The sequence below is a fragment of the Citrus sinensis genome, chromosome 9 (assembly GCF_022201045.2).
Source record: "Citrus sinensis cultivar Valencia sweet orange chromosome 9, DVS_A1.0, whole genome shotgun sequence".
Lineage (NCBI taxonomy): Eukaryota > Viridiplantae > Streptophyta > Magnoliopsida > Sapindales > Rutaceae > Citrus > Citrus sinensis.
In genome coordinates this window covers 29,177,632-29,237,818 of record NC_068564.1, presented here as the reverse complement: position 1 = coordinate 29,237,818, position 60,187 = coordinate 29,177,632, and the positions used below count along the sequence as shown (strand labels likewise).

At 37.4% G+C, this 60,187-nt stretch overlaps 8 protein-coding genes across 9 annotated transcripts; 3 read left to right on the top strand and 5 right to left on the bottom strand.

Annotated features, from left to right (window-relative positions):
* The first annotated feature begins 10,004 nt into the window (after window positions 1–10,004).
* Window positions 10,005–10,763, top strand: LOC102630941 (chaperone protein dnaJ 11, chloroplastic). Its single transcript, XM_006474730.4, has one exon. The coding sequence runs from the start codon at window positions 10,078–10,080 to the stop codon at window positions 10,516–10,518; it is 441 nt and encodes a 146-aa protein (XP_006474793.1). The 5' UTR covers window positions 10,005–10,077; the 3' UTR covers window positions 10,519–10,763.
* A 247-nt stretch (window positions 10,764–11,010) lies between these two features.
* Window positions 11,011–18,046, bottom strand: LOC102631233 (enhancer of mRNA-decapping protein 4-like). Its single transcript, XM_006474731.4, has 11 exons — window positions 17,288–18,046; window positions 16,683–16,898; window positions 16,376–16,594; window positions 15,754–15,882; window positions 13,848–15,407; window positions 12,825–13,184; window positions 12,629–12,748; window positions 12,312–12,482; window positions 12,058–12,219; window positions 11,829–11,954; window positions 11,011–11,592 (listed from the first exon to the last, which is right to left on the bottom strand). Exons 1-11 carry the CDS (start codon window positions 17,846–17,848, stop codon window positions 11,284–11,286), a joined length of 3,933 nt encoding a protein of 1,310 aa, XP_006474794.1. The 5' UTR covers window positions 17,849–18,046; the 3' UTR covers window positions 11,011–11,283.
* Window positions 18,047–19,986: 1,940 nt separating this feature from the next.
* Window positions 19,987–20,647, top strand: LOC102606639 (hypothetical protein). The gene has a single exon (XM_006474732.4). The coding sequence runs from the start codon at window positions 20,264–20,266 to the stop codon at window positions 20,474–20,476; it is 213 nt and encodes a 70-aa protein (XP_006474795.1). The 5' UTR covers window positions 19,987–20,263; the 3' UTR covers window positions 20,477–20,647.
* Window positions 20,648–21,182: 535 nt separating this feature from the next.
* LOC102606944 (general transcription and DNA repair factor IIH subunit TFB1-1) lies at window positions 21,183–27,114 on the bottom strand. Of its 2 annotated transcripts, none has more exons than XM_006474733.4 (20): window positions 26,763–27,112; window positions 26,598–26,676; window positions 26,418–26,479; window positions 26,269–26,332; window positions 25,914–26,040; window positions 25,652–25,727; window positions 25,340–25,435; window positions 25,146–25,190; window positions 24,414–24,470; window positions 24,100–24,255; window positions 23,900–23,965; window positions 23,546–23,669; window positions 23,335–23,394; window positions 23,124–23,242; window positions 22,838–23,020; window positions 22,630–22,743; window positions 22,330–22,407; window positions 21,783–21,830; window positions 21,627–21,695; window positions 21,183–21,531 (listed from the first exon to the last, which is right to left on the bottom strand). In XM_006474733.4, exons 1-20 carry the CDS (start codon window positions 26,844–26,846, stop codon window positions 21,445–21,447), a joined length of 1,794 nt encoding a protein of 597 aa, XP_006474796.1. In that variant the 5' UTR covers window positions 26,847–27,112; the 3' UTR covers window positions 21,183–21,444. The 2 variants fall into 2 exon arrangements, 1 of the variants encoding a protein (XP_006474796.1); XR_001507850.3 differs by having other exon boundaries at window positions 21,500–21,531; window positions 22,330–22,429; window positions 26,763–27,114.
* Window positions 27,115–27,791: 677 nt separating this feature from the next.
* On the top strand, window positions 27,792–33,551 carry LOC102607231 (protein DNA-DAMAGE INDUCIBLE 1). Its single transcript, XM_006474734.4, has 16 exons — window positions 27,792–28,042; window positions 28,131–28,163; window positions 28,406–28,533; window positions 28,661–28,769; window positions 28,890–29,006; window positions 29,266–29,331; window positions 29,663–29,725; window positions 29,814–29,858; window positions 30,026–30,087; window positions 31,701–31,794; window positions 31,977–32,069; window positions 32,174–32,243; window positions 32,424–32,494; window positions 32,786–32,846; window positions 33,069–33,094; window positions 33,272–33,551. Exons 1-16 carry the CDS (start codon window positions 27,977–27,979, stop codon window positions 33,398–33,400), a joined length of 1,233 nt encoding a protein of 410 aa, XP_006474797.1. The 5' UTR covers window positions 27,792–27,976; the 3' UTR covers window positions 33,401–33,551.
* An 11-nt stretch (window positions 33,552–33,562) lies between these two features.
* LOC127899967 (subtilisin-like protease SBT5.4) lies at window positions 33,563–34,736 on the bottom strand. Its single transcript, XM_052434145.1, has 2 exons — window positions 34,310–34,736; window positions 33,563–34,101 (listed from the first exon to the last, which is right to left on the bottom strand). The coding sequence occupies exons 1-2, from the start codon at window positions 34,404–34,406 to the stop codon at window positions 33,563–33,565; spliced, it is 636 nt and encodes a 211-aa protein (XP_052290105.1). The 5' UTR covers window positions 34,407–34,736.
* Window positions 34,737–37,770: 3,034 nt separating this feature from the next.
* LOC102616194 (subtilisin-like protease SBT5.4) lies at window positions 37,771–42,179 on the bottom strand. Its single transcript, XM_052434144.1, has 11 exons — window positions 42,096–42,179; window positions 41,885–41,994; window positions 41,686–41,783; window positions 41,166–41,330; window positions 40,825–40,933; window positions 39,510–40,128; window positions 39,375–39,466; window positions 38,982–39,200; window positions 38,750–38,864; window positions 38,435–38,648; window positions 37,771–38,337 (listed from the first exon to the last, which is right to left on the bottom strand). Exons 1-11 carry the CDS (start codon window positions 42,177–42,179, stop codon window positions 37,781–37,783), a joined length of 2,382 nt encoding a protein of 793 aa, XP_052290104.1. The 3' UTR covers window positions 37,771–37,780.
* A 16,463-nt stretch (window positions 42,180–58,642) lies between these two features.
* On the bottom strand, window positions 58,643–59,058 carry LOC107176490 (subtilisin-like protease SBT5.4). Its single transcript, XM_015529130.1, has 2 exons — window positions 58,962–59,058; window positions 58,643–58,866 (listed from the first exon to the last, which is right to left on the bottom strand). The coding sequence occupies exons 1-2, from the start codon at window positions 59,056–59,058 to the stop codon at window positions 58,643–58,645; spliced, it is 321 nt and encodes a 106-aa protein (XP_015384616.1).
* Between the last annotated feature and the right edge of the window lie 1,129 nt (window positions 59,059–60,187).

The following is a 60,187-nucleotide window of genomic DNA, read 5'->3' as shown; positions in this document are numbered from 1 at the left end:
TAAATTTCTTGGAAACTTATCAAAAAGTCATCAAGATAACAAGTTAAATTATCTGGTAGTGACAGCAATAGCAACAACAATAGCAATAGACGTCGAACTAGAAGCAACTCACCGATGGCTGGCTGGCAGTAACGATAGTGGTGGAGTAAAGGTTGTGGTTGGCAGCGGCACTGCGGGTCGTAGTCGACAATCAATAGCACCGCAGCAGCCAACAAGGGTTGGGAACTTAGGGTTCGATTTTGTGATTGAGCAGGTGCAGCCATGGAGCAAGCGTTAGCGTGTCTATGTATATTGTGAAATTACAAAAACGACATTGATATTGTTTTGCTTTGAGTTTTGTAACTTTTGATCCAAAACCAAATCGAACCATTCGATTCAGTTTGGTATTTATTTATTCAGTTTTGTAGCTTAAAAAATCCCGAACCAAAATTGAAAAAATCAAATTGAACCGATTTTTTTTTTTTGTTCAGTTTTGCCTATCCCTAAATGTCACCATCAAGGGACCAAAATAAAATTACTCAAATACCCTCACCTAAGGTAGATTAGCCATTAAATGAACGTCATGTGTGCATAATTATCAAAATATCCTCAGGAACACTCTTATATAAGGTTTATATGTTTAATCTTGAGGGGGTTCTCTCTCTCTCTCTCCCACCTTTTGCTCTATCTGACCTTAAGGGGATTTTTCCATATTTGATTTCTTGAGAGGCTGCTTCATCTTCTTCTTCCTCTATTTTTACAGCTCCATGAAAGATTTTGGCCATCTCCTCTCTTGAAGAAGCTTTTTATTCTTCTCTTAAAAAACTCTCTAGTCTTCATAAAACCCATGTCTCTCTCGTATTATCATCCACCAAAAACAACTTTTAAGAAGATTTTGTTGTTATTGTAAAGCAAATCATATAATACTTCTCATACATAGTGGATTTGAGATAATTATTCTCATGGATGTAAGCCAAAAGGATGAACTGCGTAAAAACTTATGTGTTCTTTATTGTTTATGATTATTTTCTTCTTTATTGTGATGGTTTTGGTGTCTAGATCGCATTTTTTATATGAGTTTACCTGAGTTATGAAAGGAGCTAGATTGAGCTCTTTAGATAAAATTTCTAGAGTTGTCCCTGAGTTTACCAAACTTATCCCCTAAATTCTCTTATTATCCTCATGTCAACTCTCTAAATTAACTCCGCAGATCTCTCCATATTATTCCAAACTCAGAACATCTCAATTCACCTCCCAAATTACGTTAGCTCACTTCCTTGATCACCTAAACTATACCTCCTGCCTCGAATAGCAAAAAAAAAAAAAAAAAAAAAAAAACTCAACCTTTACTAGCTTTATCTTCTCCTAAAATATAAATTTGATTGATTTTAATCAAATTGGACTTGGATCAGGTGAGATCAAGCACTTAATGATTCAAATAAGATTTTAACAAAAATCCAATTAAAACACCAACATTTAATTTTTAACTGTAGTCTCAACACATCTATTTATTAAGTACATGAGGATGCCAAGATCTCTAACATTATTTTTATTATATGTAACATGTACGTGTTATTATATATCACCATACTGTACCCTTCTGGCTACTGAGTACTGGTAATGGCCTCTTGTTTTGTCGTTTCGGATACACCGCAAGTGTAATATAATTACTCAATAATACGATCTTATTTTTATGTTTTTGTCTATGTCTAGCAAGCGGATGGTAATTTTAATAAGAACATATACATAGACATATAATTAATTAATTAATTAATCATATATCCAAGACACTTTCGTTATGAAGATGATACTATCATTCAGGAAATAGTTACTGAATGCGTACCAAGTTGATCTGATTACATCTGGGCCAAAATTGAAGCCTGTTGCTCTAGTTGGGTCGAGTCTGAAGTCTGTCCAAAGGAATTGCAAATTGCAAATGTCCTACATCATCAGTCCAATCCAAGAGAGAATCAAGGGACTCATCTAAAATCAAGTCTGTCTTTGTACAAAATGCCTTTCTTTCTTTATTTCTATTTTAATAATATTTTACAAGATATATGACAAATAGACTCATAGGTATATTAGGAACCATAAAATTTGTCTTAATATATCATAGTTAAGGACGAAACTACCTTGCCTCCGTTATACCAAACACCCAATTTTGACATTTTCTTTAACAGTCCTCATTATTTTTGGTAAATAATAAAAACTATAAATTTTAAAAACTTTACACAATAAGCCCTAATTAAAAATATAATAATTTTAGAATTCTAAAAAATTTATTTAGCATTTTCTTTAGCAATCTCTACTGTTGTTGGTAATATTAAAAACTATAAATTTCAAAAATTTTACAAAATAAACCCCAATAAAAATATGAAAATTTTAAAATTCTAAAAAATTATTCTCTCTCGGTTTTCTTCTCAATCATTTTTGTTCTGCTTTGATCTTAATTTATTCATTTATCCAACATATAATTCTTCTAAAATATCAAAAAACAGAGAGTCTTATAACCACATAATTAGATTAATTTCTTGAACACAAAATCTCATAAAAATAATGCTTACATTCTCTTAAAAGAAATCTATTGTGTTTATTTTTATTTATTTTTACTACTATAATAAGAAAAGAACTATATCTTGCTCTCTATAACAAAATCTAAACAATTAGGTTCTGTTGAATGTGGTTAAAGATGGTGACATGTGTTTATTTTATTAAAATTTAATTCCAATATAGTGTTTGGCATGGATAAGTAAATTAAGAATAATAGAGTTTGTGCCAACTAAATTATCATATGATAATTAATTTTTTGCCCTAAGGGGACCCTTTGAATAATTTTTTTAGACTAAATTTATATCTTATGCTAACAATTATAAGGTTATATGATGTTGAGCAAATTTATAGAAAGAAAAGTTAAGTTTCATTTCTTTAGTTAAAATAATTATTTATCCTTATAAGTAACACTATATTAAATGGTAAAACATTAAATGGGTATTTTATTTAAAAAAAAATTATACTAAAAAATGGGATTTTTTGTAATTGATATTTTAAATAAATGGATGAGGGGAGTATTTTAGCAAGTTAAAATAATCCATCCATATTTTTGTATATCTAAATATATTCATTTATTAAATTACCTGGACTCATAAAAATCATAAAATATTTTGATGGACTTATGTGTCAAAATCTTGAAATTTAACCTTTTCTTTTTTTTTTTAATGAAAAAAGAGGGGCTGCAGCGTTAATAACCAAGTAATTGCATCTTTGCCGTTGGAATAGTTTTTACAACTTTTGGATTGGATCTAATGGTTGGATCACAAAAAGACAAAAAATGGGGTACCAAATCACGGTTGCAAGCTAGCTGGACCCCATAGTTAAACTCTCACTCCAAATCAACTCGTAAAGAAGGAGAAAATTAGTTCTGGTAATATTTAAATACTCGATCTCAATAATAAAGTAAAGAAATGTCCACCACTTAACTAAAGAATGGTTAGTCTAGTGCAATTTTTTTCGTTTTAATATTAAAAATTTTTATTAACACGTCTAAATTATGACAACACCAAATAATATAAAAACCAACTTCATTAACTGGGGATTGTTTGTAATGAAAAGGAAAAATGACCTAACGAAGTTAAAAACTAAAGACGTGCCTCCATTAGTGCACGATTTTGATATAAGGGACAAATTACAAGTTGGAAGATGCTCAACATCCCACTTGGAGATGTTACATAATTGACAGGCACGACAAGTCACACACCAGAAAGAGCGATTTAGGGTTTCAGCAAAGTGAAAAGAGAAAGTGATTGAGATAACTTGCCACGAATGCCGACTAAAACAACATGAAAGGAAGCAGAGATGAAGAGAACTTGGACGGCATATTAATTGATAAATGCCTTCCCGCCGGCAAATGAATGTGAAAGCACATGCACTATTCCTTATCCATTATTCAACAAGTAGTGGGAAATTTGTCATCTTGATGGAACCAGTCAGTACACGTACATCTAACATGGGAGGTGATACATCAATTTTGTGGCAGTGACCAACTATTTCTAAAATTTGGGCACCCTAACTTTACTTGAATCAAGCTGCCTTGCAACGGTTGCAAGGTACCTTCTTTTTTTGGTTCGGCCAATAGATTTAATGAATAGACTGTTCAAGGTTAAAGATATGTTTAGTTGGTTATTAACACCGTAGTCCTTATTGTTTATTGTAAAATCATAAAAGTAATATGTTTTAAAATGTTTACAGATATGAGTTGGCATTGTTTTAAGTTTTTAAACTTTGATCTATTAACCATAAAACGAGTGATGATCTAAGACAACAATATAGTCTCACATAAAATTTCTAAACACATAAAAAAATCGATATGTGTAAATAAGATTCTTTGTTATATAATATACATTTAATATAAATAGATAAATTAAATACGTATTAAAAATATGGGTTATTAACGTTTTAGTATTTAAAAAATTGTAAAGTAAAATTATATATGAAAAGTATAAGGCTGTAGGTTAATTATTTTATTGTTATAAATATATATATTTTTATTATATTTTTGTTTTTAATATTAATTGACATATAATCTATTAGTTCATACAACTTGTTGGTTTACTTATAGAATACCAACATTGTCCTTTAAATTTAATGGAGCCATTTTGAATTTCTAATATAGCCCACAGAATTATATCGATTGAGTAAAAAAGAAAAAAAAAAAAAGAGTATAATATAAAAGAAAGTTAGCACTCAATGGGTCATTGTTGCCTCCTCTTCGTTCCTCTCGGCCATCAATCATCATCACTCAAGAATTAAGAGTGTTAGGCTGCAGTTAAAGACTCTTTTCAATTGCCAAATCATCTCCAAACAGGATTTATATGCAAACATTTGAAACCTCTGCTTCTTTTTTAATTTCACAAAAAGCATGAAGGACTGCTCTGTACTTAAACCAAAAAAAAAACAAAAGTCGTCGTACGTTTCAACCGTTGCATCATCGTTTAATCCTATTTTTCACTTATCGATTAGCTCAAAGAAACACACATTTTGATGTGATGAAGTTGTGAACTTTTAGGCTCTTTTGCTTGCTTCAAGAATACGTCTGCAATTCTATGGTCTCTGCATTGTTTTCATTTCATTTTCACATGATAAATAAAAGTGGTTTTAGATCCAGTTGAGAGAAGAACCCACCCAGTCATCTTCTTCAAATCTCCATCAAAGATGACAAGAAAACATCACATGCAAAGCTAATTTCTCATTTCTGAAAAGAGAGATTTAGACAAATTTTCCATTTAACATAATTGTGTGCACCTCTCCACCTCTGGATAAGTCTGTGCACTGCACATGTATAATTAATTTCTGCCAATCACGGCCTGCACCTAATTAATAATCTTTGCCCTTTTCAACCCCTTTCAAATAATACTTCCAAGTTCCAAGTTCACTAACAATTACTTGCGTTGCTTGCATTTGCATACACAATGGCATCTCACAAATAATTAATTATATAATTCCTTGACTTATAGCTGCATCAGCTCCAATTGTTTCGCAACTGCATGCTCATCTGCTGCCGGTTTCAGTATCAGAAAATATTAAAATATAAGTGAGAACTTTGGAAAATTATCATTGATCGTTACATTATACTAAGAAAATTGTTGTAGAATGTTTAATTATTTATTGTTCTAGAACATTGATTGTTTATTGGATAAGTTATTTTTATTGCTTAGTCACTTAGTTCTAGATCATAATGGATATATATAGGTATATGAATCCAAAACCTTCATGTTGTTGCATCAATAATGGAAGGATGCGAGTAGTAGCTACATCTACATGTTGTTAATTATATTTCAACTTGGATTATTGTATTGTATACTTTATTTTTATCTTCGTACCAACCCTAGCTAGCAGCATACGGATTAAAAATGAATGATTCCTTATTAACTAATATCTTACATTTTGACTCCTAGCTAGCGGGAAATTAAAAGATATGTGTAATTGAGTTTTGTTCCGGTTGGCACCTTTCAAATTGGCACATAATTATTAAAAAAAAAAGGAATTAATAAATTATTGGCATATTAATTTTTTAAGGTTAAATTACGTACTGTGTGTATGATTGAATAGAAACCTGACATATAATTTGACCAATAATTGAGATCAAACTAGGTTGATGACTTGATGTTGATCAACTTAATTACGGATATGATAGGAGCTCAACTAAGAAATTGACCTCTGACCTTAAAATTATTTCATAGCCTTTTTATAAAGTTTGGGTTCTTTTTTCTTAGGTGAATCTTCACCATCTAAGGGAATTTCAAGAACAAAGATGACCCTTGATTAAGAGCGACATTATATCAATTGGTAACCAATTCAGGTGTAAAATAAAGATAAAAATGATAGTTAATTAAGAGTGATATTACACTAACTCTTGACTGATTAATTAAAAGAATTATTAATTTGTGTTGAGATCTTTTTTGAGTAGCCATCTCTCTTTTTGTTGAGATTCTTTCTCATTTATGAAATACACCTTATTGGGGTCTACATAACCATTTCTATAAATCTTGAGGAAACATGTATCTTTTTTCCTATCTTCAATGTTTGGTTTATATGACTCCATAATTATTAATATATATATATATATATATATTTTTGAGAGGAGATTTGAAGGCATTTGATGTTTTTGTAATATTTGTTATTTGAGATGAGTCTATATATATACTTTTGGATAAATTACCTTTGCGCTTTGAACTATGCTATTGAGATTTTTTATATCAGCATACAATATATCGCATTGTAATTCTTGTTGAATTCTACTGTGATTTCTGTTGCCATTAAAAAAAAAAAAAAAGGGAAAAAAGAGGAAGTGTATGAGTAAACATAGAAAAGCTAGGTCGAAACTCTTTTCCAAGAAGATGCACAATGAATGCCATATATATGATAAAACAGCCAATTAACCAGATATATAAACTCAACCAACTTTAGCAAAAGATAAGATCGATCCCAACTCCGTAAGTTTAATTCTTTGTGAAGTTTGAAGGGCATGAGCTTAGCCAAGCACGTCAAATTAGAAGCTAGATAGAACCATAAAAAGCGAAGGAGATCACCATAAGTCATTAGAAAAGCGAAATATTCGCAAGTTGGGTGCTTTTGATTAACCTGGAGGTTTCTTTCTGCTTTTGCTTCTTGGCTGAGTCTCACTTTGCTGGACTTTCTTGAATGGAAAAATTCAATTTGAAAATTGACATCTTTTCAAATTAAAACAGCCCATGTACGCACACATCCGTAGAGTGCACATAAAATCAAAACCCCACCATCATATATAGATATATATATATATATATTTTTCTGAAACCTCTTTGATCCCAAAAGATAATTCTTCAACACTAATCAAATCTCACGTCAAGGTATAATCTTGAGCTCTCCTTTCTTGAATGCACAAGCCCATGTGGATTCTGATTTCGACGAAATCATTGCCTACAAGAAAAATGGAGCGATTAATTGATATAAAGATACAATTTTTTTTTTGTTTTTTGTTTTTTAACAATCGTTGGATCAAATTCTTAATTAGGGACAAATATATAAAATAATTAATCACGTGCTAAGTTTGTCAAATATATAGATCACTATATCGTTGAATAAAATTGACACTCGTTTACTTCATTAGTCTAAGATAAAGAGTATGAATTTATCTGTGCGCCGCTGGAAAGTTAAAACTTTAAATATGATGCACCAAAAACGTACACTAGTAGTAGATGATTCTGGAAACACTCAAATATATATATATATATTAAAACAAAAAGTCAGTCAAGCACTCAATAGATTCCGGAAACACTCAAATATATATTAAAAACAAAAAAGTCAGTCGAGCACTACTAGGATTAAAAGATGAACGAGGTACATTAAAAGAATGAAGAAATAATATGTATTTTCTTTTTAGCTTAAGAGAAGTTATCGGAAAACCCCAGTTACACGACAACGTTTGGAGAAAAAAAAATAATGTAACAAATTCAACATAGAGTCAATAGTTGACAAAAGATATTGGAGGCACTCAATTAATTACTATTGATAAATAAAAAAAAACATAATTCACCCATTAATCTTGTTTTGACCAATTGATTACGAATGGAGCTTAAAAGTTCTTAAGATATATATATTTCATAAATGTCTGCATCAATGAAAACCCTAATGCTCTACGTAAACTTTTTTTTTTTTTTTGTGCTTTTTTTTTTAAAAAAAACGTGAAGTGTGTGGTAGGGTGTTGCTTTCGTTTTTGTGGTGGTGTGTTTAGCGGCCCTATGAAGAACCATTAAATCCATATGATCATTTGTTTTTTTTTTTTTCGTTCCATTAGCCCAAACAAAGTGCTTGATTGTAGCAAAAAGTTTGATAAATGGGGTCACAATAATCACATCACAAAAATATCTTAAGATAAAGCAAGATCCTCTTTGGCTTATTGTCTACTTTACAAAAATAATTGTGATAATCGTTTAATGATACGAAACTACTTGTATTTCTTAATATTTACAAAAAAAAAAATTTACTTTTTCTATTTAAATTATATGTTCTATTAATATTTATAAATAAAAAAAAATCTATGAAAATTTCTAGTCAAAATTATACATCGACACCTTTTACCAAAAGTAATTTATTTCATGACCATCTGACTATTGAATGATTGAGAAGTTTATAAATTGAAATGTTGAGTGAACTTCCAATCAAAAGCACCGATCATATTAAAGTTTTTTTTTTAAAAAACTAAACTGATCATATTAAAGTCTGAATAAAATAAAAATATGTAAAAATATAAATTTTAATATAGTACACGATAAAATATATAATATTTAAATTTATATATTTTTACGTATTAACTTATCGCTAACTTTAATATAATCAGATAACATGGTTGAAAAATTATTCCTAAAAACGTTTATATTCGTATTAATGAAGAGGCCTTCCAGAAGCCTTAAAAGAAAGGACATCTGATAGGCAATTCCATTAATCAAATAAGAGTCTTGCTGAGTTGCATTTACAGCCCATCTTTAACAATACAAAAATCAAGCGGATCACACCGCCGTGCCACTTACTTTTTCATGTTTTAGGTGGGGTTGTAGTTGTACTAGCTACGTTGATTGTACCTTAGTAAAACCCGCCCATCAAACAATTGTCGTTATTGGTCGATGCTGCAAAAGGCTTCTAGAAGCCTTCGCACGTGCCAACAGGCGGTAAAAGAGACACCGTTCTCTTTGGGGCCATGCTCAGTTGGATGGTCCCCATCAGCCGCTGGATTCTTTAGATTTTAATTAGAGAAATTGGACTCGGTAACCAAATCAATCGGTTTAGGTGGTCTCTGAGGTCAAATTGATGTGAATAGCTCTGAGCTTCTAGAATGGTTGGCACGTGCCAGAGAAAATTTGCCTTCTCATCCAGCTCTCTTATCTGATGACTCATCAGCTGATCTTTCCTTCCTGTCGGCTGCAAGTGAGCCTCAGCCACCTGGCGCTAATCAATAAGCCAGCTTATAATATTATATTATCACATTATACCCAAAAAAAATAAAAATAAAAATAAAGTATATTCTTATAATCATTTTTTTTATTTTGACTTTTTTTTTAAAAAAAAAAATGTAATCATATTATATATTATCTTAATTTCTATAGGCATTAATGATAAATACTGACATGAATTTGGTTGAATAAAACAATTATCAACTTCATTGACTTAATAATTGGGAATCTAATTTTGTTTAATTAAAAAAAAAAAAAACTTGGAAACAACACGGAATTTCCACATAAAAAATTCCAGCTTGGCAAAAATTCTCCTCGGCCACGGCGTGGGGAGCAATGAGCTTCAAGTTGAAAACTGGGGAATAAAGAAATAAGAAACCAGTGGGCAGTGGCCCACCAGATCCCCCAGATTTTTCAAAACGGCAGCACATATGCACCGTTTTCTGTGCCCTTCCTTGTTATTATTATTATTATTTTAATTATAAAATTAATTAAAGAATTAAAATTTGGCCCTGAACTCTCACACAGTAATATAAAATCCCAATTGCCCCCCCTTGCCCACTTCGTCTTCAGCTTTCACACGCAAAACACGACACAGCGCAACGCAAAGACAATGAACGGAGCCCTTAACATGCTCGGAATGAACGCCCTTCATTTTTCGCCGCATCCCAGAACTGGGTTTCTCGATAACGGCGCCGTTTCGGGAAAGAACAAGCGGAGTCCCCGTGCGGTTTCAGTGGAGATGCCGGTGACGGCGCCGGGGACGGGAGGGAGCTTGTACGAGGTCCTGAGGGTGGAGCCAACGGCGACGATTTCCGAGATTAAGACGGCGTATCGGAGTTTGGCGAAGGTTTATCATCCCGATTTGTCGGGTAACGGCCGGGATTTCATCGAGATCCACAACGCTTACGAGACGCTGTCGGATCCAACGGCCAGGGCTGTTTATGATATGTCTTTGGTGGGTAGGAGGACGACGAGAACGGCGTCGTTTGGGTGTTCGGGTCGGTCCGGGTTTCACCCGACCCGGAGATGGGAAACTGACCAGTGTTGGTAGGAATTTTCAATTTAGGGTCCAACATTCTTGTTTAGGATTTTTTTTTTTCCCTTAAAAAAAGATAAAACAGGCATTCTCTCTCTCGCTCTCTTTTTTTCTTTTTTGGGATATTGAGAAAAATAGCGTGCATGTACGAATGTCGCTTGATGTGTCAATGTAAAGAGAAAAAGAAAATTTATGTAAATTCTTCTTCTATCACCCCATTTTGGTCTCGGAAATTTGAATATTTACTGTTTTTTGGGATATATTTCTTTTTCTTATTCAATTTACTACTGTATTTGCCACAGTTTTGGTTGCATTTCAAGCTTCTTAAGTTTGCCGCTGAGCACTTTCGGCCATTCTTTAGCTTTGAAAGTTGCAGGAGGAGTAAAATGTAATTTCCTACAAGTGTGGGGCTATGCTTTGGGCCTTTTATTTCATGACTCAAGATTTTATTTGAAATTTTGGATGGAAAATCAAAATCATAGCTCACAACTTCCATGCACTCGAAACTGAAAGCAAGATAAGATTTACACTTACAACAATAAACAATAAGATTTAATTCCTACATGCTAGCAGAATAAACATAAGAGAAAGAGGGAGGGGAAAAAAAAAAAAAAAGCTGAGACACCTAATATCCCAGATTTAAGGACACAAAGCTAGGATTCTATGATTCCTATCCCTATTTCTTTGAAAAAAGACCTCATTGTCATAATCTCTATAAGAATTTGTACAGCTTTCCCACTACATTATAGTTTCAGTGTCACTGAGGTGAAGGAGGGAGTTTCACTTGAACGTCATCAGCATGGAGTTGATGACATGTATGAGAAGACGGATACTTGAAAGTTCGGCACCACTGATTGTTGGTGAGCTCCGTTGATGGTGCAGTCTCTGATAAACTTGCTCAAAGATGGGCCGGGCATGCACCGCAATCATGGGGTCTGCTGGATTTATTGCAGCGGCCACATCTGTTAGCCACGCAAGTTTCCGGGCTGTGTCCTTGTTAATGTCACAAGCCAATTGTTGCAGAAGCGAGAGTAATACTCCTTGGCTCAAAGGGAGAGGAACCATGGACAGAAGCCCGTGCATATCAACCTGACAACAGCGTTAAGAGGCAACCAAACATGAGTTAACGTGTAGCGTTCGAGCATTCCTGCCAGGTTCATTTTGCAATCTGAAATATGCCACCATCGGCACAAAGAGATGGAGAGGATGCAGACAGAAATACTAGCAATTATGCACAGTGAGTAAAGACTAACAGAGGAGCAATTAAAAAAAAATCCACTAGCTTGTTTAGAACCTGAAACATCTAAAGCATATTTGGAAAATACCTGTGAACATAACCAAGACACTATAGACACATCACTTCTTTGCAGGGCAGTAGTGAAAGCTTCCTCATATTTCCGATCAGATACCAATCTTGAGAGCTCTTTTGTTGGATCCATAGTTGCCTCAACCTAAGGATAGCAACCAAGAATCTTCATGATAAATGCTAACTGCCAGCTACTAATTGACTTTCATAAGAAACAACCAATAAGTAAATAAGAAAACAGGGCAGACCTTCTCATGTAGACCAAGCAAAGGTCCATTGCTCAGTGGAACTGAAGGATTGAAAGCACTTGTGTTATTTCTTACACCAGCAAGATCGAACAGTTTTCGCTGACCATCGACAAATTCTCCACTTAAGGTTTGAGCCATTGATGACACAGAATTGACAGATTCCTGCAAGTAAATCAAAGGTTCAAATTATTTCAGCCACACATGTAAGAACAGAAGTGTGCTCCTTCTTGAAGAATTTAAAACATGAGGAGTACCCTTAAAGCAAGTGCCAGTGGAGAATGTGTGGACTCAAAATGCTGCAGAGTAGCAGTTGTATGTTCAACCATTCCTTTCTGAAATGTAGCATCAACTTGCTCAAACATAGCTTTGCATGACTTCTCAAAGGCAGGGATCACTGAAGCTTCTACACTAGACTTCAGAGCATCCTGCACGAAAACTGATGATATCAGAAAATCTTCAGACCAATGTCAATGATAAATAATATAATTGTCCGATGACAATTAATTAAACTTCGGTCCACATGCCATCCAATAATTTGAAGTAAACTACGGCAAGTTGAAATAGGAAGGACCTGGAGAGCATGCTTGCCAGAAGTTTGAAATTGTGCTTGGATTTGCCTACCAACAGTAGCTTCAAGTCTTGAATTAACAGACCTCTCCAGCTGATTCACTGCCTTGTCACCCACTCCTCTCTGCAGCAATAAGAATTTAATTAGATCTTGATACGGCATTTTCCTTTTGGAAGAGCTACAGCTTCACCAATATAACCTGGAAGGACTCTACAATAGCTGAAGTTATAGTTTTCTCGATACTTGGAGAAATTGTGCGGACAATAGCGGGCCCAACTGCAGCCAGCTCCTTCTTCACCAGTTTCTCTAATGAGGCTGTCAAGTCCTTGTTGATTAGGTTAGTGATCAAACCTGTTATCTGCTGTGTGCGGTCTCGCAACAATTTCTCATTTCTTGCATTCTCCTCATGAAAACGAGCCCACAAGGCATCAGTACTGGCTTTCACAGCTTTCTCAATACCCCGCCCTAAAGATGCCTCCAGTCTTCTACCTTCTTTGGTAACAGGGAGGGTAACTAAGTTTGACATCTGCTTCTGCAATTCCTTTTGCATGGTCATTAGCTGCAAACAAAAGAAAAAGGAAAACAAATCCGAAGTGAAATCACTGATTGGAAATAGATAGCAAGTGCATGTAATTTTTACAATGGACTATCATATAGATACAAAACCATAAACCTAGTTTTGTTTTCACACATACCAATATGCTGCCGACTGTAAGACAAAGACATACAAAAGGGAAAATCTTTCCATGATTCTCAAGATCGGGAAACAGCTGCATGATGCTATAACTTACAGAAATATTTACAGTAAATCAACAAAAATGCAGCACTCTTTGTTGCAGTTACAGAATCAGACAAAAGCTAGACTGGATATCCAATTTCACGAAAGGTAAAGCTTGCAATGGCCATACAGCTACCAACTCAAAATTGTAGAAAGTAAAGAAAACATCTAAATTATCATCATGACCTAAAAAACAACTTCATGGAAAAGGTTTTATAATTTTACTTTTCATAAATTAAAAAAATAAATTAAAAAAAAAGTCATCTTAACAGCAAGCCAAGTTTCTAGTGCCAGGAAATTGTCAGATGATCTCATTGCTGATAACTCGTGTTAATTACTCCCAAAGACCACTCTGTTAAGCATATGAAACTAATTAAAGGTGAGATATAACAATAACTGGCATGTAGTAAGGGGCATTAATGGGTCTCACCACCAAGAAATCACCTGATTAAGTATATCCTGCATAGCAATAACTTGAGAAAAAGCAGCTGGTGCAGAGGGGAGACTTGAACTCCCAGCAGGTTCATTGGACAAATTGGCCAAGTTCAAAACAGTTGACGATGGAGAACATTGACTTGATGCTTGATATTTTTTCTCCTTCTGCTTTTTCCCCTTTGCACTTGATGCGCCTGTTTGTGCAAATGTGGTGGTCATAGTTGAGTCTGAAACACCTCCATCCAAATCTTGTGTAGAGTCCTCGACTTCTGCCTCATCATTACAAGGTGGTTGTGCAAGTGTCTCCATTATGCCAGCACCATCAACTTCCTGAGCTTCCTCTGCAACACAAGTTTCTGCTGATGTTCCAGCACATTTTGCCACCATCCCAATCCTAGGATCCGTAGCCTGGTAGCGTAAGTATTTTTCCCTATTTTCTGAAACAAGGTTTTGAGATTCTCCCCGGGAACCAAATTCATCGTGAGTAAATCTTGTTTCATCCAATACTTTAACCTCCACCTCAGCATTGCCTGCATCACTATTGACAACCACCTCTTCCTCATTCTTGCCTCCAATAATATTAGTTGTTTCAGAAGATGAAGCAGACATTAGGATCTCTGAAGGCGTTATCAGATGAGTTGGATGTTTGAACATAGAAGGATTGAGTGCCCTAGATATATCATTAGGCGCAATGTTTATCTTGTCGTTATTTGCATCACTGTCCAAGGAAGGCACATGAGATAACACCTGAGTGGTGTCTGTTTTACCGTCAAATGAAGAGTCAATAATTGGCTGGCTTCCTCCAGGTTCATTGAGTAAGGAGCCTAGCTCAGAGCTATTTGGTGGATTTATAGAACCAGAATGTTTCCTAGAAAAACTTGGACTGAGCGGAAGAGGCGGTGATGCGACACAAACAACATTAGTATCACTAGTTGTCCGTGCAAGAGAGAGAGGTTGAGATTCCGTTTTAGATGTCAGGTTTTCTTGCGAAGTGGTAGCCTCATGAGACGTAGACAGTTGGGGATACCTCACAGCCCCAGTCGTCTCAGAGAAACTTGGTTTGGATGTAGAACTAGGAAAAAGAAATTCACTAAGTCTACTTCCATTTGCATCATTTGAAACACTGGAATCTGGCCTCTCCAAGCCCCCACTCTCTGCTGGAGGTGGAAGGCACTGGAACAAGTTCAGAGAATACTGCTGAATAGCCTGTGTCTGCACGCAATAGAGCTTAATAATATGCTCACTAGGAGGATCAATTGTCCCAGTAAAACTCAAAACAGGCATGGTCACTGTAAACTCTGCTATGTAATCAATGCGGGTTGCTGAAGAATTATTACCATAACCTAAATGGACAGAGTATATTGCATTCTTCTTAGCATTTGCAAATAAGAGAAGGCCAGCTTGAGACAACACCACGACTTGGTTAAAGAAAGCCTCCTCAACTCGAGGTTTAGCTGAACTCTTCAAATCCAATGTCTGAGTACACTTCCATGATTCAGCATGAGTAGGAAGCGACCATCCTTCTTCACTTGCTGAGGCCCAAAGTTTCACCTCCCGGTTTAAAGGTCCCTGGAAACAGATTACTTCTTTTAGTAAGGTTCAATCTGCCACCCCAAAAGTTCTTCTGTGGGGTTGTTTAATTACAAACAAAATGCTATAGACACAAGCAGTAATTATAATGGAAATGCCACATTTAGCTCTGGTGAAATGAACCCTGAAGAGAAATTTCTTGAAAAGATAGATAATAGAAATGGTAGAGCAAACTTTTATGTGAAGCTTTAAAGGAAATTTATGAATGCCTGAATAAAGCCATCCTAAAACATAAAAGCCTGACCAACCATCTAAACAACAGTGACAGAACAACAAATAGAAAGTTGTTAGCATTCAGGCAGAGTAGAAACTACCACCCACATACCGCTGTAACAAGAATGATATGACCCGCCTGGTTGGGAGCTGTCAAGTACTGAGCTGAATTCACAGGTTGGCCACCATGCGGTTTCAATATAATAAGTGGCGCCACCTTGCTATCTTCCCAAATCTTTATCTGTTGCAAAAAAAGAAATTTGCTCAGACACATTCAAAACGTTTACAAATAACTATCAATCAGAAGGCATACGAGTGTGCACACATGAACAAAATGAATTATTAAAATAGGAAAAGATATATGCTGTTTGAAAGAAATTTACACTCCTCTATACTCAAATCTTAAAGGGGAAGAAAGAGAATGCAAGAAGTTAGAAAACCAAAGAACGGTCAATATACCTAAGACCATCATTGGTGGATGCTCATTGGACACATACTAGCTGGGATTACTGCCCATTAACTTCCCTCAAACAACTCTAGTAGAAACCTCAAGAACATATATATATTTTCCAGTTAAAAAAAAATTGAAAACCGTGAAGTACACCATTCCTAAAATACTCTTAACTTTTTGTCCTTAAAAAATTTCAACAACCAGAAAAAGACAAAACAATAAATAAATTTGTGGAACTTCCATTGCATGATGATACAAGATAATAACTCATAGAACTACAAACCAGGCCATCAGTAGATGCAGAAACCAAACGGGTGGTTGTCGATTGACACATGGACAAATCAGTGACTTCTCCATCATGTCTACCAACTAACTGAACCCCATCAATCAACCCATCAACAGAACATTGGAGAGGTGCCTCAGCTGAAAATCCTTCACCCATGCTAACTTTAGCAGAATCAATTCTTAAAACATATTTTCCAATTCCCACAATCAAAACATCCTGCAAGATCAAACCCACTTAAGTAACAGAGTAAAATACTATTTTAGTCAAATTTCACTTGAAAAACAAAAGAAAAGCATTCAATTACTTGTCTACTACAATGCCAACAAACTCGTGGGTGCACATAGTCTCCCTCTCCTTCTCCTCTCAAAAGATTAATAGCAATAATAGCATTTCCAGTAATTTGCAGCTTATCTTGTTCGTCTGGACCTTCACATATCTTCCACACATAAACCCGCCCATCCACACTCACACTAGCCAACAGGTGAACATCATCCGCATAGAAAGCCATGTCTGACACTCTCTGAGCCAAAGAACATACCATACAGATGTTGTTTAGTAATATTTACAAAATTCATCAAATTACTAGGATATATAACATTTATCATCCACCCATCATCAATTAATACTCTACAACTAATGATTTGAGTTTATGGCAAAGCACTTAAGTACCAAACATACCCTTGAGTACAAATGAACAAAGTTGCTTCATTTTAATCGTTCATGATCTACGCTTCCCAAAATTCAACAATATTGAAAGTGGGGTAAATTTCACAAGGTTTAGCTACAATGGAGATATTCTAACGAGGGTTCTGAGAATTTCAGAATATCAATAAACAATCTTTACTAATAAAAACATCCAAGTTCACATTTTTTACTTAAAAAAAAAAATTACAAAGAGAAAGAATATACCTTAGTGTGGCCGCGAAGCAAGGAGCGAGTAGCGGTGTTGAGATTCAAAACCCTAACATTACCGCCTTTAAGTCCATAACAAACGTAATGCTTATTAACAGCAATCTGCCTGCCAATAAGAAGCTCAGGATCCGAACCGTATTTGGTAATCGGATTCACTTCCAGTTGCTGCGTCGGTTCTCTCCCTTCTTCCACCGCGTCCACGTCATAAGCCACGTAATCGCCGAAAACCCGCTTCCCGTAAATCGGCGCTGTGGACCCCACATGCTTGCTTTTGTTGTTGTTGAGGAGAGCGAGAATTTGGGGGCCGGCGTTGGGGGAAACAACGGTAGTGGTGGGCAGTGGAGTGTAAGGGAGTAGGCGATGGGGCCCATGGGGGTAAGGGTGGGGGTGCATGTTAGCGTGAGGCTCTGGAGGAGGTGGCGGTGGCGGTGGCGGGTACGGGAAGAAGTTGTCGCCGGCGGCGGAGGAGGACGGAGGGGGATACGGAGGGAACCAATTACGCATGTCGAATTGCTTTTGATTTTGATTTGGTGATTGAGATTGAGACTGAGATGACATTGTTAACTTCTTCTTGTTATTGTTATTAATGTTAGTTTATTTGTCTGTTTGTTTGTAAGAAGAATTGATGAATTGATGAAATTGAAGATGAAAAGTGAAGACTGTAGAGAGTGAAGCTAAAATTAGGGTTTTTCTAACTTCTGTCTTAAGTTGGGAGAGGCTGAAGAAAGTGAAGCTTTAAAATTAGGGAGCATTAATTTTACTCTTTAAGTTGTTTGTGAATAGACTCTCTAAATAAAAATAAATTATATTATTTTAATAAAAAATTTTCTTCCACTAAAATTATATAATTCATAACACTTTTATTTCTTTAAGAATAATGAGAAAAAATAATTTAATATTAAGTTAGAAATGCTAAAATATTTTTTAATAAGATTCTTCAAATGAAATAATATTTCTCACTCTTGATATCTCTTTTTAATATTGAAGAAAAAAAAATCATTTTATTTAAAGAATTTCATTTGAAAAAATTTTTAGATTCTTTTTTACGTGACACTTCAAATGAGATGAAAATTCTTCAAATTTTTGACTTAAAATACATAAATTTTCAGCTATTGATTTCATACAATCAAATAATATATCAATAGCCGCCATTAGATAATTTTACTTTTAATATCTATAAGTAGATTGCATGAAATTAATATCTTAAAAGTTATATCAATTTTTTTGTGATTAAACTTTAATACTTATCTTCAACTATATAGTATAGCGTTACAACCCTTACTTCACAAGTTTTTTTTTCTTTTTTTAAAACTCATTAAAATTGCAATAAATTAAATGAATCAAATAGAAGAAAAATTCAAGTAAAAGAATTAACTTAAGAGAGCTCAACCAAAACGGTTACACACTAATTATTAATTTATATTTTCGTGACAAAGAATTAATACAATCTATTAAGAGTGATGATAGAGTTATTAATTCTTGTACAAATATATTTTGTATAAACGGATTTGACATGATTAAATTGGTTTGAAAAAAATAACTTTTAGCCCACAAAATTTATCATAATTTGTTTATGGGTATGACTATTTGAATCCATCAAATTAATCTTTATATTAATTTTAAAAAATAAATTCATTATTAAAATTTTAAAACTTAAAAATCTCAAAATCAATCTTCACTAATCTCTCTCTCTCTTTCTTATAATTAAATATTCTCTCTTTACTTTTACATTGTATGAACTAAATATACAACTTCACTCTCTTTTGATTTTTTTTTTTGTTTTTCTTAATATATCATGATCTATATTTCATACTTTTTATAGATAAGTTTTTTTCCCCTTGATATTCATTAGTTTTTGTATTTGGTAAAAATAAATTTATTGATATTCATTAACTTTCGCGGCTGATAAAAAATTGTTGATGTTTATTTTGAAATTGTTGGTTTTTCTTTTCCCTCTTAATTAGTGATACCAATTATTTACAACAAAAAGAGTAAGTTTGAACGAATCGATGAGAATTTGTAAAATTGAGAAGAAAGGGTTAATGAAGTAATTTTTTTTAAAATTATTTAGATAATAAAATTCTTAAACAAAAAGAAGGTATAGAGAAGAAGTAAGTGGGTTTAAAAAATCCCACTCTTTATTTATATCGTTTTGTATTTTAATCTAACCATTATACTTATACTACATTTATTTATACAAAATAAATTTATATGGGAAGCTGTAACTCTCTCGTCACTCCTAAATAAAATATTTTTGGGGAAGTCTAGTAATAATAATGTAATATGAGACGTAAATGAGTTTATGAGCAAAGGAGAAATTCAAGCTTTAACTAGACAGGAAATGTAATTTCCCAATCGGTGTCTGGTGGGTAAGAAAATTGAGGCAAAGCGAGAAGATTTCATCAAATCCAACCGTTTGGTCTTTTATTAACTCCTGCAAATGACAACTCGTAATTCAATTGTACCGTTGGTCTGGTATTTTATTATATTTTAAAATATTAAATAATTTATTATTATATATTTCGCATTTTCAAAAAAGAAATGAAATAAATTTAAGAAGACGGGAGGAGAAACCCCCCATGTCCCACGTCCCATCCCACTTTCCAAACACGACAAATAAAAAGCTGCCAAATCAGCAATCAAGCCCCGCAAAAAGCAAAACTACTTTATCGACTGCTGCTCACAACAAACACACTAAGAAAGGAAAAGGGAACCAACCAAAAAGATTAAAAAAAAAAATTGAAAAAATTGCAAAAATTGCTTACCTTTTAAGCCAACAATTCCCATCGCGTTCAAGCATTCCCCCGTTTCAGTACACGTTTTGTTTTTGGTTTCAAGATCCTACTGCTACCTATAAAATTGAGCCGGAACCCAGTTCACAGATTTCAAGATCCATCGGAAAACAACAGTCCGCGATTGTCGTCTCAAAAAAAAAAAAAAATTAAATAAATAAAAGGGGAAAAAGAAATCAAGATGTGTTTCGGAACGAAGACGTGCATGTTGTGCATTTGTTTGATCGCAGTGGTGATTCTGATCGGATTGCTATTCGGATTCGGAGTATTCAAGAAGGCGTTTCACAAGGTTAAGGATAACATTCATGCTTGCGATCCTGCTGCTAACGCCTCTCTCTGTGGAACCGCAACTGGAAGGCCGTTTCTCTACGTTCCTCCTCCCAGTCCTTTTTAGACCAGACCCCTCGTCATCATCGTCGTCATCATATCATTCACTCATTATATTGTTTCACATCATATCATCTGTTTAATTTTCCTCTTTTTTTTTTTTCCTTTAATTTAGGATTTCAGTGTTTATTAATGTCGGATTATCTATAATATTTTATGTTTATGCTTCTTCTACGTACATTCTTTCGATGTTGACGTTTGTGGTATTGTATTGTGTAATATACAGTTTTTAGTATTTTTTTTTTCCTTCTTTTTGATAAAGGGAAAAGATTTAATCTCTTTATTATATTCGTATCGTGTGACATTTCTTATTTTTAGTTAAGAATTTGATTGATTTCAAGATTCTATTATATGCTCAGTCAACTATAAAGTCCATTTAGACAACCACCATCACAATCCGCATTGCAAAAGCGTTGATAATGATAATGAAGAAAAGTGCTTTTCAGGACTACTGGTTAGCGTCGATAATTTTTACAGAAAAAAAAAGAGTGCTTTTAGAGGACTGCAGGTTCTTATCTAAGCAGTGCTTTTTTAGTGGACCTCATACATACATTATTTGTTTAAAGCACTTTTTGATTTTTTTTATACGAGGTAATTGTTTGTCAACAGGTTCTATTGGAGATAAATACAATCAGCGTTATTATCCCAAGCCCAAGAGCTTTTTTGGAAGCGTTGGGGTTATTTAAGCATAAAATCACTATAACTGCAGGAAATGACCTGAAACTCGGCATTGAACACTTTTTTTTAAGATTTTTTTTTTGGGTCAATAATGAGTTGTATCAATATGGCTACCACCTTGAACAACTTTTTAAGAATACTTTTACAGTGAATTAAAAATGCCGTTTATCTACCACAAGCTCTCCTACCAAAATTGATTTCATGTACACTTGTATACAAATCCTACACGGTGGGAGCATCAATAATGTCACAGTATAATGCTAGCAACGATAATGATGCATGCAGTAAATACTTCCTCTAGATGTATCCATTTGGTTTCTCTCCACTTTTTGCTGATCTCTTTTGCAAGTCTGCGTCATAATGTTGAATAGCAGCATCTAGAGCCTGCACCAACATGATTCGTTCCCATTAATTCTAAGGAAACACTACTTCGTTGACAAATTCACACACAACGCAGTTCAACCCAGTAAAGTTCTGACCTGTTGCATCGGACGAACAAGGAGGGAAACCTGATGTCGGAGATCTGCTGGCAACGATTCCTTCATTTCCTGGGATTTGAGAGGATACAGCTTGACTTAGTTAATACTTTGGAGTGAACTTCAGGCAAAAGCTGTAAACTCAGGCCAGAAATATACCTCTAGCTGCGGATAAATATTTGACAAGGCATCCTTCAATCTGTTTACCTGCACACCATCAAATGTGAACTAGGAACATAGAAATGCTAAATCCAACAAAACTAAATGTCACACTTATAAATTGACAATCAAAATTTAAGAACTCTGACCAAAGGCATGTGCCATTGTCGCGTTATGTGTCATTCATCCCTTGGCCAATTATGCATTAAAGGGCATTTACTGAGTACTTCAACTATGCTGACCAATAATTCCCAGCAAACAAAAAAGATTCTCTCCAGGATAAAAGGTTAAGAATCATATGCTGTAGTAAAAGATGTCTCTCAACCAAAGTACTTGAATGCACAAATCATCAAATGTTATTATTATTAATTTTTTTTAATTGAAATTTTCTGTAAATCCGGCCATGACCAGGTCACCAAAATGAAACAATGACTGGATTAAACTCATAACAATCTCAAAGAGGAAATAATTTAAATGAGGCATTGAAAATTTAAATTCTTCATGCTTTCTTAAAGTTCGCATTTTGGAAAAGGAACTAGAGATTTACCTTAGAATAAAGGTATGGAGTAGTAATTGGATATGATGACCAGAAATGCTTCAGTAATTCTTGAATGGACATCCAATGCTGCGGACAAGAACAGTTTTCTCTGTCAACACAATTTCACATTCACTAGAAACTAAACCAAAATCTATCAATATAACTTTTAAGTTCAACAAGAAGCAAAATTCTGATTTAATTCAATGTGAAGCCATAAGCCAAACACGTCATCATTGGCCACTTCAATATAAAATCAATCAGCAAAGAATGGTAACTAAATGTTATTTATAAAGATTACAATTAACTCACATATAGCAGTTTCTCCTTGGTTGCACTAGGCAATCTGTCTAGAACAGTCTCTCGGGGATTCTTCCCAAGATGATATTTGATACTAGAGATATTGTGGGTCAACCCACTATATACCTAAACACAAAGTTAAACGGTTATATTCATAAATCGATAATATATCTCCACTCTTTTCTATATTGATTACCATGACAAGCAAAGATGTTAATACCTTCAAAGCAACTTCAGGATTAACTATGGGATCACTCAATCCCATGTCTTTAATCTCAGAAATTGCATCCCTCACAGATCTATATGCTTCCTGTTTGCTCAAGCTGCATTTCATGGAAGCCTGTGCATCTCTAGAAGCTTTTAGTGTGTTCGCTTGTTGAGAATCAAAGTACTCCCGAGCATCCTAGTTTCAGAAACAGACATCAGTTATCATCCTAGTTTCAGAAGCAGACATCAGTTGTCTATCTAATAGAATAAACTGGCTGCAAACAAGAAGGAAGTCAAACCTTAATGCTAAGTGGGGCTAGAGGCAGACAATGTGGTGCCTGGAGATCCTCAATTTCTGCCACCCGGGGGGTTCTATCCAATCTCTCCTCATTTGCATTGTTATCAGCTCCCTCATTACCTATATTGGAGTGCAAAATAACAGCGAATTATAAGAGACTTGGGAAAGCTCAAATAGAAAATAAATAAAGAAGGAAGTCTAACCATACTAACCCCGCTTTGACCTAGCAAGTGCCTCAGCCAATGCCCTTGTGCTGTCTTCTCTCTCCACATCTGCATTGAGGTTCCAACAAAGGTTAAAATTCATGAATAAGTTTCTTAAACAGAAGTCATAATAGAACTTGCAATCGCATGTTTATGTCAGACAACATGGATATGTACTAGAGATGTAAATGATAGAGCAAAATTCTTCAGCATGCTGTACCTATAGTTCTGCCTTCAAGAACAACAGCAGCATGCCTGTTAAGGTCTTGCAACAGAGTCCTTCGGTAATGTTCAGACTGCAATTCATTTGATTCCTTGGTGCCATCGCGAAAGATCCCATGATCCTGCAGATAAAAAATCACAACCAAAATTTGAAAATGATAATAAAAGAGTTTCAAGCCAATTCAAAAATTAGGCTTGAAGAGCAGTCATTACAATTTTTTATGACAAATACACTTTCTGGAACAGCATGTGAATAACAATAAAAGTTCAATATGAATCCAAGACATAGAAGATCAGGGAAGTGGCAAGATAGGAGATAAATAAAATTAGAGAGTGATTTCATCCAACATACAGGAAGATGGGTGTAATCGTCCCCTTCATCAGCTTCCATGTCTAAGGTTGGATCAACACGTCTGATCTGCAATTGCATGAAGGCTCTTAAGAAAATATCAGGAGAGAGACAAAATACAGAGGCAGGAATCCGGCCAGTGATAAATAAATGTTGACTGAAACTATTGTGCATTGAATATCCAATTTTCCAAGAATGAGCACCTTCTTCCGAACTTCATTTGCCAATATATCATCTTCCTTTAGGAAAACAGCAAGTTCCTCGTCCTCAGCAGCCTCTGCTACCACAGCATGATAATTTTTCGTACGGCTGAGGTATTCTGCTCTACAATATTTGGTCCAGAATTCCATTTCTGTCATCTAAAATTTCAATATGCGTATATCACACACCAAACATACCAAAGCACAAATTCAAAATGCCAAAAGAGAAATCAATACTTAGAGAAAAAGAAAGGGTTGATCTGGCATGGAAAAAACAACCTAAAGTGTGAAGTTCCAAACTTTAACTGTTGCCATACCTTATTGGGAACAAAATTCAAAAACGCCCGGTGAACAGCTGGTTTCTCGGCAAAAATCTAGAAGAAAATTAAATCATCAATAAAAAAGATAATTAGTTATATAATAACAGTTATGACAAGGTAAGCAATGTGTTTGGAAATTATCTTCCATACCACTTTAGAAGCAAATAAACTGACGTGAGATGGCCTGATAGATCTAGATTGTTAGCACCAACGCACAAAAACAGATGATTATTATTATTATTACCAGCCTTCAATAAATAAGTTAATCTCATTTTGCAATAAAACATATTATGTTTAAGAACTAATTGAGAAAACAATCATTTGAAGATGATATTTACTTCTAATTTTTAGTTAATAAGGCTTTCGTTGCATCTCAGTAACAATATTTTTCTTTTATTGCACATAAATTGTAAATCAAATGCTTTGCGACCTTTGTGCTGTAATAAGGTTATCTTTCTTTTTTATTAACCAATTCTTTCCTTGATTTATCGAAATTCTCTTGCTCCTTTTTTTTTTTCCTCAACAGACCAGCCCGTACTAGGCTGGAACCTACCGCTAACATGAATCATGCTGATGCTCAAACCATTATTTTCCGAATCAACTTCAGTCAATTATCCTCCTAAAATAACTTCCATACAAATTCAGTAATACATATGAGCAATTAAAATAAAAAAACCTATCCCAGCAAAAGAATTACATAGAAGACCAGAAAGGAGAGGAGACACACACCTGTAAAATGATCTCTGGAGTCAAACTAAAAGTTACTTTGTTTGTCTGAAATAAAGAGAAAACAGCATTGTAATATTTCCATGGGATACAATACATGTCAACTAATAACAACCTGAATACAATTAAGAGACAAAAAACCAGACTCTTGGTACGCACAGAAATACACAGAGAGAGAGAGACAGAGATTTACATACTCGGCCATCAGTTGCTGGTCTGATGTCTGAAATCATGGCACTTTTAAAACCAACTCGCTGTTTTGACTTCTTGCTAGGGTCTATATCCAGCAGCTTCTGCATTATGGATGTGCAGCAGAATTAGTATTACGTGTCCCTTGGAAATTATTTTATCTTCCTATAAAGAGAATAATAGCTCAAGGTAGCTTTTTATCCACTGGAAGAAACAGAATGGTAAATCAATAAAAAGCAGAAAATTCAATGTTAAGTGAGTGATTGGTGGAAGCATAAAATGCATAATATTTAATCATAAATATTAAAAAAGAAATCAACCTTTCTTGCAGCCCAAAATTCAGCTTCTGTCAAGATATTACCACCAACAAATTGCCGATGAAGTTTCTGCAGCTCGCTGTGGACAAAAATTTTTTGTTATAACAAGTGAATGGAAATTAAATGATTATCGGATTTAAGAACAATTGAAACTAGCTCAACAGCAGGTGAAGGATCTGAAGTTAAACTAGGATTTTGGTAAGTAGAATACGTAAATACATCAAATGGAAATAATTGCTTCCACAATCACCCGCATAAGAATTACCTATTTTCTTGCAAGAGCTTAATCCGAAGCTGCATTTCTTCTTCACTAAGTTGTTCATCAGGTAACTTAATAGCAGATTTTTCCAAAGCAGCATTTGGAGTTTCTTTAGACTTCTCAAGGACTTTGCCTGTTCAACAAGGACCAGGGACCCCATAATCAGAACAAAAAACTTAAATCCATACATCATACATATGATGGCTTCATGTAGCTGCTAAAATAACCCACTACCCATATCTTTGACAACCAGTGATTCAGTACCTAAAACACACCAGACCTCGAGCTGAAACAAACCCTTCTACTATTAACACAAAAATCAATGGCAACTGAAACCTTTGATTAAATAGATGTGACTTACTCACAAAATCTCGGCAAACATGGAGATCCGCGTAACTGTCAAACTCAAAAATGTAGCTTCCACCCTGGAACAACACACACATTACATAAAAAGTACTCAAAACAGAAACAAAATATGAAAAAGCAAACAGCTTACGCAAAATACAAAACCTGAGCATTGGCTAAATTAATCAACGGCGGCTTATTTGATCCCTCCTTAGTGTATTTATGCCCTGTAAATAATATGTGCCACAAAAAAAGGAAAAAAATTCACTTACATAACCAAACCCAATAAGAGGGGGAAAAAAAAACACACACACACACACACAAATACATATATGAAAGTATCACCTTGAATGGACTTAAACTCAACAACTAGCTTAGCGCCCGAGTTTCGATTATCGGGCATGAACATCAATTTCTGATCATTCTGCACAAATGAAAAGAGAAAACAATAATCAACTGAAAATGCAAGAACAAGAAAGTAGGGAAATGACGTCGTTTTAGAAAGGAAACCATTCTAAGAGCGCCGGGAGTGCCGGGGTCTTTGACAGAGATTTTGTACTTGGCTCTCTTCGTCACTTGCGCCGCACCTGACATGGTGATGGTGGTGGTGGTGGTGGTGGCGGTCGCAGGCCAATCGCCAAATCATTCAATCAATCACGTTTCAGCGATCGGGCATAACAGGAAAAGGAAATAGAATCTTTTGGGTGATTTGGAGCAGAAACGACGTAGTATAAATAGTTGTGCAAGATGTGGGCAGATGAGCTCTGGACTCAATTGCTAAGCTAAGTCATGGCCCATCAATCATCCCCTGGCTGCTATGCTGAGCGCAAACAATCACCTTATTTATTTATACCAAGGTTTCTGGAAATCAATGTAACTAAGTATGTACAGAACATTCGAAGAAAACGATACGGGGTATTTTCGGTTTCCTCCCCTCGACTATACCATATTTTCAGTTTAGTAGAATGTATGATCGTAATTCTACTTTCTTCCTTTGCTGTCCGCACATAGTTTGGAATGGAGGGCAAGTCAGTAATTTAATATTTAAATTATTTAAAATTTAGATAATCTTTAATTTTTTTATAATCATATAACTGACCCAAATTGAAATCATTATTTTTTTATGATAAAGATAGAATATCATTATCCAATAGGCTAAATCACAAAACAAAACTATGGTAATCTTAGTGGTCAGGGCTGCTGCCCTTCAAAGTATTGTGGGGTATTTTCTTTCTCAATTAAAAATTGAGTGAAGGCAGTCTTTTTCTTTACCCATGAGTGAGGAGTGGACATCCCTAGCATATTTGTGAGGGTTAAAATCTGGACAGAACTTCATTAGTATTGATGTAAGTTGATCCCAGTAATAATCTGATTTATAAATATCAGTTATACTCTCATATAATATGGGTTGTAATCTGAACAATAATCTCATGTAATTGATATAATATGAGTAATAATCTCATGTAATAAAAAAAAAACTATGGTAATCTCTCTCATCAATAAAATTGATATAAAAATTAAAGAAGAAAAGAAACCCATCGCAAACGGGTCTTGCTTAATTATTTACAAAAATAAACGATAACTCTTAAAAATGTAAAAAAACAAGACCTTCTTCACACGAAAACTGAGAAAGCAAAACACTATTTATAAGCCCAAATCAAAACAATCAAAAAGTCACAAGATTCCAAGTAAAATAGAGAGATCCAATCTGAAGAAGACACAAGATGAGGATTACTGTAATGACTGCAGATGAACAGATCATCAGCTTGGACGTTGACCCACATGAGACTGTAAAACTTGAAAAACCCTTATTTGACATGCATGTTGGTTTATAATTACTTACTTTTTTTTTAATGGTTTCTGGGATTTCTGTAATAGGTTGAAAACGTGAAAGCTTTGCTCGAAGTGGAGGTAAAAGTTGTTACTTTCTTGTGTTTTTAACTTTTTGTTTATGGGTTGTTTTGATGCTGAGAGAATATTTGAACGATATAAAAGTTGGAATTTTGAGCGCATGCATTAAAGGTTTCAACTTTGGTTGAGTTTTTGATGTTGGGTTGCTCTTTTGTGCTGAGAGAATGCGGAATTAGTAAAGGAGTTGGGATTTTGAGAGTGGATGTGAGTTGTAATTTTGGGTTCTTTGTGTACATGAGCAGACACAGGTGCCGCTTCAGCAGCAGCAGCTGCTTTACAATGGGAGGGAGATGAATAATGCTGAAAAATTGAGTGCATTGGGTGTTAAAGATGAGGATTTGGTGATGATGGTCTCTAATGCTGCATCCAGGTGTGTTATCTAATGATAGTTTTTTTCATTATATAATCGGCAAGATATTGTGCTTATTGTTTATTTTCTGGCTTGTTTTAGTAGTTCATTTACGTGGCTAATCTGTTAGAATCCCACATTATTTCAGTCCAGCAACCAATAACTTGAGCTTCAATCCAGATGGGTCTGCTGTCAACCCTGCGGCTTTCCAGCAGCACATTCGAAATGATGCTAATCTTATGACTCAACTGTTTCAGGTAGATAGGAGTGCCTGTTGAAGAACTTTCCATCCTTGTATTTTATATTATGCTTAGTTTTTTTGTGGTTATTCTTAAATTTATGGGGTTTCTGACACTAAATTTGTACTGAACTTCCAGAGTGATCCTGAATTAGCTCAAGTTCTCCTTGGAAACGATCTCAATAAGCTGCAGGACCTATTAAGAGAGCGTAGTCGTCAAAGGTCTGAGTTACGGCGTCGACAGGAAGAGGAGATGGTCAGTAACCTTGTACCAAACATCCTAGAAAATGAAAAGTTTTGCCATTTAGACCAATCTAGCTCTAATTTTGTGGAGTGTATAATACATATGGTAATTTTGTGAGATTATTTTAGCATGAAATCATGTTGCTCTGTCTCTTGTTGTTACAAATTTAATAGACATTTTAAATTCTATAATTTAGGTATAACCAATGTGAGTGGACTAAACTTATTTAGTGATAAACTGATTTGCTTGTGTACTTCTTGCTGCGTCTTAGGCGCTTCTTTATGCAGATCCTTTTGATGTTGAAGCACAAAAGAAAATTGAAGCTGCCATTCGCCAGGTCAGTGTTATTTGTGTGATATGTGAAGGTTATGGATAACAAAGCAACAAGAACTTTGGCATGCAATTTTCTATATTTCTGTAATGTTTTCTTATGCACAAGCTCAATTGCGAATAACTTATAGTTAAGGTTTGGTTGTGCAGACTTCTCACTTTTGGACTGATTTTTGCTAGTGGTTTGGCTCCATGAGTTCTTTCTATGCAAGTTTTACTTTTATAAAACTAAATTTCTGTATAAAATAAATTTATTCATTTTTAGTGTGCCCTAGATGTGCTGCTACTATTATGTATAGATTATTGATCTGCTGCACATTACTGCACTTCATATGCAGAAAGGAATTGATGAGAACTGGGCAGCTGCCTTGGAACATAACCCTGAAGCTTTTGCAAGGGTGGTATGTGTGCTTGTCTACATTGTGAACCACCTTTCAAATTCATTTGGTTTTCTGTTTTAGCTTTAATGCTTCTTATTTAACACTTCAGGTTATGTTGTACGTTGACATGGAGGTTAATGGTATTCCTTTGAAGGTAGAGATGATAAGAAAAAGAGTATCTTGTGCTCATGTGCCATTATATCATTTTTTTCCTTGTATACTTGGATGGTTGACTTCTACATGATTTTATACTTGTGGGAATTACACCTTAGGACTGAGTCTCAGGAATGCTTAATGTTTATGTACATGGTTCTCTTTCAGGCATTTGTAGATAGTGGTGCACAGTCAACAATTATATCAAAAAGCTGTGCAGAGCGTTGTGGGTATGTGTTTTTTTTTTTTTTCTTTTTGGGTGTGTGCATGTGTGTGTGTTCGTAGCGATGCTTTTCTGAAAAAATCCTTTTTCATGCAAGTTACTGTTGTAGTCAATAAACTTATGGTGTGTTTACTAATCAGTAATTGGAATGGGCTAGAATCGGAATAGACTGAAATTGGAATGAGGAATGGAATCAGAATAAATTGTTTATTTTAGCTGTGGGAATCGGAATAGGAATGAACTGTATTCTCATTGATGTATTTACTTTATCTTGGAATTAGAATTGATTGTTCCAAGTAGAGCTGGCAAAACGGGTCATCGGGTCGTGTTCGTGTCGTGTCAAATTTAGGTCGACCCAAACCCGACCCATTTAATAATCGTGTCAAAATATTGAGACCCAAACCCGACACGAAAAAATAATCGGGTTACCCAATTACCCGTTTAATATCTATATATTGAACAAAAGTTACATTAAATATTTACACACTATCATACATACGTATGTACATAAATACATACATACATACATACATACATACATAATTTATCGATATTATAAAATATATGTATCTACCAATATATTACACATGTACACTATTGAGGTTTTAATTATATATATATATATATATAATATTATATATCAATATTATAAAATATACATGTCTATCAATTTTTACACATTTACACTATTGAAGCTCTAAATGTATGTAAAATTTTATAAATAAAATATTGTGTTTATATTCACCCTTTTAAAGAATAAAAAAAAGAAAATCATCTCTAATAATTGAGTTTTAATTATAAGAATATGTAAATTATTTTAAAATAGAAAATATAATCGGGTCATTGATCGGGTAAATGGGTCAAGAATTTTAACCCAAACCCGACACGGAAAAAAATCGTGTTGACCCGGACCCGATCCATTTAATAATCGTGTTAAATTTAACGACCCATATCCATTTATTTATGTCGTGTTCGTGTCGGGTAATCGGGTCGTGTCAAATTTTGCCAGCCCTAGTTCCAAGTTATTAAACTGATCTTAGTTAATTATTGTCATTGTTTATTATCCTTGCTTTAATAATAATAATAAAATTTTTTTTTTCCCATTCCCATGGGAACTCTAGTAATCACTCCCAATTTTAAGTGGGGCCTGTCATTTTGATTCCCATTCCACCTCTCATTTAAGCAAGTAAACACATCATTTATTTCCATTTTTTTATTCCCATTTCCATTCCCAATAAGCAAACACATCTTATGCCGATACATAATTAAAATATGAATTTTGATAATGCTTCTTCATATCACTTGTTATTGTGGTTTGGCAATATCAATATTATTGTTACGGAGTCAATATTGTTGGTTAGTTCTGCAGGATCTATTTGGTATAATTGTCACATCTTTTACTTGAGAGATATATTTTATCACCAAGAAATGGTTAGCATTTGAGTTATCAGTTTTGTATTGAATCTGTAATTTCTTACCTACCTTTTGCATAATATTTTGTATTCAAAATATTATAAACTTGTTTAAGGAGTGAATTTTTTTTTATTGCAGTTTCCCTTGTTGTCAATTTATTTTGTGTTATTAGTTATATAATGCTTCCTACTGGTATGACATTTACAGATTGCTGAGGCTTCTAGATGATCGTTATAGAGGTGTTGCTCATGGAGTTGGTCAATCAGAGATTCTTGGTCGAATACACGTTGCTCCAATCAAGGTGTCAAATCTACTCTTATTTGTGGATGTTAAAGAACCTTTTTCCTTGCGATGTGGTGACAGAGTTTTCATTGAAGTTTGAAAGCAGAGTTTCTTTGAAGTTTAAACCTATGCCTTATGTTTAATGATTCCTTGAACTTAATTTGTTTTCTTTTTCTTATTTTCTATTTTTACTTCCTGTAGATTGGCAATGTATTCTACCCATGTTCATTTGTCGTGTTGGACTCTCCCAACATGGAGTTCCTCTTTGGACTAGATATGCTCCGCAAGCACCAGGTAGCGCTGTCTTTTGGTCTAATATCTGATGTACAAGTCCATTTCAGTTCCTAAATGAGGTTTACCAGGATTTGTTAATTTTTTAATGGAGCCATTGCCCACAGTGTATCATTGATCTAAAAGAGAATGTCTTAAGAGTTGGTGGAGGAGAGGTTTCAGTACCATTCTTGCAAGGTTGGTCTTCTCATGTCTGTATTTGTGCAATTTTTTTTAAGCTTGGTTTCTTTTCTTTTCTTTTCAACGGTAGCTTTTGTTTTCCTTGAATTTAAAATGCTTATGTGTTTCAGTAGATTGCTGTTTGCTTTAGTGATTAACTTCTATGAAAAGTTGAAATTAAAGTATTTGTTTTTCCAGAAAAAGACATTCCTTCTCATTTTCTGGATGAAGAAAGATACTCCAAACAGGCATCCAGCTCAGGAACTGCAGTAAGTCTACTCTTGATGAAGCTCATCCTCCACATTTCCTAATGAGTCAAACAAATGAACTTCATATGAATTCTATAGGCTCTGTTGGATGCAGCTCCTATCTCTGTAAATCAGTCTTGTTTTCTGATAATCTATTAAGCCGTAAAAGGTTAAACAGTTTGTGGTGCCTAATCTCTCATGAAATGTTCCCTTATTAATTGATGTAGTCGGCTATTTTTGATTCATGTCCATTCTCCAGCAATATCTTTGTGCCTACAGCAAGTTTTGTGTTGATTACTTGTGATTCTTCAGGTGACATCAGCAGCAAAAGATAAGAGCAGTAATTTGCCTGCAGGAGGTGGTCAATCTTCTGGTTAGTTTCTGGACCTTTTTTTTCCCATTATGCCAGCTTTTGTCACTTGACGGTGCATTGTCAAAAATAGTCATCAAGTTTCCAGTTGTATATTAGTTTTCGTATCATGATATAGCTGTGGGTTTTTCTTATTCAAAAACTGGTTTATTAACTTGCCTGCAAAAAGTTTGATTTTATATATATTACTGATGATCTTTTCTTCTTTTCTTGCATTGGTTACAGGTGGCACACGTGGTAACACGACTCAGGTAATTCTGCTATGTTCTATTCTTTTGTCGACCTACTAATGCTGTGGGTGAATGCCATTGGCAGCACAGAATGCCACCTGAATCATTCACCAAAATTGTGGACTGGAGCTAGGGGGTCAATTTTAATTGATTTAGTGGTCTATACCTAATTCTCTCAAAATTTTAAATTTTCTGTAGGGAGCTGATTTTGAAGCCAAGGTTGCAAAGCTTGTTGAGCTGGGTTTTGGAAGAGAGGCAGTAATACAAGCTCTGAAACTATTTGATGGCAACGAAGAGCAGGCAGCTGGGTTTCTTTTTGGGGGCTGATATATTTTTGGAGTATCATTTGCTGTTGATCAAATGATTTAATACGAATTAACAAAATTGGAATTGTGGTTGAGGTGGCAGCATTGCATTGGAACTGATTATACTCAAAACGCTCTTGCAATTCAATAAAAATATTCATAATTTTTTCCCATTTTATAGCTTCTAGGCATTCATTGCAATAGGACTTCTTACATTGTGATAACCTCCTGACCATGTCAATTCTCCAAATACATAGTCCTTGGGCTTCACATTCTCCTTACAAGTAAACGTGACTTTAAATGTCCTCTCTTCACCATATTTCGTGAATGTCAAGCTGTTTGACTCAACGGCAGTTGAGATTCCAGGTATGTCTGTAACTTGTACATTGTATGTGCTGGATGGTGTACCTAACATTCTTAAGTCTTTGAGATACGGTGACCGAGCCATTGAAGTCAGGAATAGCAATTGAAGGGCAGTTGAAGCCGGCCATGTCAAATGATTTCGGGCACGGGTACTTTCTGGATCTACGAATCTCTCTACCATGCTTTCCCTGCAGTGATGGTTGGAAAGGTACCCCGAGTAATCATACAAACTCAATTCATAGACTAGGCCAGGATCCATTGCACTGTTAGGACTTAGAGGCCCTGAACCATATTCTAATGGGGTTGCCTTGGTCCCACTGAATTCCAAAATTGGACTGTTTCTCGTATCTCTTGGAGTTGCTGCGCATGAAATAATCGTTCAGTCAAGAGCAAGACATTGATTTATGTCCAAAAGAATAAATATGAGTCACATTCAAGTCTGGACATTCGGATTTTGTATAATCCAGATTTTCCAACTAGAATCAGAGTTGTACAATGCCGTGTAACTTTAATTCTAGTTCGAAAATCTGAATGACTGGACCTGAGCACCATTAGAATAACTATATACCTGTTGTCATGATTGCGGACCGAATGGCCGCCGGACTCCAATCTGGATGAAGGGTTTTGATAAGGCCAGCAGCACCGGCTACATGGGGGGATGCCATGGAAGTACCTTGGTCTGTGTTGTAAGGAATCCGGCGAGTATCCCCTCGATGATTGCCTGGGCCTATGTTTTAAGAATAGGCTGCGATTACCCTAACTCCCGTTGCAATCACATTAGGCTGAAACAAACAATGACATTAAAAAAATTCAATAATTATCTGATGAAACAAACAATAATGTTAAAAAAATTTAATTATTATCTGATGATATATATAGGATAACAAAGCCTAGGTTTGCATGGTTTACTGTGCCATTAATACAAGCATTAGCAGTATTGGATTGCAAAGAATAACAAAGCTTCAGAATTTACAGCTCAATAAAGTAGTATGGGTACTCACGCATCTTCAGCAGTTGCATTGGCGAGTCTGGCATCTTCTCCGCTGACCAGTTCATAAAAATTTTGAGATACCGCGCCATTAGGCGTAAGGCTTGCTCGCTGGAGTTGCTGATTGTTTCCAAGTGTAACATAACTAGTGAACTCTCTCTATCCACACCCACGGTGAGCAACCACGGGGCAAGATTGTCTACTGTTCCCCGATCTGGTCCTTCATTGCCGGCGCATACAACGGTAAGAATCCCATGCACCATAGCATGAAACGAACCAATTACAATGCCATTGTCAAAGTACTCTTTAGGTTCCTTAACATATATCGACATTGTTATTATATCAACACCGTCGTGTATTGCGTCCGCAAAGGCATGTATCATGTCTTCATCACAGCACGTAGCTCTTCCGTTTTCGCCCGGCCAGCAAACTTTATAACCAGCCGCCCACTTACATCTGAGACGAAGTTTCCAGCGGCGGTTGATAAACTGTGTGAGCGATGGCCGTCCATGTCTCTAGCGGTGGAAAATTCGGTCGTCATAACCTGAATAACCTGAGTCAATGCCCCCGATAATACCGTCTTCACCAAATCTCCCCTTCTTCCAAGCTGAATCTAAAGGAATCACGTTATCTTTCTCTAACGGTCTAACCCAAGAAAGCTCCATGATCGTGTTGTTTGCGTTGCTCTAGGTTTATTCAAGAAAACTGATACAACATCCGGGTGTTCTGATTCGAAAACCAAAAATAATTAACATTTTCAAAAATCGAACAAAAGAAGAAGAGAGAATCAATTGCTTAATTACTTGCTAGTTGTTGTGCATGTTCTTCCTCGAGGTCTGCAGCAAAGTCATTAATGTATCACGTGTAGGAGGAAGAGATTTTTTTTTTTTTTTTTTTTTAGGGAAACGAAAAAGCAAATGAATTGTTGTTCCAATAGCCTTTATCATACCTTCCTAAGAATGATCCTAGAAACTCATGGTGATAATTTGTCGCCCGATCGAGATCATCAGATATAGGCTCTGGACCGTGTGAATGTGCTCCTAAGCACTCTATATATGACTGCATGATATATGAAAATAAAAAATTCCAACATTAAATCTCAGTTGAAAAATAATTAGTGGCGAAACCAGGATTTTGGTTCAACAGCCGTCGTACAATAAGATATTAAGATCAACAAACTTGTAACTTGAAACGGGTCATATGATAAGAATGAAAACCTGAGAGGGCAAATGTTAACAGTGACATAGAAAATCAGAAATTAATTAAACTTCAGTTGAATCACTAATCTCAAGGCCTTCGCATATATAGTTCTGCCACAACTAGCAACCACGTTGCAATTGAATGTAATTAAAGAACCCAAAAATAAAATGAAATTTGATAGCTTAACTAGGAATAATCAGACATTAAAACAGAACCCGAACTTGAAAAAAGTGAAAGACAAGGAAAACGAACGCTTGCCTATTCCGCGGCAAATGTTTTTGTAGGCGAAAAAGATAAAAGGGAGAATAATAACAGCTGAAAAGAGAAATGAGAAACCCTCATTTTATCTTTTTTTTTTTTTTATTTTGATTGAAATAATTCTGCTGCTATTTTCTCTCCGAAGAGAAAATTTGAAAAATTTCTCCCTAAAGAGATGCGCATTTGGCCTCTGCTTTTGCCAGGTTTATAACTGTGCTTTGCCTATTTTTTCGCCCAAATTTAAAATTGGAATGTGACTGATAATATTGGAGTCAGAGTCTTATATTTTTGTCTTTGGTCACAATTTGGCCGACGTGTAATCTCAGATATTCGTTGTTCATATTTACTAATTTTGAGAAAATATTTTTCTTTCAATAGAAAAGTAATATGTATATAATCTCTCTTTTTTACTCTTTTAATAGTATGATTACCGAATTGAACCATTCATTAGTATGACTTTTTTTTCCTTTTCTTTCAAATATATGAAATAATTCAGAAGAAAAAAAAAAGGTCTTTAGGAGGAAGTAACACAAAGTGCTTTTCAAAAAAAGAAAAAAAAAAAAAAACTGAATAGGTCACTTCTGATCAAGGACATTAAACCTATGTAACCAAAGAATAATGCTACTGAAATTCTAATAGCACAAAAGAAATTGACATGCAATGTTTTATTGTTGGCACATGTACATTTCGAATTTATTATCCATCAATATCAATATGTATTGATTTTACAATTAGCAAAAAATGACATGTCGCTTTATAAATCAATTCAAATATAAATTATAAATGAAAACGATTCCTCGGATCTAAACATTTTCTCTGCTGCTTTCTTATTCACTTTATTTGTAGTGCCAAACAATCTTTATCAAATTATTTGGACGTCTATGCATGGCTCCCTCAAGACTTATTTATAAAAAATACTTAAAATTCCATATGAACTTTTTTTTTTAATTAATACATACTTAAAAAATTAAAATTCTATACATGGGCCCGGAAAGATCCGTGGTCCCTCCCTCAACTCTACAGAAGTTTATTGTTTATACACAAATTTTCAGTTTTTGAAAGTGGTTTATCTATGGTACTCAAGATTAAATGGGGTTGATAACATAGATATGTAGTAATAATAAGTTAATGAATTTTCTGTCCTAAGCACATTTTCTCCTCTCTTTCCTATCTTCTCTCTTCACTTTCCAAGCTATCTCTCAACGTTTTTTTTGTTTATTTATTTTTTTTAAAGAAAAGTCTAGCCAAAATGGTTTTTTTTTTTTTAAAAGATTGACGATCATTCTTCATTAATAAAGGATAAGGCTCATTATACTTTCCTATTAGCATACTATTCTGGTGACTATAAAATTCAAGAAAAAGAACATAAGTCCTCAAAAGATAATCTAGTGATCATTGGACAATTTTGATAAAAGTAGCAGATTAAGGTGTCAAATTAACCCAAAAAAAAAAAAAAAAACTGATGTTTAATTTGAGGTGGAAGAAGGTAGGGTACATGCTAACTTAAAAAAAAAAAAAAATTATACGAATCTTTCATTTCAATTTGCTCGCCTAATTAAGTGTCATTAGTCATTACAAGCTCGACGCATCATTCTATTTACTCTTCTGCTTCAATGCAATAGGACTTCTTACACGGTGAGTACCATCTGACCATATCAATTCTCCAAAAACATAATCATTGGTCGCATTAGGCTTTGCGTTTTGTGCAAGAGTAAATGTGATCTTAAATGTCTTCTCTTCGTTGACATGGGTGAAGGTCAAGCTGCTAGGCTCAACATCAGTAGAGATTCCGGGTATTTCCTTGACTTGTGCCTTGTACGTGCCCGGTGTACCAACATTCTTAAGTTTTCGTGTCACAGTGACCGAGCCTGCAAGTTCAGGAATTGCAATTGACGGATAGTTGAAGTTTGCCAGCTCGAATGACTTGGGGCAGGGGTGCTTAGCAGGATCTACCACAAATTTCTTCACAAAGTCTTCTTTGTAACCACGGTTACAGAGATAGCCCAAGTAATCATCCAAAGTCAAATCATAAACGAGGCCAGGATCCAATGCGCTGTTCGGATCCACATGCCCTGAACCATATGCAAATGCCGTTGCCTCTTTGCCATTGAATTCCGAAATTGGTTTGTTATTTGCATCTGTCGCTCTAGCTGCAAATGAAACAAATTCATTAATTAATGTAGTGCACGCAATCAATTGTATAATACATAAACACGATTTATGATGAAAAAAGAAATTAATAGATACCTGTGGTCATGATTGCAGATTTAATTGCTGCAGGGCTCCAATCAGGATGGACAGTTTTGATAAGGCCAGCAATACCAGCAACAATGGGAGTTGACATTGAAGTGCCATCCATTGCAGTGAAGGCAAAACGGCGATTATCACGAGCATAGCCAGTCGGTCCTCTTTCTGATGTGAAGGCTGCAACTATGTTAACTCCTGGTGCAATCACATCAGGCTGAAATGGAAAATTAGAATTTTTCAGAATAATGTTTTGAAGTAGTAAATATAATGAGAAGCCAAAAGAATATAAATTTTTGATTCCTTTTGTAAATTAACCTTGATAATGGATGGATCGATCCTGTTGGGTCCCCTAGATGAAAAGGAAGCCACTGCTGGTGACGGCTCTATAGCGAATTCAGTCTGAGCATCGGTCATGAATGCCTTCGCGTCTCTGTTTGATTAAATTTGTAAACAATACAATCATGATCAGTTGCTGCTTGTAAAATTAAACTTTCCAAGAACAAACACTATTTGTAAGCAAATACGAAATTAATAAAATATAGCTTACTTGGTAGATTTAATATAGTCCAATACCGCTTCAAAATCCTTGATTTTCAATTTTGTAACAGGAAGGAAGCCATAACTAGCTGAGAATGTCCCACTTGCCCCAGTAATCATCGCAACAGCACCAGTTTTAGCAGCCTCGTAGCCCTTTTCTTCATGAAGGCATACCAATATGCGTCCTTGAACCTTCTTCCGATCAAGTGTTCCAGGCTTGCATGATCTACTGCACAAGTTAAAGATTATTAAGAACATAATTAATTACATTTTTCTTTCTTTTTTCTTTTATTTAATATAATGCAAAATGCTTAGATCCGGACGCCCAAGCGAACTTTTATAAAATTCCGCTTTTGCATCTGAACACGACTCTATATCATTACTCTAGGTGCACGGCACTCACGCATCTTTATCAGTTGCATTTGCGATCCTGGCGTCTTCTCCAGAGATCAATGGATAGGATTTTCGTGGCATGTCTATAGAGAGGCTTGCTCCCTGGCAAAGTTGATTAACGATCAATAAGTGTGATGAATATTTATTTTGTAGATTTATCATCTTTTAGAAGAAATTCAAGTAATACCCTAAGGCGCTTGTTGTTGCCAAGGGTAACATAACCAGCAAACTCTCTATCCATAGTGCTAGCACCAACGGTCAACATCCATGGTGCCATGTTATTAATTGTTTGTGGCTCCGGTCCTCCATTGCCTGCGGCTGCAACAGTAAGAACGCCATTCATAGTCGCATGAAAGGCGCCGATTACGACCCCATCGGATAAAAAATCAGCAATCTTGTCGTACCCGAGTGATACGGTTATTATGTCAACACCATCGTGTATTGCATCATCAAAGGCTTCAATGGTATCTTGCTCCGTGCAGTCATTTCCATGTGCAGCATTGTGGTCGTCTTCACTGTACCAGCATACTTTATAAGAGGCTACACGGGCTCTAGGGGATCCTCCTTTTGCCGTTCCATACCTGTGATTGCAAAAAGCACCGACATATTGAACGAAGTTACCAGCGGCTGCTGATAAAGTGTGGGTGCCATGGCCATCCAGGTCTCGACCGGTTTTTAATTTTGGAAGTATATCAAATGCCGGGTTTCTCTTGGTTGCAGATGAAATGAGACCTTTGTTGTAATGCCTTATTCCTATCAGCTTCCTGACAGCGATAAACCAAATTAAGTGTACCATAACATGATAAAAGACATCGCTCCAAAAGTATTATTGCTCCTCTTTCCGTCTTTCGTTCAGTCTTTTTCACGTTTATACTTAACCAGTCATGAAAATATTCGTATACATAGCAAAAGTGAATGAAAAGCAAAAGATACCCCTGGAGCATAGCCAAACTTTCTTCCATTGGAATAATTAAAAAAAAAAAGGAATAAAACGAAGAATCTAGATCATTTAGGACCCATTTGGAATGGATGCACTTTGACATGATCTTAACTTAATAGTGAAATGAAAGAGTTGAAGTGTTTAGTGTAAAGATTTTGTCATAGCTTTAGGTTGTGTCCAGTATTGAGATTCTATAACTTAAAAACCATAATTGCTGTGAAAAATAAAATGAAATAAAAGTTAATAGCGTGTAGTAAATATGACTTTTAAATAATAATTTTTTAAAAATAGTAAAGATATAATAGGTTTTCATCAAAGTGGTGGATCAAATTATCTTACCTTTCAAGTCACAGCAACTAGTGTTTATCAAATACTTTAGTAAAATATCTTAAAAGTTAATACAAATAGGATGTTAGATTTGTTCCACCAATAATGTGTTTTTTAAAATTATCCAAATCTTTTGGTAAACTTAATCTAATTTCATTTTAAGAAAGTGGGAGAAATTGTAACAAGTAATAACCTATTGCATTCGACTCCATAGTGGTCGTCGTTCTGACAGGCTCCACGCCACTTTGAAGGAATAGGACCCATCTCTTCATCGCTAAAGCTCTCTGATTCCGGCCAAATCCCTTCCAATATAATTTTAAAGAAATATAAAATCATAATATGCCAAACATTTTAATAACTAAAATTAAACAAAACTACGTATATTTGCATATCATTCGCCAAAAATGTTGTGCTTAATTAGACATGCACTCAGCAAATAAAGAATACCGAGAACCAAAGCATTAATTATTGTGTAAAGTAAAATTGATCGAAGTCATATGAAAAGTTGAAGGGATAAGCTAGAAACTTGATTACCTGAATCGATACCTCCAATAATTACATCTTCACCAAACCTTGCTCTCTCCCATGTTGAGTTTGAAGGAATTACATTATCTTTCTCTAGTCCAAGAAAATTCCACGCCCCCGTTGTGAGCTTTTTTGTAGGTTTATTCAAGAAAACTGATACAACTTCTGGGTGATCTGCATGAACAAAAGAAATATATATATATAGTCATATTCTCATAGACTCATTAACCATATCCATTAATGGGCAAGCAGAAGAGGAACTCGGGTTTTTGGTTGAGCAACAGCAAGAGCTAAAATGAATAAACAAGAAACTTGAGCAGGTCAGAATACAGAATCTATTAACTAAAGGGGTTAATATATAAACTTTTTTTTGGAAGCCTAAATTTCATTACGAGCATTACCCTTTTTTTTGTTTGGGGTGGGGTGGGAGAGGGGGTGGGTGTCTGGTGGTGCTGGTCCAGACTCCCAGGCGACAACATAGTTCCCTCATAATGAAAAATGCTCGTAAGAAAAAACTTGAGTTGCTTACTTGCAAGTTGTTGTGCATGTTCCTCTTCAAGGTCTGCAGCAAAGCCATTGATATGTCGCCTATAGGAGGAAGAGATCAATTCTCTTGCCTCATCACGGCTGAGTCAATTAAAAATAGTTAATAACGATAATTAAGGAGCAAATATGAAAATAATTAAAAGAACAGTTTCAAATTAAAGCTAGCCCTTTAATTTAATTACCTTCCTATGATTGATCCTAGAAATTCGTGGTGATAATTTTCTGCCCGATCAAGATCAGCCAATGTAGGATTTGGACCATGTGAATGTGCTCCTAAATACACAATATACGACTGCGGGATTTTTGAAAAATGAAATTCAATATTAAATTAATGACGCTGCACCTGAATTAATGTAAAAGCTAGAGATTCAAAAAGAAAAAAAAAATGCTTGCCTGTTTGGCGGCAAGTGCCGGTGTGTGAAAGCCAAAGAAAAGGGAGAATTGTAGCAGCAGAAAGCAGAAATTTGAAACCCTCATTGTCTTTCCTTTAAAATGTTTAATTTTTCTTTTCTCCGTAGAGATTTTCATAAGCCATTTGCTTCCCCCAGGTTATATATATTATACTAATTTTGCCTATTTTTGAGCCAGGTTATAACATCCAAATAAGAGTCGGGAGTTGAGACACACCACAAAAAACGAGGTCTAAAATATCGGAAGACAGCTAGAAGAAATGAGTCGCAACTGAAAGTAACTCTAAAATGTTCTCAATTTTATAACAAAATTTATTTATATCTGTAAATAGAATTCACACCACAAGTTTTGATTTAACAACAATATATCATAATACTTCAGAACAAAATTGTTCTTTCTCAAACAGAATGCGATCTTTCACATTGCAGCCAGCAACAGAGATTGAGGTTCCATTCGGTGTTTTAGTTTGCAGTGCTACTGTTTAAAAGCCATAATTATATTGAAAATAAAAGTTGATAAATGATAAATATGTTTAGTAAATTTAACTTTTAGTTTATATTTTTTGAAAAGATATTTTTTTTTTCTAATATTACATTAGAGACGATACAAATATTGATAAATTAATGAGTGATGCTTTACTTACTCAATTCAGATATCCTAACTGATGTGTCAATAATAGACTTAATAATTAAATATCACTTAATTCAATAAAATAGTGACACATTATTTGCTATATTAGTTGAGATACAAATCAAGTATCATAACTAAGCAAACGTAGCATTATTGTATCATTGTAAATTAATATAGGTTTTTCATCAAATAATTGTACGCTAAAATTACATGAACATTTTTCAATTGTTTATTAAACGACTTATAATTATAACTTAAAAGCCACCCGCGCGCCCCTGCTAGACAATAATATTGGGTAGCTTAAAACTTACCAACTCATTTTCAATTTTATCCGCGCACACATTTTTCATTTTGAAAGTCGCACAGACGCTTAGAACCACCTATTCTATCACCGATGATTAAATCACAAAATATTGAACAATTATTAAAGACCTTCAGGTTTCAATTTTCGTTTGCAAATAATGAACCACTAGTTAATGCATTCTCTTGAGAGGGATTTTTTTTGAAATATACAAAATAAAAATGAGTATATGAAACGCAATGAGTGTATCAAAGTTTTTGTTGTGATGTGGAAGCATCATGTGCTGTGGTCTGATACTGCTTGTGTGGAAATGCAGAACCAATATGCACCAAATATTTACAGAAAAATAAAGGACACAAGAATGTTACATGGTTCGGTAATAAAGCCTACGTCCACGGATAAGAAAGAATAACCGTTTTCCTAACAATTAGTAGAGTACAAATTTGAATAACGAAACTTCACTTTCCAAATGTCCAAACACACCCAGTACTCTCATACACTCTTGAAGGAAATATTTTCTTCAAGACACATTCTCTCACATCTCTACAAATAGTCCAATGGACTACCTTAGGAAACGCTCTCCCATACTTTCTAAGAGCTCACTTGCAAACTCCCTTTCTCTGGACTTTCTCATAGAGAAATCTCTCTGCAGTACTCCCTCATAAAGCTCATCACCTAAGTTCTCACATTTTGAAAATTTGGGATGCTATCAAATGGAAAATTGATTCTCTATTTATAGCCAAAATGGTTGCACTGTTGCACCAAATCTTTTGTCAAATTGTCAATTAATTCAACAACTAAATTCTTCAAAATAGATAAATGCATGCCCGTAGCTCCAACTCCTCCAAATAGTCAATTTTTGGTGGCTATCGACTGGCGCAATGCATGTGGCCTTTTGACTTTTCAACAGTTTTAAAGAAAATTGTTTGGGGGATATGTTTCGATGACGACCAGCAGTGATGAGCAGGCACCTGGTAGCAGGGTTCCTCGAATAGGTATATCTTGCAAGAGTCTGGTAGCCGGGGAAGCAGGAGCAGGAGTATCCTGCTCGTCCATGAGTACGACATCCACGAGGTCAGTCTCCTGTTGGGAGCATAAAGCCGTTCCTGCTACATTCCTACTAACGGTTGGGTCGAGGAGACCCGGTCAACGACAGTTGGCGAGACGTGCTCTCCAGTCCGAGAATCAAGGCGCGAGGGCCACGCAACCACCCACGACTACAACAATGGAGCATCCACTTTCGAGAAGTGGGAGGATGGTGAGCGCAAAGGGAGGAAAGGCCTGAGTTCAGAAGTGGCCTATAAAAAGGGAGCCAACGAAGGTAAAAGGGTTTGCATTTTTGAGATTATAACAGAGAGAAAGGAAATTCTAAAAGAGAAAAAATGACCTAAAAGCCATAAGATTTGTGGCAAGCGTTCCCAGAGCCTTCATATCTGACTTGAGCGTTGGAGGGTTTACGCTGGGAAAACAACCGGCGTGCTCTGACTTGTTTCTGTGGACGCAGGGATACTTAGAGAAGAAAGCGTACGAGGAGAGGTCCTGATCGAGGTGAGGTTGATCGAGCAGACATCCTGGTCGTTGGAAGGCGTAACCAGAATCTCGCATCAATATTTTGGCGCCGTCTGTGGGGAGCTGAGCAAAAAGCTTCTATTGATAGCAAGAAGAGAAGGGAAGCAACTGAAAAGCAATGAAGACAGGAGGAAGTAGTGCACAAGGGGGTGATATGAGGCTTAACGATTCCGTGACGCTGAGGGAGATAGCTAGTGAAGCACGGGAAAAAGCCATGTTCGGCCGGATGGAACGGATGGAAAAGCAGATGAAGACCTTGACAACCATTCTGCATGAGCTGCGGAGCGAACGAAGGGTAACCCATGAAGAAAGGGTGAGAGGTGGTAGAGTGGCACCAGGTCCCGATAGTACGAGGAGAAGTCGAACCACTGGGAGATTTGGTGGTGAGAGAGGTAACATACCCCTACGGGGAGAATTCTATAGAGATGAAGAGCAGTCCTCGGCAAGACAGATTTTTGACGAGGACGATGGGGTGGCGAATGCAGAGGAAACAGTACTGAGGCAACATTTGCATGATGTAGAGCAAGAGCGGGATCAAGTTGCAGCACGTGACCCTGGTCGTGCAGTGCAGCTGGAGGAGGAAGTGCGCAGATTAGCGCAGATAATTGACGACATGCAAGGAAGGAGCAGAGCTCCTGATTGGAGGATAATGCTGGACGAAGAATCACCGCTCGCAGCAGAGATCATGAGGACAGTTATTCCGAGAGATTTCTGCTTCCCAGACCTTAGATATTCAGGAAGAACTGATCCGCTGGTACACATAGAGCACTTCAACGACATAACTGGGGTACAAGGATTATCTTAATCTCAAAGGTGCAGGGTGTTCCCACTATCCCTTGAGGGACGTGCACAAGAGTGGTACATGAAACTTCCTCAGGGCAGCATTAAAACCTTTGAGCAGATGTGCCAGGAATTTGCAGAGCAGTTTAGTGGGGTAATGGCACCAGAAGATGACATGATGGAGCTGAAAAGCATGAAACAGGGGGAGCAAGAAACCCTTCAGGAATTCATCAAGAGGTTTTATCGTGCTGTCCTCGACTTGGGAGCCTTCAACCACCCTCAGGCGTTAAGGGGATTGAAAGAAGGAGTGAAGATAGGAAGGCTGTGATACAACTTGAGAAGCCCAGTTATTCAGATGTATGCGGCCGCATATGAGCAGGCTAAGAGAGACATTGAGATTGAAGAGGAGAAGGCAACACGGATTAAGACAGACCAGTTAGAAGGGTTGGGGAGGAAAGAGAAGAAAGCATTACCAGGGAATGGGCCGATCAGGAGGAGGGACCACCAGACCTCGGGTAGTGGAGCAGGAGCTCGGGTAACTGCTTACCATCCTCATCAGAGGCCACCACAGTATCAGCGTAGCAGGGCACAACCTCCTCGTTCCCCAGCTAGAGAGCCTTGGAGAAGGCATGATTCGGCATATGGTGGTCTTCATCAACATTCCTACGGTAGCAGAGGGAGCAGACTAGAAGTACTGCCAACGCCCCCAACTCAGAACAGAACAAACAGAGAAAGAGCAGTGCACCTGATCGACCAGAACCAGGACTATGGGCGGTATACTTCCTTGAAGATGTCCCTGGACGAGGTGTACGAGGCCATAAAGGATCGGAGGTTGCTATACCTCCCTGCTCCAATAACAAAGCTACCCAACATGAGAGATAGGGGGTGCTATTGTAAGTTCCATGGCACTCATGGCCACACTACAGCAGATTGCAGAGATCTTAAGACCCAGGTTGAAGATTTGGTGAGAAATCGGTATCTGGACGAGTTTGTAGATGGGACATTCCCAACGGTAGCCTCAACAAGTGAAGGGAAGCGGAGTGACAAGAACTTGAGGCGAGAGCAGCCTGCAGTAAGGGTTATAGCTGGGGGCCCAACATTGGCCGGAGATTCCAACAGGTCGAGAAAGAATTATGCTAGATACGCCATGACCAGCAAGGAGGTATTCTTCAACACCCCAGCAGCCAAACGTGCAAGAGTCAGGCAAGTGCCAATCATGTGGACAGATGAGGATGAAGAAGGGATCTTATACCTCCACGAGGACGCTTTGGTCATCAAGGCCATTGTTGCTAGCAAGAAGTTTGACAGGATACTGGTTGACATATGGAGTTCAGTTGATGTGTTGTTTAAGTCAACCCTGGAGGAGATGGGAATAGCAGACCTGAAGTTGGATTACACCAATACCTCTTTGAAGGGGTTTGGAAGAGGAAAGCTGGTCCCTCTGGGTGTGGTCGAGCTGCCTATCACGATTGGGAGCTCCCCGACAGAAAGGACAATGATACTGGACTTTGTGGTAGTGGATGAGGAAGGACCTTACCAGATGATCCTAGGCCGGCCATTTCTGAGGATGATCAAAGCGGTGCTGTCCAACCATTATCTGGCTTTAAAGTACTGGGTGAATGGGGTAGTTGGAGTGGTACGAGGAGACCAGAGGATCGCAAGAAGCTGCTACTCCTCGGCAGCAAGGGAAGCAATGCAGATAACATCCCTCGATACTCGAGCGAAAAACAAGAATGGCCGGCAAGAACCTGTAGAGGATCTGGAAACAGTTAGCCTGGGACCAGAGAATCCGGGAAAGACGATCAGGATCGGGTCGAGACTTAAGGGAGAGCAAAAGCAGGAGTTGATGAAATGCTTACAGGCTCATGCAGATGTGTTTGCTTGGACACATGAAGACATGCCAGGGATTGACCCTGAGGTAGCATGTCATAAGCTGGTAATAAAGAAAGGTGCTCGGGCAGTAAGGCAAAAGATGAGGTGCTTCAACCAGGAGAGGTATGAGGCTATAAATGGCGAGGTGGAGAAGCTCTTGAGAGCAGGGTTTATTCGGGAAGTCAATTACCCTGAATGGATATCGAATGTGGTGTTGGTAAAGAAGGCAAATGGCAAGTGGAGGATGTGTGTGGATTTCACAGACCTTAATAAGGCGTGCCCAAAAGACAGCTTCCCTTTACCAAAGATCGATCAGCTAGTAGATTCAACGGCTGGACACGGTCTGCTTAGTTTCATGGATGCATTCTCGGGATACAACCAGATCCCCATGTAAGAGTAGGATGAGGAGAGCACGACTTTCATTACTAACCAGGGTTTGTTCTGTTACAGGGTAATGCCATTTGGTCTCAAAAATGCTGGGGCCACCTATCAGAGGCTGGTGAACAAAGTCTTTAAGCCGTTGATTGGGAAAACCATGGAGGTGTACGTGGATGACATGATCACCAAATCCAAAATCCCGAAGGAACATGTCAGACACCTCGAGGAGACATTCGGGCTTTTAAGAAAGTATAAGATGAAGCTTAACCCGGAGAAGTGTGCTTTTGGGGTCGAGTCAGGGAAATTCCTTGGATTCATGGTGAGCCATAGGGGGATTGAAGCAAATCCCGAGAAAATCCAGGCGATTGTGTAGATGAGGTCTCCTCGTAACCTGAAGGAGATGCAGAGCCTCACGGGGAGGTTGGCGGCATTGAGCAGATTCATATCCAAGGCTACAGATAAGTGTCAGCCATTCTTTCAAGTGATAAGGAGGGGAAAGAAAACAGAATGGACACAAGAATGCGAGGAAGCCTTCCAGAACTTGAAACAATACTTGCAGCAAGCTCCACTGTTGTCCACACCGAGGGATGGGGACAAGTTGTATCTGTATTTGGCGGTATCGGATCGGGCCGCCAGTTCTGTTCTGGTGAGAGAGGAAGAAGGAGTTCAGTATCCGATATACTACACCAGCAAGGCCCTGCTCGATGCTGAGACCAGATACCCACCGTTGGAGAAATGAACACTTGCTCTTGTGGTTGCGGCTGAGAAGTTGAGGCCATATTTTCAAGCATTCCCAATCTCGGTAATAACAAACTAGCCATTACGTCACACTCTGCACAAGCCAGATACTTCTGGTCAGCTAGTCAAGTGGGCTATAGAGCTGAGCGAGTTCGACATAGACTACAAACCCCGAGCAGCGATAAAGGCTCAGGCAATGGCCGATTTCGTAGCTGATTTCACAGAGCCCGAAGTATGTTTAGATCAACGAGATGTAGTTACAGACAGTGACGAAGCTCAAGTATGGCATATGTCTGTGGATGGGTCATCAGGGGAGCAGGGTTCAAGAGCAGGGATTGTCTTGGAAGGCCCGGAGGGGGAGGAGATCTCTTATGCTGTAAAGCTGGAATTTACAGCCACAAATAACCAGGCAGAGTATGAAGCCTTGATAGCAGGTTTGGAATTGGCTAAGGCCGTGAAAGCAGACAGAGTGAAGATTCGAACTGATTCCCAGCTGGTTGCGAATCATGTCAGTGAAAGATTTCAACCAAGAGAGGAGAAGATAGAGCAGAACCTGAAGATAGTCAGGCAGATAATGGGGAAATTTGAAGCAGTGGAGGTGATACAAATCCCTAGGGAGCAGAATAGTCGAGCAGACATTTTGGCAGGATGGCAGCAGTAGCCGACCCAAAAATGCCAAAGTCGGTCCTTCTGGAGGTGAAGTCCAGCCCAAGTATCGAGCGGAATTTAGGGGTGTTGCGGATAGAACAAAAATGCTCGTGGATGGACCCGATAATTTCATACCTCAGAGACGGGGTGTTACCACCAGATAAACTGCGAGCTCGGAAGGTTAGAGCCCAGGCCTCGAGATACATGATGATTGATGGGGTACTGTATCAGTGAGGATATACTCTACTTTTCCTTCGATGTTTGGATGAGGACGACGCAGATTACGTACTGAGAGAAGTACATGAAGGAATTTGCGGGAACCATTCTGGTGGGAGGTCCCTGGCCCACAAGGTTCTAAAGCAGGGATATTTCTGGCTGACAATGCACCAGGATGCACAGGAGAAGACCAGGAGTTGTGTAAACTGCCAGAGTTTTGCAAGTTTCTTCAACCAACCACCAGAGAAGCTCACCTCTATAGCCTCCCCTTGGCCATTTGCTCAATGGGGAATTGATCTGATCGGCCCGCTGCCAAAGGGACGAGGAGCAGCAACACATGCAATTGTTTCTATAGACTACTTCACGAAATGGATAGAACTAGAAGCCCTTAGCAGGATCACAGAGAAGAAAACAACAGACTTTGTGTGGAGAAACCTGGTTTGTCGATACGGGATCCCTTATGCCCTGGTAACGGATAATAGCAGGCAGTTCGATAATCACAGCTTCAGGGATTTCTGCCAGAACCTCGGGATAGAGCTGAAGTATTGCTCGCCTGCTCACCCTCAATCGAATGGACAAGTAGAAGCAGCCAACAAGACAATCAAGAGGCTTTTGAAAACCATACTTGGAGCAAAAAATGGTGCATGGGTTGATGAGCTGTCAGGTGTGCTATGGGCATACAGAACAACCCACAAAACAGCAACTGGGGAGACACCATTCGCCTTGGCTTTCGGACACGAAGCGGTCGTGCCAGCTGAGATAGGAACGACTACGCACCGGACAGATCATTCCAATGAGCAGGAGAACGACGAACAGATATGTTTGAATCTTGATCTGCTAACCGAAAAAAGGGAGCAAGCAGCCAAGCGATCAGTCATTTACCAGCAGAGGGTTGCTCGGTATTATAACCAGAAGGTGAACATACGGCAGTTCAAGGTCGGAGATTGGGTGTTAAGGAGAGTGAACCAGAACACCAAAGACTCGACTCAAGGAATGCTCGGTCCAAATTGGGAGGGGCCATATAGAGTCAAGCAGCTAGTTGGACCAGAAGCTTACAAGCTGGTTCGCACGGATGGCCACGAGGTGAAGCGCCCATGGAACGCAGCACATCTCAGGAAATATTTCCAGTAAGAGTCGTTAATATTTTCAAGTTCTTTCTGTTCGTATTTGCTGTTATTTATTTTATGACCAAACAATTTCATGTAAGTTGAATCCTGCAATTAATGGAACGTCGAGGAATCTCATTCACTTGAAACTGTGAAAATTTTCTAAGGCACGCAAAGGCTCACCAAGTCTCAAAGCCTGTTTATGGCGAGACAGAAGCCAAGCGTGCCAGGATCGGCTCGACCACGCGAAGGCAAGCAGAATCCTCAAGCAACAAAAAAATTCCTAAGGCATGCAAAGGCTCACCAAGTCTCAAAGCTTGTTTATGGCGAGACAGAAGCCAAGCGTGCCAGGATCGGCTCGACCACGCGAAGGCGAGCAGAATCCCCAAGCATCGAAAAAATCTCTAAGGCATGCAAAGGCTCACCAAGTCTCAAAGCCTGTTTATGGCGAGACAGAAGCCAAGCGTGCCAGGATCTGCTCGACCATGAGAAGGCGAGCATAATCCCCAAGCGTCGAAAAATTTCTAAGGCATGCAAAGGCTCACCAAGTCTCAAAGCCTGTTTATGGCGAGACAAAAGTCAAGCATGCCAGGATCTGCTCGACCGCGCGAAGGCGAGCAGAAGCCCAACAATTGAAAATTTTTCTAAGGCATGTGGCAAAACCATATGCCAAGCCAGAACCTGCTCAACTAGACGAAGGCCAGTAGATTCTTAAACGAAAAATAACTCATGATTACAACACAAGAAAGTAATCAAAAACATTTTTATTAATGTGTTAATAATTAACAGATGAGATAAATTTCATAAACGTTGTTCATTACAATACAAAAAATATATCAAGAAGATGGCAGATCAGTAAGCAGAGCAGCATCGGTTGGCTGAACCTCCTCAGGTACAGGGGGAGTATCACCAGTTGCGTCCGGGGGGGTGCTCGCCTCGGCAACGGCAGCAGGGGTGCTCGCCTCGCTAACGTCAGCGGGGACCGCACGAGGAGGAGAATTTTCCTCCTCAATCACGATCGGCTCTATCCCTTCGGCATCTTCCTTGGCCGCCTCCTCGTCCATATGTTGAGCAACACCAGCTGCAAGGTCATCCATCTTCAGATCAGGATGCTGCTTCCCGAGGACGGCCATGATGCAACGATAGGAATGCCGAAGTCCCTGGTCATACTGGTTGTCGACCTCCCTCTCCAAGTTCTCAACCTGAGCCCGGTGGGAATCATGGAGAGATTCGAGCTGAGCCTCATATATAGCCTTCTGCCTTAGCAGATCCTCCTTGACCTTGGTCAGCTCCTCCTCCAGGGTAATGACTTTTGCTTAAGCAAGAGATTCTTGCTCAATCAGCTTAAGGTTCTCAACATTCAGCTCCCCTGCTCTCTTCTCGGTAACGTCAGCTCTGGTAGTCGCTGACTGAATGTCCTCTTTCATCTGCCGGTCGTAACGGCTAACCTTAGCCTTATAATAGGTGGTCATGCAGCTGAGGTGGAAAGCGCTACACTGCATGGCTCCCACCAGTTCACCCAAGGTGCAGCCGTCAAAGTCCTGCAGGTCCTTCTTGCTCACAAGTTTAGATAACTCATTGAGATAGGGGACCAAGTGTTCTGCTCGGCTGTCAGGTAAGCGAGACCGAGGCCCGACAGGAGGAGAAGAAGAAGCAGGATCTGTGGCTGCTCCACTAGTTTCTCCGACCTTGGCAGGAGCAGGAGGAAGAGTCTGCAAGGGAGGAACCTGCTGCACGATGTTCTTTCGCTTCATAGTAGGAGCATCTTTGTTCTGGTCCCGCTTGGTTGTTGGAGGCCGAGAACGTTTCCTGGTCAGAGCTCCAATCACTGCGTCCTCCATCTTATGGCCGGGGGGCACCAAACGAGACTCGAGCAGGTTGTAGGTGGTTATCAGCTCTCGACTCGGGCAGGAATTAACCAATACGGCCTCGACCCGTTTGAGCTGGTCAGGTTGAAGCGGGAAATAAACACCCTAAGAACCTGCAACGCAAACAGACACTTGGTTAAGAACAAACCAATAAAGCGAGAACAATTATGGATACGAGGTATCTAAAGCGAGCAGGCAACCTGGGACCACGAAACGGGGTGAGACGCGATAATCGTTCCTGTCAATTTGTGCAACTTGACCCCAAGGACCCCCAGCAAAAAAGAATTTCCTCTTCCAAGTCCCACCACCACCAGTGGGAAGATCAGTTATGGGTTTCCTGCTCTTGGTACTAGATTGGAAGTAGTATCAGCCGACATCTTTAGGGCTGCTCTTTAGCTGGTATAGGTGCTTCACCTCATCAACCGTGGGCTCGCTTTGGCAACATCTGTCCCACAATATGAACAGACCAGAGAGCACTCTCCACCCATTGGGGTTCAGCTGACCAGGTGCCAAATTCAGCCCGTTAAGTATCCGGGCAAAGTAGGGTTGCAAGAGACACCTCAGCCCAAACTTAAAGCTTTCCAGAAACAGGGTAACATATCCCCTAGGAGGCCGACTAGGTGTATCATTCTTTCCTGGGATCTTGAGAGGAATTTCACCAGGAATGCTATACCTGAGCCGGAGGTCATCCAGCTCGTTGAATGTGGTCGTGCAAGTCATGTAATCAATAGCATAATCCCGCGACAAGGCTCTACCTCCTACTGTACTACGCCCTTCTGGTCGCGGTGTTCCTGGTGAAGATCGCTCACCAGAATCACGTCCTTGATCCTCACTTAGGGTGTCTTCCGAGCTAGAAGGTCCCTCTTCACCACTACTTCCGCTCGTGGAGGTTGTTTGAGGGGACATCATCCTAGCACTAGTCCCGACGCTAGACCTAGTGGGTTCTAAGGGGATCCCGGGGTTAAAAGCAGAATCAACGAGCAGACTAGGCAAGAAACCTAGTTCGTCGTCATCAATCTCAACGACTTTCTCTTTACCCTTCGACATTCCCTAGGTAATAACCAAAATACCACCACCAACTACTACCCCAAGCAAAGCAAAGAAAAAAGAAGTTATTTACAAACTATCCAAGACCGAGGAGAAAGAAGTAATACTTGAAGTACTATTGGATAGCCAGCATTTAACAGCACCGAATCTCGAGGGTCTCATAACCGTCGGTTTGAAATTCAAATGGAGGGGTGGATCTCCGCCACATCACCTCGTCCGTAATTAAATGTGACACGACTCTTGGCAGCCTTTTCCTATCCCGCGCGAGTAAGAACTGTCGAGTTTCTACTGTTGGCTCACTACGCTACCCAACACAAGAAACTGGGGGACTGGTGTTTGGGGGATATGTTTCGACGACGACCAGCAGTGATGAGCAGGCACCTGGTAGCAGGGTTCCTCGAATAGGTATATCTTGCAAGAGTCTGGTAGCCGGGGGAGCAGGAGCAAGAGTATCATGCTCGTCTATGAGTACGACATCCACGAGGTCAGTCTCCTGTTGGGAGCATAAAGCCATTCCTGCTATATTCCTACTAACGGTTGGGTCGAGGAGACCCGGTCAATAACAGTTGGCGAGACATGCTCTCCAGTCCTAGAATCAAGGCGCGAGGGCCACGCAACCACCCACGACTACGGCAATGGAGCATCCACTTTCGAGAAGTGGGAAGATGGCGAGCGCAAAGGGAGGAAAGGCCTGAGTTCAGAAGTGGCCTGTAACGAAGGTAAAAGGGTTAGCATTGTTGAGACTATAACAGAGAGAAAAGAAATTCTAAAAGAGAGAAAACGACCTAAAAGCCATAAGATTTGTGGCAAGCGTTCCCAGAGCCTTCATATCTGACTTGAGTGTCGGAGGGTTTACGCTGGGAAAACAACCGGCGTGCTCTGACTTGTTTCTGTGGATGTAGGGATACTTAGAGAAGAAAGCGTACGAGGAGAGATCCTGATCGAGGTGAGGTTGATCGAGCAGACATCCTGGTCGTTGGAAGACGTAACCAGAATCTCGCATCAACACAAATAAATATATGATGTGTGTGGATTATGGACCCGTACATGTTAACCAAAACATGATATTCTGCATAATAAATGGCTATGTACAACAGTTCAATGTCATGCCCTCATTATTCGATTTGGTTTAATTATATGGATTCTTTCACTTTATTTATAATCTTCGTCATACTTATTAAAAGAGAAGAATTTCAGAAATTCAAGAATCAGTTTGATATCTTCTTCTCTTTAGGTATGCACCAGCATAAAATGTCATTACAAGGAAGAAGCCAGCTTATTGTGGCTTCACTACAATAGGACTTTTTACATTGTGAGAAACATTTGAGCAAATTAGCTCTCCAAAAACATAGCCCTTAGGCTTATCATTACCCTCAACATTAAAGGTGACTTAAATGTCTTCTGTTTGAGTGATAAAATAGGGCAAGCAGAATCAAGCTTTCCTTCTAAGCTTGATTCTGCTCACCTCACCACTTAAAACGACCTGAAGGAAAATTGTCGAGCAGGAGTAGGCAAGGAGGCGATTGAAACGAGGGACAAACCCAATCAAAATAACTTTTGCACCTCATCTGAAAATCCATGGATTGAGTTTTATCCACAAAACCCACAATTCCATGATCCTAGAGAGTAAAGAATGTGGACTCCTATCCGAAAAACTCATAATCATATAATTTAAAGGAGATGAGGGAGGAGCACTATCCAAAAACCAACTTTACTGAGATCCAAGGCAGAGAAATTTTGAACTCTTATAAAATTCCCTAAGGCCAAAAGGATAAGGTTCCAGAATTTTGAATGCTTTGGACCCCTATCCAATCTTAGGAAATTTGAAGATTTATCTTTTATTCTCTTTGTTCTTTAGATTTTTTTTATCATCATCCATTCTTATTTAAGGGAGAGTTTCTTCTAACTTTTCTCCTTTTGGTTCACTTTGATTGATTCTTTTTACACAAATATTCATATATCTGATTGTCCTATGAAAATTCATCATAATGACTTGTGCCTTGGAAGGTAATGTCGGAAAAACTTCCAGCACCCCTGACCTTTTTTCTGATTGCAAGTGTTCGCTAGGGAAGAATTATGGTGGCCAATTTCTACTCAAACTTATTGGATCCCTAGTCGTTGAATTCTACTCCGGTTCTTAAATCAAGGAAAAAACCGTCTCTCCACACAAACAACTTTAAATGCTAGCATTGGGATCTAGTTAGTAGCCTATATACCAACACGACCAGATTTTGGCATCAACATTTACCATTACTTTTATAATAGTCTTTTTATTGTATTAACCTATAATGATCTGCTTCAACTACGAAGGGCTTAGAGATCTTAAACCTAATATGTGAGTAATCTTGTAGTCATTAAAACTGGCTTTAAGAACAAGTTTAGCACATTCTTTATCATTTTGGTCTTTTCCTTTGCCTAAGGCTGTCCTCAACATGCCAAGAGCTATTTTTCATATGGACAAGGATATTCTCCTAGTCTTTTTTCTCTCATAGCTTTTCCTAATAAAATGAGTGGTCAAGATTAAGTCTTAAATTTTGATGTTGACCATCAAACCGATGTTTTTGACTAAATTTAGAACACTAAGAGAGACTAAGATTGGATCCTAATCTGTTTCATTTAGTACTTGTAGTTTGCCTTTTCACTTTCCATCTTATTATCTATTCTGATTCCTCTTTGTACCTTGCTATGGTTACTAATCGATTAGAATCTTAACACATTTTTCATCATTCCAATCATTAAAATACATTGTTTGTGATCGCCACGAAAGACCTGAATTAATCAAGAATACTTGAAATAGATATAAATTAATGATCATTTAAAATTTTTTTAAAAATGTAGAAATAAAAAGACAACAATCTAAGCTTATAAAAGAAACTTTCTCTATATTAGCAGTTTTCTAGTCCAGAATTTTAAAGTGCAAAAAAGTCTGGGAAACTTTTAAAACTATGGGGTTTTAAAGCATTAAGAAATTAAGCTTTAAAATCGCATTGTGGACTAAAATGGTGAATCCAAAACTTGAGTATATTAAACGACGACGTTCACAACATTCTCTATATACTCAGGCAGTCACGAGCTTAGCATGTGATACACTTAAGTTCAAAATGGCAGAGGCTGAAGACGTTTTGGCCAAAGGTTTAAGTGAAACATGTGAAGTGCACGTGGGGTGGAGAATCAAATTAGTTAGAAGCTGTTAGTCCAGGTGGCGAAAATCTGTGCTTTCTGGGTTCTTTATCAGCTGCTATATAAGCTGGTTAAAGAAGCAGTTTCAAATATATGATTTGAGAGCGTAATAGAGAGAGTTAAGATAGAGAGAAAGCTTCGTCTTGATCCTAGTAGTTAGCTCTTGTATTGGTCTGTAAAGGGTTACTTGAATCATCAATAAATCTAGCTTTGTTGGCTTCTCCCGTGGATGTAGATTGTGCTTCTTTGCACAATCGAACCACGTAAATCCTTCTCTTTCTTTTGCGTGTGATTTGTTTCTAATTCTTGTTCTGGGTGTGTTCTGATTGAAGCCATTTTCGTTGAAGGTTTTATTAAAACTTAAAGCTTGTTTCTTTGGGGTTTTAGCATCTTGTTGGTCTGGTTTGTGATCTTGGGCAGTGCTTTGGGTTGCTCATCTGGTTTTACTGCACCCAAATCACTACACGCATGGTTTTAAAGCTTTCCCAACTTTCCGCAAATTTTTCCATATATAAATATATTTGATTATGACCTTTATTATAACAGCATTTGTTGGGGGAATTGCCTCCAACATATGTAAGATTTTCATCGCTTTTTAGATCATCAACCACAAGTGGTCTCACCAATGCTTCTAAGCTCCTCCTCAAAGACAACGCTTTGAGCTTAACACTTTTCATACTAGCCATGCTAGATCCCATTTTGACAACCCCCTTTTAGCCATGGCACTGCCCAGAGTTCAACGGGTTAAGCTCAAAGGGTTGTCTTTGAGGAAAAGTTTAGAAGCATTGGTGGTGAGCATACAGACTTCTTCTTGTTCATTTTCACTGGTTTTTTTAGCGCAAATTAAAGAAGCCAGAGTGAACTAAACTACACACTAGGAAGTGGAGACATCGGGTTTTTGTTGGATGAATTTGTAGAGCACCAAGAAGCTGATTAAGAGTCATAGGTTTTGTATGGTTGTGGATGATGTCAGGTATGCCTACTTGAATTAATTTCACACATTTGAGAGGCATGGAGTTTATGAAGCTAAAAGTATTATCCAAACATGGGTTTGCGCAGTTGAGCTTGAAGAAGCTCATCACTAGAATTATTCTCTCTATAACTCTGCGGTACCTTGAAACTCCCACTCCTTATGTCTCTTTATAAAGTAATTAGGAGTCAAAATTTAATGCCAATAATATAAGACAGTCGTATTTACTTATCAATGAAATAAAGATAATCAACATTTGCTTGCCAATAGTTATAAAAATAGTCAATATTTACGTGCATTTATAAAAGGAGTTTCCATATCTATTCTTGCAAAGGATAATACTGCCGGGCATTTCACATTATCCCCTACATTTCCTTTGTAAATGAAGTGTGATTTAATATATCTAAGAATCATGAGCTGTTAGGAATTACATTAAATTGTCAAATAATTAAGTGATTATTTGATTATTTGAAAATCTACTGCTCAAGTTAATTTTGACGAAGATTTTTTAAATAATTTGATTCTAAACAACTTATATTTCGTATACATTATAGAAACGGATTAGGATCCTTTCTTTGTTTTTTTTCCCCCTCTCCTAGTCTTTCCTTGTTTCTCAAATTTAGTTAAAAAAGCTAACTTAATTGTAAATAAAATATCAAAAAGTTGGCTTGATTGTCAATATTAAAATTCAAAACTCAATCTTGCTACTTATTTAGAAGAGACTTGGAGAGAAAAAAATAAGGAGAGAATCTTTTTCCAATAAAAACACACATGGCGTTTTTTTGGCAGTGTCTGTAAAATTACAATTGGCAATCGTTTACTTTTTATTTCTTTAGTTTTCTGGTAATCTTGAAAATTGTATGCTTCCAAAGAAAAAAAAACGCAAATCAATATAAATTGTTTCTTCACGATTTGCTGGTCTAAACGTCAATTACATGAACATATAACCTTAAGTTAGCTTCAGTGTAATAGGACTACTCACACAGTGAAAACCGTCTGACATTTCCCTTGGGAGTAATTGTGACTTTAAATATCTTCTCTTTACCATGTTTTGTGAAGTTCTAGCTGCCAGGCTCAATAACAACTGAGACTCCATGCACTTTCCTGAGTTGCGAGTTGTATGTACCAGCTGCTGCAACATTCCTAACTCTTCAAGTGATGGTGATTGTGCGATTGAGATTAGGAAGTGTGATTGAAGGATAGTTCCACTCTGCAATGTTAAATGATTAAGGACACACGTACTGCTTTCCTTCGGTGAACTTGGCTATCTTGGATTGATCGTAGCCACGGTTGCATGTGTAGCCTAAGTAATCGTCAAAACCCAATTCATAAACTAGACCAGGATCCATTGCATCATTTGGACTTACTTGTCTTGCACCATATGCAAATGGGGTTGCCTGCATGCCATCGTAATCCAATATTGGACGCTCCCTCGAATGTCTGTCCCTTGCTGAAAGTGAAACAAATGCACGTAGTTAGTTCAATCAAGACTGAAGAGGGCTAGAAAAATATTTTAAATTAAAATGAAATGAATAAGTTCTGTACCAGTGATCATAATTGCGGATCTGATCATTGCGGGACTCCAATCATGATGGAGAGCTTTGAGAAGACCAACAATACCAGCCACATGAGGACATGACATTGAAGTGCCAAACAAAGGAACGAACGGAACCGGCCGTTTCTTACGCGGATCCAATTCTTTTCCTTAACTAAAGGCCGCAACTATATTCACTCCAGGTGCAACGACATCAGGCTTAAAAAAAGGGAAAAATTGTTGAAGTGATCTGGTAAGAAGTAACTAAAAGAAAAATTACCATCTTGAAGGCTTAATTAATTAACTCACTTAGCAACCTTGAGAATATTTTGATCAATGGTATTTGGTCCCCTAGATGAGAAATCGAGGATTTGTGGAGAAGGCTTCATATTGTACTCTGTCGCAAAATCAGTCATGGAGGCCACCGGGTTGCTGCATTAATACATGAATTAGTAAATAAATTGAAATGTGTAAGAATCAAAAGGAAACTAAGCGGGGAAATGATAACTGATTTACTTGGTAGAGTTGATGTAGGCTTTGATAGCTAAATCATCAGGGTAATCTAGAATTGAAGTCGGGAAGAGGGTAGTTACGGCTATGCTTTGGTTTATTGCTTCTTAGGCGTTAACCAAAATCATCCCAATAGCACCAGCTTGATTGGCCGGTAGGCTTTTCTCATCTCCATCGTTATCTTCATCATCATAGCAAACCAAGATTTTCCCTTTAATCTTGTTCTGATCAAGTGCTCCAGGGGTGTATAATATTCTGTTTGAAAGAAAACAGAGATGTGCTATTTGGTTGAATAGAAAATCACAGAGAAAATTCTCAATACTTGTATTTTATAAGATTCAATTTATATCTCTTTTACAAATCAGTACAAGTATTTATATTATTCCTTACACGTGAGAATTGCTAGTAACTCACTAACTAACTAACTTTCATGAGCTGGATAACTAACACTTGACTGATCACGCTGAGCTGTTATTCTTCACTAACAACCTTCTGCTGACGTGGCTTCACCAAGTTGCTTGAATAATGAGCAGCCTTGACAGCCCCCCTCAAACTCAAGGGACAGGACATGACATTGAGTTTGGCCCTAAGATAGTTAAAATGGATGAATGAGAGTGGCTTGGTCATGATGTCAACTACCTGCTCCTCACTTGGTATATATTGAATGTTTAGTTCTCCAGCAAGGACTTTGTTTCTAACATAATGAATATCAATCTCAATATGCTTT

Excerpts from the sequence above, each read along its gene's own strand:
- LOC102630941 (XM_006474730.4), top strand. The coding sequence starts at position 10,078 with ATGAACGGAGCCCTTAACATGCTCGGAATGAACGCCCTTCATTTTTCG.
- LOC102631233 (XM_006474731.4), bottom strand. The coding sequence starts at position 17,848 with ATGTCATCTCAGTCTCAATCTCAATCACCAAATCAAAATCAAAAGCAA. Across the intron at positions 12,749-12,824 it reads CTATTGTAGAGTCCTTCCAG|AGAGGAGTGGGTGACAAGGC; the intron begins GTTATATTGGTG and ends TTATTGCTGCAG. Across the intron at positions 11,593-11,828 it reads TGTCTTGGTTATGTTCACAG|GTTGATATGCACGGGCTTCT; the intron begins GTATTTTCCAAA and ends CGCTGTTGTCAG.
- LOC102606639 (XM_006474732.4), top strand. The coding sequence starts at position 20,264 with ATGTGTTTCGGAACGAAGACGTGCATGTTGTGCATTTGTTTGATCGCA.
- LOC102606944 (XM_006474733.4), bottom strand. The coding sequence starts at position 26,846 with ATGTCAGGTGCGGCGCAAGTGACGAAGAGAGCCAAGTACAAAATCTCT. Across the intron at positions 26,480-26,597 it reads TGAGTTTAAGTCCATTCAAG|GGCATAAATACACTAAGGAG; the intron begins GTGATACTTTCA and ends TATTATTTACAG. Across the intron at positions 23,966-24,099 it reads CAAATGAAGTTCGGAAGAAG|ATCAGACGTGTTGATCCAAC; the intron begins GTGCTCATTCTT and ends ATGCAATTGCAG.
- LOC102607231 (XM_006474734.4), top strand. The coding sequence starts at position 27,977 with ATGAGGATTACTGTAATGACTGCAGATGAACAGATCATCAGCTTGGAC. Across the intron at positions 28,043-28,130 it reads ACGTTGACCCACATGAGACT|GTTGAAAACGTGAAAGCTTT; the intron begins GTAAAACTTGAA and ends TTTCTGTAATAG. Across the intron at positions 29,332-29,662 it reads TTGAAGCTGCCATTCGCCAG|AAAGGAATTGATGAGAACTG; the intron begins GTCAGTGTTATT and ends CTTCATATGCAG.
- LOC127899967 (XM_052434145.1), bottom strand. The coding sequence starts at position 34,406 with ATGGCATCCCCCCATGTAGCCGGTGCTGCTGGCCTTATCAAAACCCTT. Across the intron at positions 34,102-34,309 it reads GTCCGCAATCATGACAACAG|CAACTCCAAGAGATACGAGA; the intron begins GTATATAGTTAT and ends TTTCATGCGCAG.
- LOC102616194 (XM_052434144.1), bottom strand. The coding sequence starts at position 42,179 with ATGAGGGTTTCAAATTTCTGCTTTCTGCTGCTACAATTCTCCCTTTTC. Across the intron at positions 41,331-41,685 it reads ACATGCACAACAACTTGCAA|ATCACCCAGAAGTTGTATCA; the intron begins GTAAGCAACTCA and ends TTGTTCATGCAG. Across the intron at positions 39,201-39,374 it reads AATGCAACTGATAAAGATGC|TAGATCATGCAAGCCTGGAA; the intron begins GTGAGTGCCGTG and ends TAACTTGTGCAG.
- LOC107176490 (XM_015529130.1), bottom strand. The coding sequence starts at position 59,058 with ATGTCATGTCCTCATGTGGCTGGTATTGTTGGTCTTCTCAAAGCTCTC. Across the intron at positions 58,867-58,961 it reads ATCCGCAATTATGATCACTG|CAAGGGACAGACATTCGAGG; the intron begins GTACAGAACTTA and ends TTTCACTTTCAG.